The sequence below is a fragment of the Ochlerotatus camptorhynchus genome, unplaced genomic scaffold, assembly GCF_037179485.1.
Source record: "Ochlerotatus camptorhynchus isolate MF236.1 unplaced genomic scaffold, CSIRO-AGI_Acam_v1.1 ptg000228l, whole genome shotgun sequence".
In the NCBI taxonomy this organism is placed as follows: Eukaryota; Metazoa; Arthropoda; class Insecta; order Diptera; family Culicidae; genus Ochlerotatus; species Ochlerotatus camptorhynchus.
Genome location: NW_027040718.1, coordinates 1,260,788 through 1,321,735, shown reverse-complemented (window position 1 = coordinate 1,321,735; position 60,948 = coordinate 1,260,788). Strand labels below are relative to the sequence as shown.

The following is a 60,948-nucleotide window of genomic DNA, read 5'->3' as shown; positions in this document are numbered from 1 at the left end:
TTTTTGCGAAGCTCAGGGTTTTCGGAAACCCGAAACAAAACTTACATTGTTATACTTCCACGACGGCGGTTATGGCAAAATTAGTTCACCAATTCACTGAGAATTCAAACAACGTAAACAACCGAACTCGTAGCGTAGACAACGATAAAGTCACGTACAAAGCTGGAACATTTTGCTACGCGGCAAGTGTTGGCAACTTTTGTAAACAAAACAATTCACATTGCAAATCTCGATTACTTTTTCAAAGGGACGTATCAGCTTTTGTAAACAATGCATTTGATCGCCGATTTTGCGTAACTGGTAGCTCCCACACGCTTACTAAGACCACTAGTAGGTAGGAGAAAATTTTCCCTATCTAATGGTAGCATTAGCATGCGTAGGCGAGCTACCAGTTACGCCGAATCGACGATCAAATGCATTGTTTACAAAAGCTGATAAGTCCCTTTGAAAAAGTTATCGAGAAATATTTCCGAAAATCTCTGTAGGATTACTAATTAATATATATGCACGAGTTTCCTTTTTCACACCTTTCTCTAAGAACATCTTATCTTTGATCATTTTTATAGCAATCTTGATCTGTCACTTTAACCTTGTCAGATGTGACAACCCGCGTCACTGTCAAATTAAAAGCGTCGCGCAAACAAAAATCAATCATAGCAGCCGCGGTGCGTCATCAAACAAGTGTTATAAATCCTCTATCTACGCCGTCTCTGTTCGTGCGCTAAAACAAATTAAGATGTTTGCAACTGGCGTTACGAACGCAAACCCTTCTGAGTTCCCCAGATCAGTAGGTAAAAAGTGTGTCCCAGCGATGCAGATGGAATGTTGCATCGAAGGGTGCGATGCAAAATACGGTCAAGTTAGCGTTAGCTTCCATCGGTTCCCAATATCCCAGACATCCCGCGGTGCGCTGCGACGGCAACTGTGGATCGAAGCAGCCGGTTTGCCAAACAACAATGCAATCGTTAATAAAGCCATCATTTGTGGGCAACATTTCGAAAAAGGTAATGAGGTACTAGATTGGATTTGTTTTTTTTCTGTATTTATGTTTGTTTTTTTTTTTCTTCATCTAGGAAAACCATCACACCCAGTTGAAGTCAGCAGCCCGAATTGGGTCCCTACCTTAAAATTGAAGACGAAGAAAGCGGTATCTTTGGTTTCAACCTCTACCGATTCCATTGAACCTACAGGTAAAGGATAGTTAATTTTCAACCAAACAATTTTTTTTATTATAAACAATGATAATTGTATTTAATCAAGGTATCATGCGTGTCAAACATATTTTAGCATGCATTTCCCATCCCACATTTGGTTTACAAGCTAATTACTCCAACATGACAGTTCCCACCTTTGTTGAAAACTGTATGCATACCTTGAACATATGTCACATATGTTGACGATTGAAACTGACATATGTCAAAGTTTTATCAGCGGCACAGCGTGACACCTTTCGGCAGAACAGAAAACTATTGTCGTTTTCGTTTTTGCAATGTAAAACCGGTGTAGTGTAATCTAAAGCCCTCTAGTAAAAGTATGGACGACTGCCACCACAAAACTGAAAAAAACTGTTCCAATCTCGGTTCCTATCGAGCAAAGCGGTAGATTTTGACGGTTCGATAGGAACAACTTTTGCCAGACGTCCATACTTTTTCTGTAGGGCTTTAGTGAAGCAGGAATAAGCGTAGTTATTGACATTAATTAACATTAATTGTTTGTAAACAAAGGTGCATCTCATATCCACCCTAAATTATTTCGGTGTACGGCGGTGTAGTTACACTGCAAAAACGCATAAGATAAATTTTATGTTGAATGTTTTAGTTATTTTGTGTTGGATTAAATAAAAATTATAACTTTAAATTTTAACCGTTTCAGTTTCAACCGCCATGGCGATGAATACCATTACTCCTCAAAGACTGCAAGTACCAAGCGTACCAATAATGGGGCCACAAATTATCCCCAAGGATTTATTCTTACCGTGAGTAGAATACCAACGAAAGGAATGAATATTAGTCAAAACAAAGTTTCTTATTTCTTCAGAGCTTATTGTCGGCTATGTCTGGCAGAGGACGTGCACATGGTTTTTCCAAAGGATGCCAGAGTGTACCATCAGCTTGCGGATAAACTCAAAGAATGTTTAAACTTGGTGGTGAGTACTGTGAAATGCTCTTAGTTTTTATACCCGTAGGCGTTTCCAGGTGTGGGCAAAACATGACTTTTTTTTTACTTTAAATGATCTATATTTCTTGAATTTGTGTGGCTTACATGTATTACTTATTAAGTGACACAGACGCGTCTTTTCAACTTTAGTTCCTTTGAAATTCCAATTATTATTAATTACAGTTCCTAGTCCTATCATGCCTGTTTTAAGAATGGCCACCTCGGTGGGATTGGTTTGTTTTATATTTGAAAAAGGAGACTACTTATAACTACTATATACAACTAGGTAGTGTGGGTAAAACAGTTTTCAATGTATTTTTATGTCATTCGCCACCAGGGTTCTTCATTCCAAGACGTTAATTTCATTGGCGTTGACGGCGACTCTGTAGCTCTTTACTCCTATGAGAAAATCCATAAGCAAGTCAGACTGTGCGTGAAACATGGCGGACTATGTACTATACTTTCACTCCACCGAAAATTCCCATAAGAAACTGTCTAAATTTGCTGGAAGAGCAAATTTTTCGACGGTGCCGTCAACGCCAACCCTGCTCGCCATGCAGATTTTCAATCAATAGGGTAGAGAACTACTTCGGCCTAATCGCCCATTTTAGGCCTATCGAGCAGGAAACTTCAAATAAATCCATGATTTCAGAGTTAATATATAAATTATGCATATGGTACTATACTTTAGTTAATAAGATACCAAACGAAGTCAATGAGAACACGTGATATGAAGGTTTGCACACATTATTCCCAAAAACAAAAGAAGCACTCCGACCGAATCAATTTTTATCTTCATCCGATAGGCCGAAGTGAATTCATTGGCATTTCAATGGCGTTTCAATGCGCTAGGCCGAGTTTAGAATCCGTAGGCCGAGTTTGGCGTCAAGAAACAGTGTTATACTTTTGACAACATCCCAACGATTGGTTTCTCTTTATCAAACCTTAGGGTACGTACGGAAAGGTAAATAAATTTAGAAGCCATCAGTAATAACAACATTCTGTTTGGTTCTAAGCTGCGCTAGATTAAGAAAGACTAAGTGCGGGTTGTGCTTAATAGGCCGGAAATGGGGTAGTTAACCCTATTAGACGCTAGAACAAATCTTTTGAAAGACTGTTTCCATAAGGTACAGTGTAAATTATGGGGCAAGTGGGTAAATGCTGTCAAACCACTGAAATATAATAAACAAGATTCTTGTTTTTTTTTTAACTACGATTGGTTTGTAACGGCTTCTTGAGGAACTAGCAATGCAAACCATTTTCTGTTGCTATTGTGGTTTACTTGCCCCACCAGTTTTCACTTACCCCACCGTACCTTACATTATTTGTATAAGTCGATCGTTTTTCGGAAATGGCTCGTGGTGGGTTCAAGGTTTTTTTTAAGAAGAAGAAATTAAACCCCCCTTCCATTCTAAGTTTTATTTTTATTCATAGTGATACTTGAGCATATGTGCTCAATATATCATTTAAATATTGTGAGATTTTTGACATGGGAAAGTCAGGGGGTCATAAAGAAAATAAATTTTCATTGTCTCGAAAACTTAAATAAATTTATTACTGTTAAGTAATAAAACCAGTAACTTATAGAGATTATCATTTTACATGATTACTTTTTTATATATAATGCGTTTCTTTTTCAGGCTCATTTGCTATAGCTTTGCGGAGCCGATATTCATTGTTTAGATTACAAAATTACTTAGAACTAACGTTAGTAAAGCGGGGGCCGATTACTCTCGGCTATCTCGAGGTTAGGGGTAACAAATTGTAACAAATTGATGGCAGGGTAGGGATTGTGAACACAAGGTTTGGAGAGCAAGGTGCTCTTGATCTCGAGCTAAGCGACACTCTGATGAAAAAGACAAACATGGGGGTACACCGATGGGCAGCTAACAACTTGGAAGAACACAAGATGACACTAATTGCTAAATCCTCAAATCTATCCGTTTTAAAAACACATAAATTAAATTCAAATAGTCGAGGTCTCGGCTCGCCAAGACATCTCTACCGGGTATAGCGGGTTGTTTTCCTCGGGCCCTGAGGGATGTGGATAACTCAGATCTGACAACACGGTGTAAGGTACATGACCAAGCAACATGCTCGATATCGTGATAACCACTGCCACCCGCACATACATTGCTGCCTGAGAGCCCAATTCGATAGAAGCGCGAGTCTAACGAGCAGTGATTGGACATATAAGCCTTGATATAACGCGTATAAAGTCGCGGTGTCCAACCCTTTGAACCATGGTTTGTTCGACACCTGTGGGAGAATAGAATGTAACCATCTTCCCAATTCACCATTATTCCATTTTTGTTGCCAACTGATGAGGACTTGCTGACGAGCAATGGAGAAAAATTCGTTGAAGGCGATTTGTCGCTCAAAAATATCGCCTTTCATAGCGCCCATCTTAGCCAATGAGTCCGCTTTCTCATTACCCGGAATTGAGCAATGCGATGGGACCCAAGCTAAGGTGATAGTATAGGAGCAGTTAGATGAAGCACTCAGTTTAGATCGTATTTCAGGCAGGAAATACGAGGAGTACTTCATGGGCCTCATTGAACGAATATCCGTAAAAATGAAATAATGGTCAGAAGGTAGTGAGGCAATTCGCTCTACTGCGTAAAATATAGCTGCGAGTTCCGCAACGTATACGGAGCATGGTTTCTGCAGTTTATAGGAGGCGCTATGACATTGATTAAATACACCAAATCCAGTGGAAGCATTTATGGTTGATCCATCTGTGAAAAATCATTTATCGTAACTTACATGGTGGTACTTGATTGCAAAAATTGAGGAAACAACCATCAGTACTACCGAGGTACATAGAATTTTGAATGTTTAGGCTTTAGAACAAATGTCCAACAACATAATTAATTATTTCAGGCAAAAATCGTTGCAATCCTCCATTGCAACGATTAGTTCCCTTTATACTTAGATAAGTTTTAGTTTTTAGTTTTAAGATTTCAATTGTTATACTGACATGCAGCTTTAAAAAACCTGTTTTAAATACTGAATTGCCAAGGCAGGAACAATGTTAAAACACTAAGATATGTATCATAACAATTAAGTTTAAGTTTTCGTGCATCTCAGATGAATCAAATTCCCTCCCCTTGGCTAGTTTTTGCACCTTGCTGTTGGTGGGCGGGCTTAATTTCATGCTCTATAGTGGAGTGTTGGAGACGGTAGGTTTATGGCCGGCGTTGCTGGCTCATGCCGCGATAGAATGGCGTCATGGGCAGGCACTGGGGATTGCTAAGCTTCCCCTCTCTGATAAACCACTGCATGAGAGAACCAAAGATCCAGTCTAGCAGTGATAGTATCACACTTGTTACTCCTTTAAACGTATAGGCACTGACGTTGGGTGTGATACTGGCGGGTTTTGCCGCAAATCACTCTTATTTTATTTATTTTTACGCAGATAGATTTATTTGGGTTTGCAAGGGAATTATACTATTGAAATATTTCAGAAAGTGCCCAACGGTGCTCCTTCTATTTACGTGACAAGCTTTCATTGTTGTTTTCATTGAAGTATTACTCAGGAAACAATGTTAAACATCATTTTTGTACATGGTATTGTAACTAATCTTATATGTGCTTCATTTTGATTTGGGATAAGTGTTTGAACTATGGCTCGAGATTTCCACTGTGGTGTGCTTCTATTGTGACATACCCATATGTATTTTTGTGGTGCGACATAGTGGAAACGTGAGAGCGTAATTGGAGCATATACCCTATATAATTTAAAAATCAGCTAGGAAACTAACTTCAAAATGAAGCATTTTAGTCACATGAAGGTGCTACCTGGGTCGAACTAAGATATAATAAATAGGTATAGGTCAAAATCAAAAGTACTTGAAACACGTTTAATTTTAGATTACAAGCACAAGTGCAGGTACTTAATAAAGCATGGGTTATGATTGATTAGGTGAATTAGAGCTTTTAATAATTTATTAAATTAGTCTAATGAGATATCATAATCATCAAATGAACTTAAATAAGAAATAAGAATAAGTAGATTAACAGAAGAATTAGGATGCGGGGGGGTCCGCTTAGGGAGGCAACTAACCTTTAAAGTTGTAGAATAAATCTTCTTATTTAGTCTTGAACTTTAAAAAGAAAACGCAGGCAGACCAATAGCATTTAGCAGATTAACAAGGAGAGGAATAGTTTAGGAAATAAGTAAAAGTAGAGTTATGTGACAATTAATAGCTTTTAAACTTTTGGAGGTATTGTATTCCCCTGAGTTTGTTGTACTCGATTACTATATTATTTTCTTAATACGCAAAATCTCTTATATATGCGGTTAAAGCATTTGAGTTAATGTTAATCTAGCATTTGAGTCAATGTTAATCTATGAACTAAACCCTATTTACATAAAATCGATCTTTCCTTATGTGGTATTGATGCATGTTTAACTTTTTGCGGCTGTCGGAATCAACGCGCCTACGTCTACGGAGCATACGCAGAAGTGATTCGCAATGCAGTAGAGCTCACCAAAAGTTTTTTTTTGAGCTTCTGTAGTATAGAATTTGTTCGGTACGGTCGCGAAATCTTGAAATGATTGATACATGCGGTAAAATAACTAAATTGAAACAAAGCTCAACAGTAAAATAAGTAGGGGAAATGACGGCTTCGGCATGACAGACTATTTTCGGCAACACAAATTGAAACACTATTTTCACTGGATTTTCTTACGAAAACACTTCGCTGAATGCATGCAAACAATTCTTTATGCTTTCAGCTTCAATTTGACTATATTTTTACCACTGAGAAAAAGCAATCTAGCAGGGTTTTCTTGAAATGAAACACACGCACTACAAATTGTAGCTGATTTCGAGTTGCCGATAATAGAACAGCAGATTTACATGCAGTTCAAATGGAACGGTTGCCGAAGAAAAACTGGTTGCCGACAATACTCGCTCTCACTAGAGAAGATTGGAGCTTTGTAAAAGCGTTTCAAAACAGTTTTTGACAATTCTTTCGACTGAAATTGTTAGAGCAGCTGGCAGCAAAAGATTGTAAACAAACCAATACTGCATATGTGTGCGTTCCTTAGAGAAAAAGGCTATAGAAAGAAGGTTGCTGCTTAGGTTGCCAAGAATACGTAAATTCCCCTAGAATATTTAGGGAGGAAACCAAAATTAATCAACTTGCCAACATAGGCTATCACATTTATTTTGGCGGCACTCTTTAAGTGATAATAAGTTGTTTTTTTTCTCTACGGTTGTTTCGCGTGGCGTTCACAATTTGCGCGATTTTCGTATCTTATAGTACGTTCAGACTACAGAGTTATAACATGTTATAGCGCTATCTTGATGGTGGTTTCTGTGTTGCAATTATTTGACAACCGTTATAACATGTTATAACTCCTCAGTCTGGCCAGCGTTTTACGTAATTTAGATGTTTAGCTCTAAACGGTTTTACTGACTCGAGGTCGTTCCTTAAGCGGTGTTGGTACAGGTTAAACCTTTGCCGACTGTCGGATTCAACGCGACTACGTCTACGGAGCTTACGCAGAAGTGATACGCAATTCGGTAGAGCTTGTCAAACGCTTTTGAGCTTATAGAATTTGTTCGGTGCGGTAGCGAAATCTTGAATTTATTGATACGTTCTTTAAATTAACTAATTTGATACAAAGCTCAGTAGTAAATAAGTAGAATATCTAGGGAGGAAACCAAAATTAATCAACTTGTCAACATAGGCTATCACATTTATTTTGGTGGCACTCTTTAAATCATAATAAGCCTTTTTCTCGCTTCGGTTGTCTCGCACGGCTTTCGGAATTCGCGCGGTTTTCGTAACATACATAATTCAGATATTTCGTTCGAAACGGATTTACTTATTCAATCAGTTTACTACGAGGATGTATCCACGCGCACACGTCACAGCATTTTTTCTATAACTATCTTGAAACAATACATACGGAATCCAGTGTTCAAGCGGCCAACATAAGCTAGTCCTTCTGCTGTATTGATGATGATGATGATGATGGTCCCACCTCTTACCCCTACAAAGGTTTGAGCTGGACGATTTATCTTTAAGATAATTGAATATGATATTTTAACCAGGTTGGCAAACAAAATCGAACTGGTTCCAGTTTTTTTTTTTTTCCTTTGGTTTGTTTTTTCCGTCGATCTTGTTTTCCGTGCTCAGCACCAATGCTACCGACGTGCCAGGAAGGCAGCTCCCACACCTGGACCCTACCTATCGACCCATCAACTCATGAACCGGGGACCAACGGCTTTACTTCCCATCCGAAGGAAGGCGTGATCAGAAATGTTATGCCTCTTATGCGAGGCGAACCAGCCTAAGGCTGAAAGCCTCCTAAATAAAGCTAAATTAATTAATTAATTGCCTCTTATGCCAGGCCTGCTGGGGTGAGAGGTAATCACGCTTACCACTACACCACCTGCGCCGTTGCACTGGTTTCAGTTACAGATATAAATTCCCTCTAGAGTTTACAGTTGCTTCACAGCGATATAAATGTGGAAAAGCTCAGGCGTCCACCTCTTAGTTCGCCTTTTTGTCCACCTAAAATATTCATAAGTATTACAAGCAATCAAGAGTTAATAAACAATCAACAAAGCATCCTATTACACTAGCAATTCCGCAATCTGATGCTATCATAATTTTCAGCAATGTCAGGAATGCTCACGAACCCCTAACATTTGCCAGAAAACTTACTACTGACTCAAGGTATCTTTCAAATAAGCTTCACAATTGCATTTTTTTATCAAATGTTAAATTCAGTCCTCTTTTTTTTTTTTTTTTTTTTTTTTTTTTTTTTTTATTCTTTATTTGTTCCAAATTCAAAATAAATTACATTTCATTTTAACCTAGGTGCTCCAGTTACTGCAGTAACGTACCAGCCTTAATTGTTATGATATATATCTAAGTGTTTTTACATTGTTCATGTCTTGGCAATTCAGTATTTTAAACAGGTTTTTTAACCTGCATGTCAGTATAACAATTGATATCTTAAAACTAAAAACTAAAACTAAATCTTATCTAAGTATAAAGGGAATTAATCGTTGCAATTGAGGATTGCAACGATTTTTGCCTGAAATTATTAATTATTTTGTTGGACATTTGTGCTAAAGTCTCAACATTCGAAATTCTAAATTCAGTCCTCTATATCCGTAATACGCGCGCAAGGCTCAAACCTTTGTAGACTACATTTTTTTTTTAAATTAATTAATCTACTATTAAATCAAATATTAAAAATCCATCATCACCCTCGTGGCGAACAGAAATAGTTTTTGCAGTGCTACAATAATTATTAAAAAGTCGTTATGACAGCTATCCATATAAAATAATCCGTTAGAGATAACTTCGTCAAGATACATAATTTGTCAATTCATAAAAAAAATCACTGGATAACTGTTCAAAAGACAGTTTTAACGTGTGAAATGCAGTGTCTTTTAAATACTGTAAGTGTTGCTAAACGTTTGATATGTCTAGGCATCGAATTGAAAACATTTATTCTTTTATAATATAATGAATTTTGTGAAGCACAAGTCATGAAATGTGGTGTTCTTATTTCAACCGCGTTTCTAGTATTATATCTATGAAAGTCACTTCCTCTTTCAATTCGATCAAACAAATATCGAGGCAGCAAACCGTTAACTACTTTAAAAATGAACACCATAGTCAAATATACAATTCTTTGCTTCACCGACAACCATTGTAAGGCGTCTAACATCAAAGTAGAGGAAGTGAATCTACTATATCTCAAAATCAAACGCATTATTTTATTCTGCAAGCGCTGTAATCTCGATTTCAAGATGAAGAGACATGATTGATTTGTATAGCTGTATTTTACTGGCAATAGTTAAATCGTTTTTCAATCGACATAGAATTCCATACTTCTTGGCAATTTTCTTGATGACATTGTCAATGTGAGAGTTGAACTTAAGTGTGTCATCAATAATCACGCCAAGATATTTAATCTCCCGAACGCGATCAATAGACTCATTATCAATTACAGCAGAGACGTTCTCATTTACTCGATTCCGCGAAATTACCATAAATTTAGTTTTACTTGTATTCAATTAATTATAGTTAATTATACTTCAACCATCTACTTAGAGAACGCAAATCTTCATTCAAGTGTAAAACAGCATCATCTAAATCCTTAGCTGCAATGAATAGCACAGTATCACCTGCAAAAAGATTAATGTCGCAAAATCGTAAAACACGTCGCAAGTCATTAATATACATAATAAATAACAGGGGCCCTAATACACTTCCCTGGGGCACTCCAAGGGTATTCCCCACGGGACTGGAAACAGAATCATAAAAAACAGTCCGTTGAGTTCTGTCAGACAAATAGCTTTCAATCCATTTATATGCAGTACTCGTAATTCCAAAGCGCTTGATTGATCTTAACAATAAGGGCCTAGAAATTGTTTCAAAGCGCGTTTAAGATCCAAAAAAACAGCAACAATCGTATCTTTACACTCCAAGTTATTTTTCCACTTCGCTAATACCAAATTCAACGCGGTTTCACAAGAATGACCTTCCCGATATCCCGATTGTTCTGGTATCAACAAACTATTACTGTTTAAATACTCCAATTGTCAATGTATTGTCAAAGACAGAAGCAAAATTTATTCAAATGGGTCAAGTCTTGAAAATTAAGCTGTCACGCAGCTCCAGCTTGATACCCAAAAAAAAAGAGTCCTATACTGAATCAATAGTGAAATTAACAGATTGCTTAGATGTTCCTTTTCCTGTTGGTTTCAATCAGCGATGGCATGTATCTTAATTTTTGTTCATGATAAAAGAAGGGATGGTTTTATGGCTGTAAAGCTGTAGTTTTCATGCAAAACCGTTAGACTAGATCATTTTCTACACCCAACCGGGGAATGTAAGATTCGCTTACAATTATGTGGGATTCATCATCAGAGGATGTTAATGGAGACCGCATGAACCGAGGATGCGATATACCGACTGCGATCCAATGCAAGAAAATTGGAGAAAGAAAAAGGTGGAATATGTATTAGTGAGTGAAATTTAATCATGTCGAAAAAAGTGCCGATTGGGGGGGGGGGGACTCGAACCACGAACTTTGCAAATAACAGACCTGTGCTTTCCCCACTGCTCTCTCTACACGAAACGAAAATCAATTATTTTATTCATGTGTTTCACTTATACATTTTTGCTAAAACATCAGCCTTATAAAGGGTGATACGGTCAAAATTTGGTCAATATCAACTTGACGTATTTCTTTCAATTTTGCATTTAAAAAACCTGAACACCCCTCATTTTGAAGGTGTGTGTGTGTAGAATGTTGCTCCTATTTTGATTTTGGAATTCACTCTTCAGTTGTCAAAATGCCGTCCAAGCAAGAAGAGCAGCGTATCAAAATTTTGCTCGCGCATCGCGAAAATCCGAGCTACTCGCACGCAAAGTTGGCAAAATCGCTAAAAGTTGCCAAATCAACCGTTACAAATGTAATTAAAGTGTTTGGGGAACGTTTGTCGACAGCCAGGAAGTCTGGATCGGGGGGAAAGCGAAAACCGGAAGCCGCTGAGACGACAAAGAGAGTTGCCGGTAGTTTCAAGCGAAACCCTAACCTCTCTCTCCGAGATGCCGCAAATAAGCTGGGTGTATCGTCTACAACCGTGCATCGAGCCAAAAAACGAGCCGGACTATCGACTTACAAGAAGGTAGTGACTCCAAATCGCGATGATAAACAAAATACGACGGCCAAAGCGCGATCCCGGAGGCTGTACACGACGATGCTGACGAAGTTTGACTGCGTGGTAATGGACGACGAAACCTACGTCAAAGCCGACTACAAGCAGCTTCCGGGACAGGAGTTTTATACGGCAAAAGGAAGGGGAAAGGTAGCAGATGTTTTCAAGCACATGAAACTGTCAAAGTTCGCAAAGAAATATCTGGTTTGGCAAGCCATCTGTACCTGTGGCTTGAAAAGCAGCATTTTCATAGCTTCCGGGACTGTCAACCAAGAAATTTACGTGAAAGAGTGTTTGAATAAACGTCTGCTGCCTTTCCTGAAGAAACACGGTTGTTCCGTACAGTTTTGGCCGGATTTGGCATCTTGCCATTACGGTAAAAAGGCCATGGAGTGGTACGCCGCCAACAACGTGCAGGTGGTTCCCAAGGACAAGAACCCTCCCAACACGCCAGAGCTCCGCCCAATTGAGAAATACTGGGCTATTGTCAAGCGGAACCTAAAGAAGACCAAAAAAACTGCTAAGGGTGAGCAGCAGTTCAAGGCAAACTGGCTACAAAATCTGATGGCAGGGGTCAAGCGTAAGGCCCGGCAATTCGGATTTGGAAAAGCGGAAACCTAACTGAATATTTTTCCTGAATTTTATACTAATTGAACTTGAAAAAGAAATTTAATTTGATTTTTTAAATAAACGATTTCACCGATTTACACGCGTTTTCCCTTGACCAAATTTTGACCGTATCACCCTTTACATTCCATAAGACAAACCACATAGTTCCTATAAGAATGCATAAAAGGTATGTGTGACAACTTATACATTTCATTTGACATATGATCTTCATTAACTTTTTCCAAGGCGTCTGCTTATTAGTTGACTTATACATTTTATGAATAATCAGCCATTGAAATTTGCCAAAAAGTATAAGGAGATTTCTATCCGTGTATGCTTCTGGATATGGAAAGGCTAAAAGCAAACAAGAAGCGTTCATTTCCTCGCATACTCGACTTCGTTTGCTTTTTTCTGCTGGAGAGAATCGAGGCAAGTGTGTGCGTCGTTGTACCATAGAGGTAACTCTAAAACTAGTAGGTCCCGAAAAAACGTGCTCAACTTTTTGGCTCAGCTCTGGTACTATCTTCGGTCCCAAGCTAATCGATGCACCCCTCGAAACATAGAATAATCCACGAACCCCTTATTTTATCTGTCAAACTTTCATAGCGAATCAAAACAAACATTGTGTAGTACTAGAATTTCGACTAGAATGGGGTACGTTAATCGATTTGCTTGGGACCAATAGGCTAGTCAAGTAGTGAGCCAATTTAAAATCGTTAGTTTCGTATTGATTATTGGTTGTACCATGTTATACATAAAAATCAAGGCAAATGCTTGCTTGTGTAGGTGAAAGCATATCCAGAACAATGAATAAAAAAAGATTAAAAATCATTGCATCGTCTGCAAGGGCAACATCTAACATTCGCTGCGATGTTCATGACGAGGTTCATGAACAGAGGATGATAGGAAATGGAATTAACATGCATTCTAATAAATTTTTGGTTTGCTTGTAGTATTAAAAATAAATTATTAAGTTTGGTGCATTTTTCAGAAGAATTGAATTGACAACGACTTCAAGTAATGAACAATCTTAATTGATAAAACCTCATTGTCCTCCTTTAATGTTAAGAAAAGGAAACATTGTCCTCTTTTATCTCCAAACCTAACCTTACCCTAACCCTTTTCAAGTTTTTGATATGGTAACCCGGTTGACTGGACTTGCTTCCAGTTTGCTATCGGTTAGCCACAGAATGGCGGTAGCGTTCTGAAGCGCGCCAACGAATCCTCGGGATCCCACTTCCGATCGGTATCGCCTGCCCTAACGGCGTTTATCGTGCCTGACGGAAAAAGTAAATGCCCGTCAGTGAGTTGAGATTTCCCCTTACCGGTTGTGATTAACGAGTTGCCGGTTGCTCTGGTATCCGCAACTGCAATGGCAAAACTACTTCCAACCGCTCGTTTGCTCTCGGCCAAATGTTTCCGATCGGTACCGCCTGCCCTGATATCGTTTGTCGTACCTGACGGTAGAGGTGAAAGGATTTCAGTGACGATATCAGGCGTAACATTTGGTAACGGCACAAAAGCTTTTGTAAACAAACTTTTTAAGGCCCTCTACACGCGGACCGTTTTTTTTTTTAAATTCGTGGCACATATGAATAGGAAATCAAGCAAAGATGGGACAATTAACCACTTCATTCGAGCAGGGTTACTTCCACTCACTTGCTATAAAAAAATGTTTTTCGGAATTATGAAATCATGAAATAGTATAATGTTAATTAGTACTTGTAAGTTACAAGAAAAGGTCATGATATATCATCGTCATATTTGACACATAAAATCTGTCAATATTGCTTTCAGTGCGTCACAATCAGCGATTTAACGACTCGTGAGCGATCACTCTGAGTGAACGCTCACGAATCACAAGATCGCTGATTGTGACGCTCTGAAAGCGAAATTGGCAGGTTTTATAAATCAAACACATACTTTACACCCTCTTCTTGTTACTTACAAGTACAACATATCATTATAACATCTAATGATTGCATAATTCCGAAAAATATTTTTTTATAGCAAGTGAGTGGAAGCAACCCTGCATTCGAGCAGTTAAAATGACATTTACTACCACTTGAACTTTGAAATAAAACATTATTTTGAGAACCACGAGAAAAGTAGCCAATATTTGTGCGTTTCATAAAAATATATAAATTAGTTGGTCCAGTTTTGTGAAATCGCTGGTAGAAAGTCACACCAAAACTGCTTGACAAAGTGGTCAATTCTAGATAGAGCTGGAATTAGGGCGTAACAGCTTTTGTAAACAATGACTTCTATCGATGATTTCTAGAAAGTTAAGTCTTGTCAACGCAAATCAAGAACACCACCTTGAGTTCTTAGAAATCATCGATAGAAGTAATTGTTTGCAAAGGCTGTTACGCCCTAATTCCAGCTCTATCTAGAATTATGCTTTTATGGGCAGCATAGTGCTGACATACTTTGATCATCACTGATTCAATGCTTACTAAGCCAACAGAAACATTAGCGGGGAAAGAAGACCCTGTTGAACTTGACTCTAGTCTGACATTGTAAGGCGATATAAGAGGTGCAGAATAATAGGTGGGAGCCATATTTTAATCACATGTGTGTTCAAAGTTGGGGCCTAATCAGTAAAGGCACGGTATTACCACAGACAAACAGACGTATCTCTTTGAATAAGTTTTTCTTGAAAAAAACATAGGACCTCGGTAAGGACGATTTCTAACGTCGAACATTCCCACTATTGTGCGAATACAGCGCACTATGTCCGACACTTTGGTTAACGTACAGAACAAGAGTAATAACGATTGTCGCCTATGCGGATTTCCGGTTTTCAACTGTACCGATAATATGACATGCAAGGTAAGCAGTATACATAGAAACATCAAAGTGATCCGATACCAGCAGTAGTTCGCGGAAATGAAAATTTTCAAAACAATCGTTAAATGCGTGAACGGTTATCCAGATTGATGGGTTACGCATATTTGTCTTTCGGGTTGGAAATTATCTCGACTTCTCTGAGTATTGAGTATCATTGTGCTGCCACACCTTATACACATTCATGCTTTGGCGTTGGCATGGAAAGCTCTCAATTAATAACTATGGAAGTGCATCCAGAACTCTAAAGCAATCCTCACACGCATAAATATATTGACGCGAAGGGGAATTATTGACAATAATATTGATGATGTGAATTCAGAAATATTGTCAATCTCAATGTATTGACGTCAATATAGAATGTATTGACAATACGATTATTGTCAATAAAAGCAATCGTGTAGGGTCCACTTAAGCCTAGCTGAAGAAGAATAAGAAGCGTGTCCAAAATGCTCGTGAATTTGGTAAAATCTAGATAGAGCTGGAATAAGGGCGAATGTCGCAAGTGTAAACAAACTGAGGTTAATACATCACGTTATACAACTATTAGAATGCTACAAAACGATACTAAAAATGTTTGGACAAATAATGTACTTTCTTAAAAAAACGAAAAAAACATAAGGGCGAAACCAACTTTTTTTTTATTACAAATTGAGTTGGCTCTTACGGCCGCTTCCTCCCATATACATAGATGGGGCGAAACAGACATATTTTCTCCATACAAGGCGAAAGATATAATTTGAATCTTTTCACTACTCCTTGCAATTACCGGTTGGTAATCAAAAGAAAATATTGTTAATCTGATCGAAATAAGCGAAAACACCCCAACACATGAATTTATCTAGAATCCAACAAACTGCAATAGGTCGATAGTAACAAACCACCAGGAAAAAGAACGTAAACATTGAGGCGAAACAGACAATGTCAAAAACTAGCAGGCGAAACATAGGGGCGAAATATCATCTGTGAACGCAGCCGGGCGAATAACCTCAAGGCGATACAAGATACTATAAATCAAAAGGGCACATGCAACATTTTCATTTTTTTCGAGCTGTAAATAAAAATAAAAATATTTTTATTTATCTCACCATAATGCTAACCAATAATGTAAGAATTAGGAACAGTTCATTTCTAGAAATGGGTTTAAAGTTTAAATTATATTTAATAATTTTTGTTCAAAACTTCAGACTCATTTTTCTCAGTTCAAGCCCATTGCGACATTGGCCCTAATTCCAGCTCTATCTAGAAATTTTATAATATTCTACGCTGCGTGTGCTATCTAAGACCCCTAAGAACATTTGTTTATAAGCCACCTTGATGAAAACATTTTTTTCCTACATTCCAGATATCCATCGGAGAGCTAACCTATTCGTTGATCTGCAAGAAATGCTACGAAAGCCTGGAACAGTTGCACCAGTTTCGGACTCGTTGTGCTCGTCAGAATATCTATCTCAACATGCGAAAATCGTTGGAACCGGATCGTAAACAACCACTTCGGTACAAGGACAATTGGTACTGGTACTCTTGTCTTGGCAACGGTATGAACTCCATAATTTGGGGTTGCAGTGTGGTGTGCTGCCCGGCGTTCATCGTTAGTCATCCTAGTGGAAAAATTTGTTCCAAGTATGCGAACCATCAACACAAGCAGAAGATGGAAGATGTCAAGTCGGTATACTGCCATGGCGAGTACATCTTCGATGGTTATCGGTATAGCTTCGAGATTATCAATTCGAATAGAACGCTGACGTTCATTTGTAGAAGCTTGCATGATCCTCATAGGACTTGCCCGGCAGTTTTGATCACCAACGATCGCAGTGAAGTCTTATCCGTTCGCAGCGTGCACAATCATAAGCGTGAAATCATTATAGAATCGGCGGTGAAAGACGGGTCAGATGGTGCGAAAAGATCGATTACGTTAATTCGCGGTATCAGTCAAGAGATTGTGTTCTGCCAAGGATTCTGGTACACAACGGTTTCGGAGCAGAGTAATATCTCTCACTGGAGTTGCATTAGACATGATTGTAGCAGCACGATCGCCATGGTAAACGGTATAGTGAAGTTCTTTGGAGCACACACGCACTTACCGGTTTTATTGAAATGGGGTGCTGAAGAAGACAAAACGATGGAACCCAAAGGTCCAACTCTGATGAAGGTGGTGAATCCATCGTCCTCTAAATCTGTGCAAGTCCGAGCGGTTCCTCCCGTAGCTTCCAGAGAGTCCACAACCATTGTTCACTCTAGGCATTCCGGGATTCTAAGCACAGCGAGAATATGCGAATCCGATGGAAAAGGGTTACCCAATGAGATTATTAATCCGCAGTCAGCAGTCGAAGATGAGCCCCTGTTGAGTACGATAAAGGTAGAGCCGACAAACGATTCTACAAATCCATTTGGTTCAACTCCAATAGTGAGAACTCCTGCTCCTATCAGCTCACTGCCTAATCAACCACTAATAATTTCAGCTGCGGCTATGGCTCCGAAAGCAACACATATCCCTAAAGTTTTTGTAAGATCCAATCACCCTATTCAAGTGGTAAAACGAACGAGTGCTACAACGGTACGAGTTGTCCCCCCACCACTCCAGAAGCAACCTGCTCCCCAAGTAGTGACTCCAAAACCATCCGTCCCCGTCTCAGAGCCACTTATTCCCAAAATTGTGCACGTCATGTCACTAAATTTGAATCATAGCTCCAACCAGCCAAAGCAGACTGTCCCAGAGCTGCCCGTTCCGCAACTTATGGCGGAACCCGAATTGGATGATTCGCAGCAAGTCATAAAACAAGAGCCACTGGACGAACCGGAAACCATTACAGATGAAATCCGACCTACGATGGTAACGTCAGCCCCGGGTACGGATGTTATGCGGAGGGAAGAGCTACCCAAACCTCCACCGCTCACACCGAGGCCAATGTTGTTGGTATCGTCGGCATCAGTGTTCTCCGATAATACGTTGAGCGTTACAACCCTTGATCCAGCGAGCAACGACGCCAGCTTCGAAAATGGCGGTTCTTCCCAGGAAACGGTGTCTGCCGATGAGGAAGAGGTAAGAATTGACGTTGTCTTCCTATATTTCGTATCATATCAAAGGCTCAAGAGAAGGGGAAATAAATGCGAAAGAATTAGGACCGGACTGCTAGGAAGCAGGGTTGCTTCCACTCACTTGCTATAAAAAAATGTTTTTTGGAATTATGAAATCATGAAATAGTATAATGCTAATTAGTACTTGTAAGTTACAAGAAGAGGTCAAGAAGTATGTGTTTGATACATAAAATCTGTCAATATTGCTTTCAGTGCGTCACAATCATCGATTTTACGACTCTCGAGCGCTCACTTTGAGTGAACGCTCACGAATCATAAGATAGCTGATTGTGACGCTCTGAAAGCGAAATTGACAGGTTTTATAAATCCAACACATACTTTACACCCTCTTCTTGTTACTTACAAGTACAACGTATCATTATAACATCTAATGATTGCATAATTCCGAAGAAATATTTTTTATAGTAAGTGAGTGGAAGCAACCCTGCTAGGAAGCTTCGGAAATTTCCACGACACTGGCAGGGAAGGTCAGTCATGGGAAGTTCAAAAGATTTCTAAGATGAACTTTTGGAGCTTTTGTGAAAAAGTTCAAATGTCTTTGTATTTATTATTCTGTAAATCGATGATTCCTCAAATATCGAGTTGAAGAGATTTGACTGTTACTGTACCCAGGAAGTCCTGTTGACGACTGTTGACGACTATCGAATATAACCATCTCGATTTTACGTCATTTCCCGGAAAGTAAATATTCTATTTTTACACTAATCTTAAAGTTCCTAATGCAATAGGAAAAATGTACACACTGTTTTCAGGCCAAAATGACCCCAATGCACTAGGAAGGTTATATAGACATAGCGCTTAAGAGCCAAGTGCGGTTCGAAATGCTCGGTGTTCCACGTTTCCGGAAGAGCTTAAACGCGTCAAACTTTTTGCGATAAATCTCAATGCATTGCTGATCCCACCAAGCGGAAGGAGGTTTCCTAAGGAATGACGTTCCTGGAGCCGGTCGAGTTTGAGCTTGAAGCGCGCTGTCCAAGATCAGATTGGAAAAGAAGTTATATTCCTCCAACGGTAGAAGCCCTTCTACCGACGTTAGTGCTTCATTTATCACAGTCTTGAACTTTGCCCAATCGATATTGCGGGTAAGATCGTTCGCCGACGTTAATGGGTTCAGACGGATTGAACCCAATGGGAACTGAAACTTTGATCATATTTCACGTGCAATCCAACGATAATGAATTAGAGCAAAGGGTGATGTCTAATCTACTTCCATTCGAGGATGGACCACCCAAACGTGTTACTTCTCCATTGTTAAGAATTGGCACCCAGATCGTATATCAAAATGAAGGGTTGTCAGCATACGCCCCAGCCTGTACCGTGGGCATTAAAATCTCCCATAATCAACCGTAGGAAGAACTGAACAGATATCTGATAGTTGTTTTCGATTTTCTGAAACTCGGGGAGGAATATAAACAGAAACAATACAAATGCTCTTAATTTTAGCCTGACATGCGTCAACTTCAAATTCAATAACTGGAAATTGCGGAAGATTCATTCTTTGATCCCCAAAAGCACCCCTCCTCCACGCGAATCCTCACGATCCAGTCGAAAAATGTTAAAATCATAAAAAGGAAGGTCGATATCTGTAGAGAGCTAGAGTTTCACAAAGAGCAAATGCCATTCCTTTATTTAACGTCGGTCTCTGTTCCGCAATCTAGTGCCAATCACCGACGGCATGCTTGTCATTAACAGTTTTGGTCACGAACTGCTCATTTGCTAATAACTTTGCACAGAGTTGACAAAACATATTGTTTTTTGAAGCAGTCGATAGAATAGACTTTAAGCTTGTTATAGATTCGTAAAAAAAAGTAGATTTTAATTCTAGTAATAAACTGTATTTGTTTCTGTGTTGTAAAAATGCAGTGAGAAATGCTCGCTGCACATCTCGGACTTTAGGTGTAAAAATTCATTGGTGTTGATTCAAATGTTAAGATTTACCTACTCTTTGCATGTCTATAGAAAACTATGATCCTAATCTATCAATTACTTTAAAGAAAAATAAATTTTAACAACTGAGTGAAAAGTTATTAACAAAGGAGCAGTGAATGTGTACAACTGTGCATGCCAAGCATGACCGACGAACATCGATTGCCATCAATTGACGGCAATCGAATGTGCAGGAAGGCAGCTTCCACACCTGCGATAATCGCACCCATTCAAGCACACATGGGCCGGCACGCACGGCTTTACTTCCCTTCCGAAGGAAGACGTGACCAGAGATGTTTATGCCTTAGAAAAATCCCACCGACCTCGGCTGGGATTGAACCCAGACCCATTGGGGTGAGAAAGCAGTCACGCTTACCACTACACCACCGGCGCCGGCTCAAAGAGCAAATGCATCACAATCGTTATTGCGAACTAAGAACTTAAAATATTCTAATTTGGGAATATGAATTCGACAACTCCACTGTAGAACAGTGATCAAGTCGGGGACTTTGGAAAATTATCCATCGAAAAGGGAGAGAGGGTCTCTTTACAGTAGGAAGCATTGTCAAAACAATGCTTTTCAGAGGTTAAAAAATATCGAGGTACTTAAGGATACCGTCCACAATGTCATCAAATGAGAACAACCCAGCTGAAGAAGGGGCTTCTGTTCTTAAAATTAGGGCATCGGGGGATTTGGATGTCCCCGAAAGAGGTGAAAAATTCTGGGTATAGTCAGTTCTGCGGAATCCAGGAGGAGTAGAAGTATCCTTTTTTCCACCACTCCTTGATTTGGGCAAGCTGATTTGGGGTTCCTGATACAGGTATACCTCGATATAACATAACTGTCACTATTGACTTCCATTGTCAATATCTCGCTAATAACAATTGAATCATACAAATTAATAATGCCAATAGATGAGGGATTATCTCATCTGTCCGATGGTGTTATTACTGTACTTGTTTGAATGATCGTCTACGAAAAATTAGCGATGGAAGTCAAAAGTGACAGTTACGTTATATCGAGGTATATACCATGAGGATGACGGGTTACACAACCGTGTGGCACCGTTTTCAATTTGAACCACACAATTTCTTTGAGTGCAACATTTATATTTTATCTCATTTATCCCAGTTATCCACACTCAATGTAACACTGACACGCACACTACTTTGCTACCACTCTGCTACGAATCTAATAGCGAATTTGTTTATTATTCAGTTCCAACCTGAATCGGGTATCAAGATCGGGTCTGCTTGTTTTCTGACAAACGTCAGTTTGATCGTTTGTTTTTAAAACCTAACTCAGGTTGAGGTTCGCACTGACAAAAAGTTCGGTTTCGCACTGGGTTGGAACTGGTTCCAACCCCGATAATAAACAAATTCGCTATTAAACTGAATAAAGATCATTCCACAGACAAACAGACATAACACATTGAATATTTCTCACTGTAAAACATCGTCGCTAAACCATTACCGCCATCTGTTGAGTATACTGTGGTGGGCACTATACTGAACAGATGGCGGTAGTGTGTAAACGTCAAACGCAAGGGAATTTACTATGCGCGCCACAGGTGGCGGTACTACCAACTGCGATTTTTTTAAATTGTCCGTTAAATGCTTGTTCGATGAATAAATTGCGAGTGTTATGTCTGTTTGTCTGTGATCATTCCATAGTTGTCACCCTTGTGAACCGTACGCGTATTTTCGCTAGTACCTACCTGAGTACCTGATGGGCGACGACTCGTTGAATTCAAATCTGCGCCGAACGAAGTAACCGTCTCCATTAGTCTCGGTCCTGAGCCAATCGCTTCTAGTCGCCTTGGACGTTCAAGGACCTAATGTCCTCCTCAACTGCACAAAGCCAACGCGTGCGTGGCCTACCCCGAAGCCGACGTCCTCTTCCGGATTCCCTGCTGAATATTGACTTCGCTTGACGCTCTTCCGGTATTCGTGCCACATGCCCAGCCCACTGTAGCCTGCCGTGTTTTATAAGCTTCACAATATCCATGCCGTTATATACTTGGTACAACTCGTGATTCATGCGACGCCGCCAGATGCCATTTTCCAGTTTACCGCCGAGTATTGTTCGCAGCACTTTACGCTCGAAGACACCGAAAGCTCTCCGATCGGCCTCTTTCAATGCCCACGATTCGTGGCCATAAAGGGCTCCCGGCAGAATCAACGTCTTGTACAGCGCGAATTCCGTTTTCGTACGCAAGCTGCGGGAGTTCAGCTGGCTACGCAACCCGTAGAAAGCCCTGTTCGCAATACGCTTTTTCACCTCGCGGGTAACATCATTATCGCACGTCACTAAAGTACCAAGATAAACAAATTCGTCCACAACTTAAAATTTTTCGCCATCTAGCATCACTTCACTACCAACACCACTATTGCTCCCACGCTTTCTACCAGCGACCATGTACTTCGTTTTGGTAGAATTTATCGTGAGACCAATCCTCGCTGTCTCCCTCTTAAAAGGCGCGAACGCCTCTTCCACTGCTCTACGGTCGATTCCGATGATGTCGATGTCGTCCGCAAAACCAAGGAGCGCTCCTTCGAGAGCGATGTTGAATAGCAAGTTCGAAAGAGCATCTCCCTGCTTCAACCCATCTAAGGTCACGAACGAGGCCGAAATCTCGTCTGCACCCCGTACACATGATTTCGAACCATCCAGCGTTGCACGAATCAGCCTAATTAGTTTCGTCGGAAAACCGTTTTCTTGCATTATCTGCCATAGCTCGTTTCTCTTTACTGAATCGTACGCTGCCTTGAAATCTAAGAACAGATGATGAGTCTGCAAGTTGTATTCCCGGAACTTCTCAAGGGTTTGACGCAGGGTAAACATTTGATCCGTCGTTGATCGACCCTCACGAAAACCAGCCTGGTATTCGCCGACGAAGGATTCCTCAAGCGGTATCAATCTGTTGAACAGAACACGTGATAATATTTTGTACGCCGAATTCAGAAGCGTGATTCCTCTGTAATTGGCGCACTCCAGTCTGTGTCCCTTTTTGTAGAGGGGACAAACGAGACCATCCAACCAACTAGCGGGCAATTCTTCCTCCCTCCCATATCTTGAGCAGTATACGGTGGATCATCTGGTGCAGCTGCTCACTTCCGTGTTTGAGAAATTCGGCCGGGAGCTCTTCATTCCCCGCAGCCTTACTGTTTTTTAGCTCTCGTATCGCCTTTTTCACCTCTTCTAGCGTTGGTGGTTCCACAGCTTGACCATCGTCGTCGATGTGTGTTCTGTTTGTAGATGCTCTCTCGTTCTCTCCGTTCAGCAACGTATCGAAGTACTCCTTCCTCCTGACAGCCACCATCGTTTTATCTGTCAGCAGATTACCTTCACGGTTATAGCACATGGCGGGGGACGGCGCTGTCTTACTCCATTGACAGTTGCGTAAAACCTTCGCATATCATTCTGCTCCATACTTTCTTGCGCCTCAGCAATAACGCGTTCCTCGTACTGCCTTTTTTTTCTGCGATGGGTTCGTTTCTCGGCTGACCTTGCTACCCTGTACCGCTCTCTGTTCTGACGGGTACAAGACACCAACATTCGGCTTCTGGCGACGTTCTTCTCCTCTGTCACTCGCTGGCACTCCTCGTCAAACCACCCGTTCCGGGGGCGCCTCTGAGCTGTACCTATCACCTCTCGTGCTGTTGTGCTCACCGCTCCGTGGACAGCTTCCCACAGATTGTTGAGATTGTCGTTCACGTTGATTTCCGCTATCCGCTCATTCAGCTTCTGGTGGTACTTTGCAGCAACACCATCTACTGTCAAACGCTGGATGTTGAAACGCATAGATCTCCGGTTTCTCGAACTTGTAACGGTCGATAGACGCGCTCGAATTTTCGCGACAACGAGGTAGTGATCCGAGTCGATATTAAGACCCCTGAAGGTCCTGACATCTACGACATCCGAGAAATGCCGACCATCCACCAACACGTGGTTGATCTGGGAGCAAGTTTCGCCATTAGGGTGTCTCCAGGTGTGCTTTCGGATATCCTTGCGTGCAAAGTACGTGCTACTGATGGCCATATCACGAGCAGCATCGAAGTTTATCAGTTTCAGGCCATTATCATTCGTTGCAGAGTGAAGGCTCTCTGTTCCAATGATTGGGCTAAAGAATTCCTCTCTTCCGACCTGCGCGTTTGCATCTCCGATGACAATCTTCACGTCGTGTTTAGGGCACTCATCATAGGTTTTATCCAGGCTTTCATAAAACGCGTCCTTCACGTCATCGGATTTATCGTTAGTCGGTGCGTAGATGTTGATCAGGCTGTAATTGAAGAATTTGCCACGAATCCTCAAAACGCAGATGCGCTCGCTAACCGGTTTCCACCGCATAACCCGCTTCATCTATTTCCCAATCACTACGAAACCAACTCCGTGTTCTGCTCTATCGCCACCGCTGTAGTATATATGGTATTTGAACGATGTGTTGGCGATAGGATCTACCGCCCTGAATTCACGTTCTCCAGATTTAAGCCACCGTACTTCTTGAATAGCAGCCACACTCACATTCACCTTTTGCAGTTCACGGGCCAGAAGGCCCACTCGTCCAGCTTCATTTAATGTTCTGACATTCCAAGAACCGAGTTTCCATTCATTGTCCTTATTTCGTTGCCGTTGGGTCAGTTGCCGAAAATTCCGTTCGTTTTTTCTTCTTCTTACTTCATTTTTATGAGTACTTTTATAATTCAGTATGCTACCGTACCAGGGTCGCGATACCTACATCGTGTTGATGAGGCTGCCATCTTAGGTTTAGTTGACACGATTCAACATTTCTTGTTTCAGCCGCTGGATGCGAGATAGACGCTGTTTGAGCCGCACCTCCTGGTGGACAGACGCTCGGGTTATTGTGTAGATGGGGCTGCCATCTTGGATTTAGCTGACACAATACAGCATTTATTTTTCAGCTGCTGGATCCCAGACAGACGCTGTTCGAGCCGCACCTCCTGGTGGACAGACGCTCGACGATTCGCACCTCCTCAGCCTTGCTATCATCACGATATGAGTTAATCGTGATGACATTGTCCACACCCCGCTACCAGCACATATATGGGCATATACTGGCTGTCATCATCCGACACGTGGAAGCGTGAGGTAGGAGCTTGTGAAGACCAGAGCTATGTTGGACGCTCTTTCCCCTGTGGTCCTCACCATTTTGGGGTGCTAGTATGTTCGTGGTATGTTCGTCCAGAAATCGAAGTGAAGCGTGAAGCCTGAAGATGAAGCCGACGCGACATGGAACGCGGGAGACGCCAAGGCGAGGGCCACTATCGGCCTACTTATTGAAGATAATCAGCACGAGCTGATCCGCGCGACACGAACGGCCAAAGACGCCTGGACGGCGTTGCAAAACCACCACCAAAAGACGAGCCTGACGTCAAAAGTGTCGCAGCTAAAACGCATTTGCGACAAGCGCTTTACCGACGGCGACGACATGGCGGAGCATTTATTCGAGATGGAGGAGTTATTTTCGCGTTTGGCAAACACCGAACAGGAACTCGCGGAGAATCTTACTGTCGCGATGATTTTGAGAACCGCAACCGCCCTCGAAAACTGGTCGGATGTCGACCTCACGCTGGAGCTAGTCAAAAGGAAGCTCCTGGACGAGGCAGCAAAGCGACAGGGTGCTGAATCGAGCTCGGCGCTGCGGGTCGGCCATGACAGCAAGAAGAAGAAGAAGATAATTGAATGCCACTATTGTCGAAAGCTGGGGCATGAACAAAAGAAGTGTCGCAAGTTCGCTCGTGATTCGGAAAAGGAACCTCAACAAGGAAAAGCCACCAGCAAGAAGGAAACAATTTCGTTCGCGCTAGCTGCAGGAAGAGCACCGGATGGTGAAGCTGTCAAGCCGTGGGTCGTCGATTCCGGTGCTACACGGTACACCGTAATGGATCGGAAGCTTTTCCGGGAATTACGTGAAAGCAAAGTTAAGTTCGTCAACCTGGCGGACGGAAAACAAGCGGAGGTGCGCGGTGAAGGTTGCTGCGTCGTCGAGTGCACCGATGAGCATGGGTATCGTCGTGGAATGGACATCAGCTTTGCGGTCTACGCCCCCACCCTCTCGATGAACCTGCTTTCCGTTCCGGCTCTCGTTCAAAAAAAAAAGTTGTCTTCGACGCGACCGGCTGGCGGATTCTTCGTAGAGACGCCACCATCGCCGTGGCGCGTTTAAAGCAGGGCTATACGAAATAAAGCAACCGGAAGACGTCGTAATGGTGGCAAGCGGCCACCATAACAAGGACTGCCTGTAAGTTTGGCATCGCGCATGACATGGCATTTGGCGAGGGACGAACTAGTGGACGGTCTGACGCTCCACCGGTGCAGCATCGACGAAAAGTGTGAATGCTGTTTGCAGGGTAAGACGCCACGCATCCCTTTTCCAAGTGAATCTCATTTCAGATCGAAAGCACCAATGGAACTGATGCACACCGACGTCTGCTGCCCGGTTGAGGTGCCATCGGTTACGGCGGTTACGGGTACTTTATGACCATGATCGACGACCACAGCCGATTTTGCGTCCTCTATCTATTGAAAGAGAAGTCCGAAGTCGCCACAAAAATCGAGGAGTACGTTGCCTACACCAAGACATTTTTTGACCAAAAGCCGAAGGCTATCCGCTCTGATCAGGGCGGCGAGTACAGCAGTAAGCGGTTACGTGCGTTCTACAAGCGAGAGGGAATATCGGCGCAGTACACCGCCGGTTATAGCCCCCAGAAAAACGGCATCGCGGAGCAGAAAAACCGATCGCTCATCGAAATGGTACAATGCATGCTTTTCGATGCACAGTTAGAGCAACGCTACTGGACAGAGCCGTCTCGAATGACCTTAATTCTCCTCTACCAGGGGAACAGTTTAAAGAGACGGTAATGGCTACTGGGCAGAAGCGCTGACCACAGCAGTCTACTTGCAAAACATTCTGCCAACGAAGCTTCTCGACGTCACACCATTTGAGCTTTGGACCAGTGCGAAACCGAAGGTCGATCACCTCAAGATTTTCGGCTGCAGTGCTTGGGTTCACATCCCAAAGGTAAAGAGGAAGAAACTGGACACCACAGCACCACGTGGGTTACTCCTCGGAGCATAAAGTTTATCACTTCCTGGACAGAACCACGTGAAAAATCTACATTAGCCGGGATGCCAAGTTCGTTGAAGACAACGTGAAGAAGTATCCAACGGACGTTTCGACGGACGCATCCATCAAAGGTAAGAAAGGCGATGAAGTTCTCTTTGATATAGGTCGTCTACAGAATCGACCAGTCGAACCGGAGGCTCAACCCGAAGTCGAACCTGAAGCTCAACCCGAAATTGAACCCGAGGCTCGTCAGGAAGAAGAGCCTGAAGCGGAAGATCCTGAATGCTACGATACAGCGGATGAAGAAACGAATCAATCGGACGGTGATTTTGAGGGATTCAGTGACATGGAGTTTCCACACCTCGGAGAACCGGGGCGATCCACGAGTCCAACGAAGGGTGTCCCGCCTCAACGATTCAGCGACGTCACCGGTGTAACGAAACATGTCAAAGCTACTCCGACGCAGTCAAAGGCGGCGGTCTGGCAGACCGCGCAAGTGGACGTATAAGAAGAAGGAAGACGAAAACGGGCAGGTGGTGCGGCACAAGGCGAGAAGGCAGGAAGTTTGCGCTACGTTGCGGTGAACACACGGCCGGATATCTGCGTGGTCGTATCCCTGTTTGGAAGAAAAGTCACCCACCCGACCAACCGAGATTGGACCGAAGCAAAAAGGGTTCTCCGCTACCTCAAGGCCACGAAGAATCATCGTTTGCAGCTGGGTTCCAGATCTGGTGAAACGGAATGCTTTGTGGACGCCGAATGGGCACGCGAAGAAGGTGATAGGAAATCACATTCCGGGTTCCTCCTGAAGTTCGGCGGTGGTCTCGTCGACTGGGGAACAGGAAAACAGTCGTGTGTCGCCCTGTCCTCGACGGAGGCAGAATTCGTCGCGCTGGCGGATGGTTGTCAGCAGCTCATGTGGTACCGGAAGTTGCTCAACGACATAAAGCAAGCCCCGCCCAATCCAATCATCGTTTGGGAAGACAATCAATCGTGCATAAAGATCTTCGAGTCGGAGCGTCTTGAACGGCGTTCTTAACACATTGATACCAAGTACGCCTACCCCAAAGACCTCCAACAGCAAAAAATCATCGAACTTCGCTACATGCCAACCGAGCGCATGGAGGCGGACCTCATGACGAAGCCGTTGGACCCAATCAAGCTGGAGAGGCACCGATCTGCCATCGGAGACATCCAACTGACAACGTTGAGGAGAAGTGACGGGCTACACAACCGTGTGGCACCGTTGTCAATTTAAACCACACAATTTCTTTGAGTGCAACATTTATATTTTATCTGATTTATCCCAGTTATCCACACTCAATAGGTCGTATGAATAAAAGCGTTTACTTTACTTTTCCCGTAAGAAAAGCACGGGAAAGTAAAGTAAACTCTTTTTATTCATACGGCCCAATGTAACACACACTGACACGCACACTACTTTGCTACCTCTCTGCTACGAATCTAAAACTGAATAAAGATCATTCCATAGTTGTCACCCTCGTGAACCGCACGCGTATTTTTCGCCACTGTCCAAGCCAGCCACTCTACATCAGAGGAGGAGTTCCTTTGCAGTACACGCATTTTAGTGCAGTAGTTGCACAGGCTTCTCCCCGTATTTAGAACAGCGTGTCTTACTGCCTCAGTGGGAGACCATGTGTCCCAACTGCTTACAGTTTTGGCAGTTCATGATCCGGGGCAATCGGCAAGCGCACAGGCAATCGAAGTTTTCCCTCCTCGATGTAGTGAGGAAGAGCTGAAATAGAAAAGGTCACACGAAACGAGTCTGTGAGGGTAAAACTCTGTTTAACCTCGCTGACGGATGCTGAGCTCAGTTTTTGGACATTCAGTAGCTTCACCGGGGGAAGCAAAGGGTTCTTGAAACGGTCAACCGCCTGCTTCACCAAGATCACGGGGGTCAGACTCGCTTCGGAAACCACACCTGCAGTGGAAGTGCACAGTATTATTTATGTTGTTTTTTCGCATCTGGAAGAAAACGTTGACATAGTTATGTCGAACGACTTCATGCCAAACGGCGCTCCCCCATTTTCTTCGCTGATTACCTTGGTATTCAGAGCAATTGCTGCAGCAACTCCAGAGCCTTGTTCAGATGATACAGTGTGATGCCGTCCGGGTTTCCTGAGTTGTCCATTAAAACCTGGAATATGACCTTGAGCTTTGGTCAGTTGACGTAATCGCCATCGAAGTTTGGAATCGTAGCTTGACACTTTCGTGTTCCAGCATCTGCTCATCCATAGTCGTGCGAACGTAGTTTTATCGGTGCTCAAATGCGACGTACGGATCCTCCTCCTCCTCCTATACCGGAAACGTTCATGGCAACCTTCAGCAACAGCTTGCTTACTTTAGCAATCCTCCTGACTTTCTTTTGAATAAGTAAAGAAAATAAACCTTCGCACATCATTAGAATCCATGCTTTCAAGCGAAACGATTTACTAAACGAACATTTGATCTTTCCTTCCAACCTTCCCCTAGGATTGCCTAAACGATCTTCAAGATGATGAAGACATTCCACCGATTGTTCCCATCGATGCGGATTTGGAACAGAGAATCGTCGGAAACCAATATTCCACCCGAGTACTTCCGAACGGCAAAACGCAAGTGGTACGTAAGGTAATTCTTTCCCGAGGCTCCACTACGATATGGACCGGAAATCCACGGGTGGTTCACACTACTCAAACTGGTCAGTCTCGGTTCATAAAGCCTGGACATGACGGTAAATCCACCGTGGCTAAAGCATCTGGCACTGCAGCGATAAGTGACGATTTGCTGACCGTTTCTTTAAATAGAGCTAAAACTACTAGAATGTACGGTCGATCTTCCGGCGCACAAAAGAGGTTCAACGAAGTTGGCGAGGTACTTTTCGAAGGACATTATGGTATTCTTGATCGGTCACTCAATGGTATGTTTTTTTTTCTAATTTCAGCTTAAGAATAACACCACCATAAAGAAAACGAAGACTAATGAACCCTTGGCTCCATTAGAAACGACAATTGTGGATACAGAGAAATATATAGAACCCGATGGACTTGATCAGGAGCAATCTCCTGCGGAAGATCCCATTGCGGTGGCGATTGAGCCACATCAAAACGTACAAAGTGATGATGGCGATGATGATGATGATTATGATGATGATGAAAAAGAAGAAACAGAGAATCGATCTTCAACTAGCCAGAAAACTAACATCGACAGCGAAAATAGCGCTAATGCGGAAACCTTGGTCAGCACAAGAACCAGTACCGAAAAACCTGCAAAACAAATAGCTGGCTCCCCTGTGCCAGAGCAAACGGCTTCCTTGCAACCGCAAGCTTCTTCAGATCCTTCATTGAACCGATCCGACAAGAAGACCCACTCGAAAACGGTTCAACTGGTCAAGCTGCAGAAAACCGAACAGATGCTGAGTCACGAGGGCCATCTGTATAAAATCAAATGGCACAATCGTCGTCGGGTTTACTGGGACTGCATGCTAAGGGAACAGGTTAACTGTATGGCCATTCTGGAAACGCATTCAAATAACTGCCGCTTCTGGAACAAGATTGGTTCCCACAATCACAAGGTTCCGAAACCTATTATCAACGATGATAATCGCGGAAGGTATCAGATGCTCACGAGCGATACCGGTGCTGCCAATGTGAAAAATTTGCCCGGTCAAACGCTGCAGATTAATGATATTGAAGAGCAGGAGGGCCGGATGATGAATTTGGCGATGCGTAAAATGTTCAACTTCAAGATCCGAAAGGTTGACCAGTCTTTGCCGACGCTGTACTTTGCCAACTACGAGTACGAATTTAGAAATGTTGTCGATCCTGGATTTAGGTAAGTAGTTTTTCATGTGTTTACCTTTAATTGATAGCTGGCGCTTGACAAACATTATTTATATAAAAAAGCATCAGAGTGGCCTGTCTTCGGTTACAACTCAGAAACAGACATTGTATAATCCCGCCCTCTACCGTTCAAAGGTAAAAGCTCTGAATGAATTTGATAACAAATATGTCAAACACGAAATAGAGGTTTGCGTATTTGCTCATTTTTTGTGGTGGTTCTAACCTTGCTCAAGCGCAGCGCTCCTGTATTTGTCCCTTGTATTCTGATAGAGTTGCCCATCTTCTTGTTATGCATCTTCGATTGCACGCTTACAACTTTTTCAAGATTATATCAAAGACGTTTAAACCGTTTAAACATACTGAATAAGATTTTTTTAAAGAATTATTATAATTTCCATGCCGAAAATCAATATTTATCAAACATTAATACAATATCCTTTGTACAACACATCTTCTCTTTCCAGATGGAAGTGTACCACGTGCAACAATGTACTTGAAACTGATGAAAAGTTTACCATTGCCCAAGAACAGGGTTCAATACCCCACGACCACGAACCGGAAGTGACCGTCATTAATTTGGTTGATGAGGGAACGTTGGTTGAAGCTGGTAACTCCAAAACGGCAGATGAATCGAAGTCCAGTAGCAGTAGCCAGCAGCAATTGCCGCAGCAGACACCAGCTGACGTTGACGAAACGAGCTCCAGTGATCAAAACAAGACAGTTGATTCGACCAAACAAACTATCCCGGAACAAGAAGATAACGCTAAATCCGATGAACCATCATTTGGTCCAAATTTGCCAACCTCAAAGCCTGACAGTGATGCAGAAGATGATCATCGTCCAAATAGCGAGATGTTGTTAGATAGCTTCACTGGCGAGTTGAAGAAGAGAGCAGAACTTAGAGAAGATGGTTCCGACGACGAGGAGATGGTGCTAGATCCATCCACTGGGGAGTTATGCAAGAGGGGAGATTTGAAGCGAAAAGAATATAGAAAAGCAATATTGGAAGATATTGTGGCAGATGATGACGATGACGAAGCTGAATATCTGGACCCGTTGACTGGCAAATTGCGGCGAAGGGGTGATAAATCGCTTTCTGAAGACGAACCCCTCGACGATGAGGGGGACACTGAAGTGGATGAAAGCACTCCACAATCTGAAACCCGAAATATGCCCAACGAAGATTTCGAAGAATTACTCAACCCCGATCCGAAGGACTCAGCCGAAGCAAAGAAATCGAAAAGACCTAAGAAAAATTCATTGGCAGCGCTGAAGCTGATTCTGACACTTCACAAACAGCTGAGGAAGCCTGATTCGGAGCGCAACTTTGAAGTGCTGCCCTCAACGGACAATGCGACGTGCCTAATCCGGTTCAATGAGTTCACCTACGAGCTGGACACGATACAGGGTAGCTTCTCCGTTTGGAAGTGCCATCTATCGCCACAGTACGCGTGCCGTGGGAAAGTTCATCTCAGTACGAACTGCAGGCAAATTTCGGTAAGCGGCGTCAACCACTGCCACGTACCAACGTTGAAGGACATGTTCATTGATCGATCCAATCAAGAAGGCGGTCAGATCAAAGACACCGATCAGGACAACACCCGAGAGTACACATTCTTCAAACGGTCGGACCACGCGTATCAGTTGAAGTTGGACGACGGGTATCTGTACAATTGTATAACGATATCCAAGACCGGAGTCAGTTGCTGGCGGTGTGCTTCTCGGCAGAGCTGTAATTGCAAAGCCATCATCACGATGGAGGGCGATTTTGAATCAATGGCGAGAAATAGATTTAATCACAGTCACGATCCTGTGCCGTTGGATGGAGCTGCTGTTGATGCTGGCACTGCTGGGGGAGACGATGCTGAGGAAAAGGATAGTTCGTTTGATTCTCAGGTTGCTCCGGCTAAACGGACGAATAAGAATGAAAACGAAGACGACAGGAAGAAGCGGAAACGACAGACGCTTTAGTCCGGCTGCAGATTTTTATTAACGTTAACCTACTAAGTTTTATTTTAAGAAACGATTGTTATAAGTACCTCTATAATTAAAACATAAATGAAAGAATTTAAGGTTTGTTTTCGATACTTTTTTTTCATAATTTGTCTTAACAGGAAATAGGAGGTGGTTGAGTTGTTGAGTAGTTGAGTAGTGCACTTGAATGCCTTACACCACAATCCAAGTCGAGTTAATTGAAACTTTTTGAGACGAAAAACCTCTGACCACGCCTTCTTTCGAAAAAAAAGTAAAGGCGTTGGTCCGAGCCTATATTGTTTTATTGTTTTTTTTTTTACATCAACAGGGTGGATGGCTTAGCCAGAGGGCCCCCCCCAAACCCAGCATCATAAAGGCTTTCGGTGAAATGACATTTGGCCAAATTTTCCATAGAATTTTTTTTTCGCCCCTCTCTAGCTCGAAACCTGGCTACGTCCTTGAGTCCTACTGACGTTAACTTTATCAACTATAATAAAAAAATACATTCAAGCATGGTCATAACATAAAAAAAAAACATATTCGGCATCAACATTTCAAAAGGGCGAAACTAACAATGATGTCAAGCTGTGAAAAACGCTGTCAAAGTTTTCGAAGCGAAAAAATTGATTTATTTTAAATCAGTAAGCAGTGCAGGTCTATTATTAGCACCGTTCAGCTTGAGTTGACCTTTGTTAATCGCTTCATAGAAGTGAGAAGATTTTTATTTTGTGTTTTTAATGTTAAAAATCCTTAAAATTAGATTTTGCCCTTTATATTCATCAATTTTGATTACGCCCTTTCGTTTTTGTACCTTTTGTTTGACAAACTGTCAATTTGGCCCCACTGACAGCGCCTAATTTTTTTTCGGTTTTCAATTGCGCCCTTTTGCACAAATTTTATATCTTGGATTTCTTTCTGTTCGATGATTTGCGCATCCCCACTGCGCTCCCCAACCGCAAGACTTTGGCACACCCTGTGCGATAACAATTCAATTACAACACACAGTCCTTTTCTGTTCTTTTGTTTGACCGAATAAAGTTAGTTGTGCTCCATAGTCATGAGAATCGAGACGCTTTTTATTAGATTGACTATTGATTGTTCGTAGAAACCGAACCCCCAAAATTTACAGTCCACTCGATACCGTTAACAAAGTGGTCCTTCGAGCCGGATCCTGAGAAACCGGTGGATTTCGACGCGGTTTACGTGAATAAAGTACGTGATTTCTAGTGAGGAATTTCGATCCGAGCATCGGTTTTGTACTGCCGTCGAACCGGTGTTAGTGACGCGCTAGCAGCTTGGCTCAAAGCGGTCGCTACATGTGAAAAGTGAAAGAAGAATTCCTATCTGATCCGTTCCGAAACGTTTCCGACGCTAAGGCGTTTTCAAGTGCATTAGTGCCCTTTTCTAAAAATTCGTACAGCTAAAGCGGGATTTTTTGCAAATGGCGGTTTAGTTGTGTGCGCGAGTGAAAAAGAAGATGCCACCAAAGACACCGAGAACGCCTGTACAGCCAGCTACACCTGTTGCTGAACAAAAAGTGGAGAAGAAAAAGAAAGAAGAAAATAAAAGGATGGAAGAGCAGCTCAAGGGGCTAGTCAATCAGAGAGTGGCAGTTCATGGCAAACTGGCCCGTGTTAACACTGCTTTGCAGTACAGTGCGGATCAACCGAATCCGAACATTAGAAACATTCATTTTCTTCAGTTCCACAAAAAGACTGTAGAGAACTGTTATAACGAGTGCAATAGTATTCAGAATCAGATTTATGTACTACCACTCTCTGAAGACCGCCAAGAAGAAGAAACCGAGAGCTACATCGAATTCGAGTCGCTATACAACGACGTTTCCGTTCAATTGTGTATGTTGATCGAGGCGGTGACGAAAACAGAAACTGATCTGATTCTCCCGGTCGGACATCCGAATCCAGTTCCACCGTTTCCAATCCATCCGTATCTCCCACCGCTACAAGTGCCCTTGCCGACATTCGACGGCTCTTACGAAAAGTGGTATTCGTTCAAGTCTTTGTTTACCACCGTGATGAACCGCTACCAGCAGGAGGAACCAGCATTGAAACTGTTCCATCTGCGAAACAGTCTTGTCGGGCAAGCAGCTGGCATCATCGACGAAGATTTGATAAATAATAATGATTATGATGCCGCATGGATGTTGCTTACACAGCGGTACGAAGATAAACGTGTCGTTGTTGACAAACACGTTGAAAATCTATTCAACCTGCCGAAGGTTAGCCAGGAGAACGCAGCGAACATGAGGAAATTGATCGACAGCAGCACCAAGAACGTGGAGGGCTTGCGGCATCAGAACTTACCGGTGGATGGACTCGGAGAACAGATGCTGGTGAATCTTATCGCAGCGAAGATGGATAAAAGGCTCCGGGTGGCCTGGGAAGCCCGTCAGAAGAAGAATGTGCTATCGACGTACGCTGCAATGATAGACTTTCTGCAAGAGCAGTGTCGAATTTACGAAAAGCTCGACGCGAGTATGAAGCCGTTGACGGAGAGTGCTAAACCGAAAGCGATGGCTAGGAGCCATACGCTAGTGACAAGTGATATGAAGAATGACAAGTTTGAATACAAATGTCCAGTGTGTAAGGCAAGCCATGAACTTTGGAAGTGCGAGGCCTACAAAAACAAAAGTGTCAGTGAGAAATACGAAGTGCTAAAAAGGTGCGGCGCCTGCTTCAACTGCTTAGGGAGAGGCCACCGAACCAGTGCATGTGCATCGTCACGTTCTTGTCGGGAATGTGGCAAGAAACATCACACTACGCTCCACGTTGAAGACGCATTTAAAAACGTGAACAGCTCCACTTCCTCAAATACGACTGATTCTTCCACGCCAGTCGTAAAACCAGCTGGAAACCTGATGACCAGCACTACAGCAGGAACGTCAACAACCCTGTGTGCTGAGAATTCCGAGAAGCAGACCCTGCTTTCTACTGCCGTTGTTTTGGTCAACGGCTTGTGCAGCACTCCATATCCATGTCGTGTGCTTCTGGATTCCGCTTCGCAAATGAATTTTGTGACAGAACGATTTGTGAACCTACTCTCACTGAAAATGGTACCTGCTAACTTCACGGTTAGCGGTCTGAACGACAAGAAAACTAGGATTTGCCGTATGCTGCGCACCACGATTAGGTCTTGTCACGCTGACTTCACTACTGACCTAGATCTACTGGTTACCCCACGAATCACTGGTGATCTGCCGGTGAAATCATTCGATGTTTCGGAGTGGCCCATCTCGAGCGAGCAGGTGCTGGCCGATCCGACGTTCAACAATCGAGGACGTGTCGATATGTTAATCGGCGCTGAATACTTCTGGAACCTGATGGAGGATGGCCAAATCGAACTTGGTTCGAATCTTCCAATACTACGAAACACGAAGCTGGGATGGATTGCTGGAGGAATAATCACGAGCGATGCACCTGTCGTTGCGCGTACTTTCTGTCAAACAACTGACGACGACCCGATCATCGATCTGCTGAAGAGCTTCTACAGGGTGGAGGCTTGTGATGAAATTCGCCCATCCGCTACAGCAGATGAAGAGAAGTGTGTCGAACATTTCCGTCGCACACACCTACGAAATGAGGAAGGGCGGTACATTGTACGTCACCCCTTTAACGAACGCAAGCACGAACTAGGAGATTCACGTGAAATGGCGCTGAAACGCTTTCTGCACCTGGAGCGGAAGCTAGACAAGCAACCAGAATTAAAGGAGCAGTACTCGCTGTTCATCCGAGAGTACGAACAACTCGGGCACATGCGAGAGATTTAGGAGACAACGGAGGAACCAGGATCGGTGTACTATTTGCCACACCACTGTGTGCTGAGACCCACCAGTACGACGACCAAATCAAGAGTTGTATTTGATGGGTCGGCTAGAACGTCCTCGGGTGTATCGATCAACGATATACTGATGACTGGACCAAGTGTTCAGAGTGATCTCATCGCGATTTTGCTTCGTTTCCGAGGATTCCAGTTCGTCTTTACGCTGGACATTCCAAAAATGTTTCGTCAAGTTGGCGTACATTGGTTAGATACAAGGTACCTACGCATTTTTTGGAGGTACAACAAAGATGACATCCTGACCGTCCGAGAGCTGCAGACGGTTACGTATGCCTGGCATCATCACCGTTCCAAGCAACGATGGCGCTCAAGCAAACTGCAGTTGATCACAAGGAGGAATTTCCGGAAGCCGCAAATATCGTCGAAAAAGGGACGTACATGGACGACATCCTAACAGGTGCCGATACGCTAGCTGAAGCATGCAAGCTCCAACGAGAAGTGTCGGATCTGCTGGCGAAGGGATGCTTTGGCGCTCATAAGTGGTGTGCCAACCACCCCGATATTGTGAAAGGTGTTTCTGAAGAGCTACGAGGAAACTCGTTCGTAGTATCTAACGAAAATTCGAAGTCGATCGTGAAGACTCTTGGCATGACCTGGGATCCGGTCGACGATTGGTTTTCTGTATCGGTTCCGGAATACGACGTTTTGGATGAAGTGACTCGTCGCAAGCTTCTAAGCCAGCTGGCCAAGATTTTCGATCCGCTGGGCTTCTTCGGCCCCGTGATTACAACTGCAAAGCTGATTCTGCGAGGGGTTGGCGAAATGCAGATTGATTGGGACGAGCCAGTCCCTTCTGAAGTGAGATCCAAGTGGCTAAATTTTCGCACAGAAATAGCCGTCCTTAACAAGGTGCGAATGCCAAGGTGGATTTCCTGGAATGGTGCGTTCAAGCTTGAGCTGCATGGATTTGCGGACGCCTCCGACGTGGCGTACGGAGCGTGCCTCTATACACGAGCAGTTTTTCCAGACGGATCCGCTCAGATGAAACTGGTTTGCAGTAAATCCCGCATTCTACCGATGAAGAGGGCGAAAACTAAGGCTGTCACGACTCCTCGTGCTGAACTGTTGGCGGCCTTGTTACTCGCCAAGCTGACTGTGAAGTTGCAGGACGCTACGGAATTAGACTTCGCGTCGACGAATCTGTGGAGTGATTCAAAAATAGTGTTAGCGTGGATCAGCAAACCACCGAACGTCTTACATACCTACGTTTCGAATCGTGTAAGTGAAATACAAAAACTTACCCCGAATTGCAGCTGGAAATATATTCCTACGGACGAGAATCCGGCCGACCTTATATCCCGAGGAGAGCGGCCGAAAAAATTACTCGAGTCTAAGATGTGGTGGACTGGCCCACCCACATTCAACGGTTCTGTTGTAGAGATGACAGATGTAGTAGCTATTCCGGATGAAGAGTTACCGGAAATGCGTGCTGGCGTAGTACTGGCTGTGACTGCTCTCACCAAAAGAATGCCAATGTTTGACAAGATTAGCGATTTCACGAAGGTTGTGCGTAGCACAGCCTACCTGGTACGCTTTGCGATGTTCATCATATCCAGGAAGAAGGAGTTGTTAAAGGGCCCGCTCACTGCTGAAGAAATAAAGCGGGCAACAATAGTGATTGTACGGTTGGTTCAACACGAAACGTTTCAACCAGAGATTCTCGCCCTGATGAGCGGCACGGACGCAAAGCATCGACTCAACGGATTGAAAGCGTTTTTGGACCCGGAAGACGGCGTGTTACGAGTCGGAGGTCGAATCAAGCGAGCGTTCATACCATACGATAGTCGACACCAGATGTTGCTGCCAGCAAAGCACCCGATCACGGAAGCACTCGTCCGACACCTACATCTAGAGAACCTTCACATCGGGCAGAAAGGTCTACTTGCCATCGTACGACAACGATTCTGGCCATTGAACGTGAAAAATACAATTCGCAAGGTGATTCGAAATTGTATGGTGTGCTTTAGAGCAAATCCGTTGAAGACAACTCAGATGATGGGTGACTTGCCATCATATCGTATCCGACCTGCTCCAGCCTTTTCGGACACTGGTGTGGACTACGCTGGGCCTTTTTGGCTTAAGTCATCGTCTACTGCTCGTAAGCCCTATATTACCAAGGCCTACGTGAGTCTCTTTGTGTGTATGCAAACCCATGCCATACATCTGGAATTAGTCTCCGACTTGACGACGGCCGCGTTTCTTGCTGCTTTGAGACGATTCCACAGCCGACGTGGGTATCCGAAAACAATGCGCTCTGACAATGCAACAAACTTTGTCGGAGCCAAGACCGAGTTGCATGAGCTGTGGCTACTGTTCCAGAACCAATGTTCTACAGGAAAGATCGTGAGGTACTGTACCAACAAGGGAATCGAATGGTCCTTTATCCCACCGCGAAGTCCACACTTCGGTGGAATTTGGGAAGCTGGCGTTAAACAAGTGAAACATCATCTCAAGCGTATTGTCGGTGACCGGAAATTGACTTTCGAGGAGCTGTATACTACGCTGACTCAAATCGAAGCTGTATTAAACTCTCGACCCTTGGCGCCTAGCTCGGATGACCCAAACGACTACACAGCTATAACACCTGCTCACTTCTTGGTAGGCCGCGAGATGCAAGCCATTGCTGAACCGTCGTACTTGCATTTGAAGGAGAACACTTTATCAAGGTGGCAGCTCGTGCAGACCATGCTGCAGCACTTCTGGAAACGATGGACAGCGGAATACCTGCCGGAACTCCAGACTCGATCCAAGTGGCTGAAAACGAACGAAATCAAAGAGGGTTCGCTAGTATTGCTTGTGGACCAGAACGCACCGCCGCTGCAGTGGCCACTAGGAAGGATTTCAGCCGTGCACCCCGGACAGGATAGCGTGACACGTGTCGTTACGGTGAAAACAGCAAATGGAGGAGAGTTCAAGCGTGCTGTGACGGAGGTCTGTTTGCTGCCATTTGTCCATGAGACTTGAAATCGGCATTTCAACGCCGGGGAGCATGTTCGATGATTTGCGCATCCCTACTGCGCTCCCCAACCGCAAGACTTTGGCACACCCTGTGCGATAACAATTCAATTACAACACACAGTCCTTTTCTGTTCTTTTGTTTGACCGAATAAAGTTAGTTGTGCTCCATAGTCATGAGAATCGAGACGCTTTTTATTAGATTGACTATTGATTGTTCGTAGAAACCGAACCCCCAAAATTTACAGTCCACTCGATACCGTTAACACTTTCGTTTTCTTTAATTTAATATAATTCAAAATTTGAATGGTTGTGAAAACAAACAAAAAAGAAATCACCACCATCATCTAGGATGGAATTGTCAAAGTATTAATTTTACCTCCCAGCGGTAATGAACGCGCAAAAATCATAGAAACTGAACATGCTAGATCAAACCAGAGGCCACTTGTGTGCGGGTGCTTTTCAGTAAGAAACTGCTTCTAAGTGGTGCCAAAGTATCGAGGGAATGATGCTGATTGCGTTGGTTTTATGTTTGTTTCATCCATCAGAAATCAGCTGGACCTATTGTACGTCGGCAGCAGCGAATTGACCCTGCAGCTGGTTCTCCGTTTGCGACGATTGATGGACACGATTAGAGTCGGTGTATAATGAGTCACGCCAAGAGAAAAACAGTTGAACTCGCATCACGGTTTTCGAAAGATTCCTTTTATTTTCACTTGGCAACATCAACTTCAAATAACTTCTGGCGAGAAAAAAAAAATAGCGACTGTAGTAAATCATTATATCAGTGATTTTGTCAAATTATCTTAACAAAAAATAGTAGAAATTCTCATTACTGATCATTACCAAACGTATGCCATGATAATTTAATGCTCACCCTAATAAAAGAGTACCATAAACTTACGATGTCATAGATGGTACGACCATACCAAATAATGTTGGGATGATATCCCGAATTGGTGGTTAGGCGCTTCTTATGGTTATTGTTTATGCGGGCACTGCGTGTTTATGATCTTTTCTTCGATTATATTTTATATTTTATTGCAATACCTTTCGTGAACCTTTCATAGCATCGTAATGTTTGTTTACTTTGCACGATAGGTAGCCGGTTTGACAGTTCATTAGGTAGACTTCCCTAATAAAATTCGTATGGTTATTTTGCTTAACGACGTATTTGGGGTATCATCCAAACCATTTGTGGAACAGTTCGACAGTTTGGGTTATCGTTCGTTTATGGTATTTCTTTATTAGGGTTGGCTTCACTCTTGGTGTGACTCATTATACACGATAACCGAATCGGGTTCTAGGGTTTCCAATCTTGAGGTAATTTGAGTTGTGGGCAATTTTGTAATATTCATTGGACAACAAGAAAACAAGACGAAGCGCATCACGGGAGAGATGAAAGTCGAAAACAGATGCAACTCTGTTGAATATTCTCTGCACCCTAATAAAATTTGTATGGTTATTTTGCTTAACGACGTGTGTTGTGGAATAGTTGTACCATTTGGGTTATCGTTCATTTATGGTATTTGTTTATTAGGGCAGTCCGCAAATCACACCGTATGCTCCCGAGTATGCTCCATAATTTGTGCGACGTAGAGGCTGTCTTATAGTGAATTTGTTTATTATCGTGGTTGGAACCAGTTCCGAATTTTTTGTCAGTGCGAAGCTCAACCTATAGGCACCCTGGTTTTAGCGAAGACAACATATCAAGAAGACTGGCAACTTTGCCGGAATCCAAGCGACAGACACAGTAGGGGGTGGAAACTAACCGGTATGAGACAGGCACAATTGCGTCATCTGCCGCTCAAAGGTAAATGCTTCGAACGAATTGGATAGCAAAGGTTCCTTCCTCAGAAGAAAGGTTTGGGTATTTGCTCATTTTTCAATGCGTTGCTTCCACCTTCGCTCGAGCGCAGCGCTACTAACAATCAATACGAAACTAACGATTTTAAATTGGCTTACTACTTGACTAGCCTATTGGTCCCAAGCAAACGATTAACGTACTCCATTCTAGTCAAAATTCTAGTACTACACAATGTTTGTTTTGATTCGCTATGAAAGTTTGACAGATAAAATTAGGGGTTAGTGGATTTTCATATGTTTCGAGGGGTGAATCGATTAGCTTGGGACCGAAGAGAGTACCAGAGCCGAGCCAAAAAGTTGAGCACGTTATTTCGGGACCTTCTAGTCTTAGAGTTACCTCTATGGCACTACCATAGAGGTAACTCTAAGACCACTGGGTCCCGAAGAAAATCATTATTATTTTTGGCTCACTCAGTACCAGAACAACGGTCCCAAGCAGTCCCAAGCTATTTCACTCACCCCTGCATGTTCTGCATGAATCCACACACCCCTGATGTTATCTGTCAAACTTTCATAGCGAATCAAAACAAACATAGTGTAGTAATAGAATTTCAACTAGAATAGGGTACGTTAATCGTTTGCTTGGGACCAATAGACTACTAAAGTTAAAATCGTTAGTTTCGTATTGATTGTTGCTACTATTGGATTGAACTAGCATTTTCACCAAATGTACTAGAATATTTTGGTTCTATCTCACTCTACTCAAAACTGAAATGCATAAAAAAATGACAAAATGATACGCACTCTTTGCACACTGTCAAAGAATCATTGTACACAAAATCAACTTTGTTCAAATCAAAACAAAAAAACTAACCCATCTGGTGGATGATGGCTCAAGCTTCCAAGAAAATTATATTACAGTGAACCACATTATTTAAATGGATTTCTTCGCCAGTAAGTCGTCTATCACTTCGTTTGTGATCCCGACGGTGCAGCTCTCTATAGAGATTTTTGACGTTTAATCGGCGCACACTAATGCAGCATTTAAATTGAGAGAGTGCGAGCAAGAGGGAAACAGATTAGTGGGAAAACAAATCATCCATTTATCCCTGTGTGCTAGATAGAGAAAGACAATTAAACGTAAAAAAGGTCTATAGAGCAAGAATAGCGCTGGTGTTCTCTTTGTTCCGATGTTCAATAATACCGGGTACAGAACTGTCAAACTGCATAGTTTTTTCTCGCTTTGACAGTTGTGTCTCTATTGGCATATCAAAGTTGGCACTCGTGTAGAATAGAAGAACTAGAAATACTCTTTCCTTTATTTAACGTCGGTCTCTGTTCCGTAATCTAGTGCCAATCACCGACGGACATCGATTGCCATCCATTGACGGCAATCGAATGTGCAGGAACGCAGCTTCCACACCTGCATAGGATACCGCACCCATTCAACACACATGGGCCGGGACCAACGACTTTACTTCCCTTCCGAAGGAAGACGTGACCAGAGATTTGTATGCCTCAGAAAAAGCCCACCGACCTCGACTGGGATTGAACCCAGACCCATCGGGGTGATAGATAGCAGTCACGCTTACCACTACACCACCGGTGCCGGCAACTAGAAATACTCAGAGGGAGAGATGGGTGGAGATAATGTTTTGAGCCAAATGAACTGTCAAAATCTGAGCCAATCGAACATTCCAATTAGAATTTTTCCGAGAATTTCTTATTCTTTCTAGAATAAATTTGAGAGTATTGCAATCGAACAGAAATTCAATCACCTTTAAGTTTTGTGTGCTTCTCAAATTCAACTAGTTTTTGGAACCAAAAACAATATTCTAGCTCTATTGATTAATTGATCTTCGTTGGTTAATGAATGGCACCTAGAAATGTGCAAAATATTGCAATGATTGCATTTATTTGCACGTAAATCGAATCAAAAATAAAAGTCATTTGAAATGCTAGCTTCTAGCAAGGGTTGCAAGATAATTTAGGAACAAATCCCTGCTGCCGAATTTGTATTTTGTTTTCTCCGCCTATCTCTCCCTCTGAGTATTTTTAAGAAGAACTATGAAAGTGATGATGGTTTCGAAATTTTACACGGTGAGGTATACGAATGCAATCTTAAAATGTATTTGCTTTGCGAACAAATTATTTTAATAAAATCTGGTTGATGCTACACGCAGAAAAAATTACCATCGAAACAAAAATATTTGAGGTAAATTTAAACGTAAACTCAGTTTTCTCTGGCCACAAACATAAACTAGGTTGATTTCAAACGTATTCCATGTTTGAATCCATTGATAATAATGTTTAAAACAAAAATAATGTTACGTTTATTTTAAAAATATTCGTGTTTAAAATAAACGTTAATATTTTTGTTTGATTTGACAACTATATGTGATCAAAAATAAATATCTTTATTTTAAAAATGCTTTTCATGTTTAAAATAAACAAAAATATTTTGAAATTATCTTAGCATTTGAATGCGGGATAAAACAATATAAAATTAATAGCAAATAAATGGAAATCTGCAGACAGGGCATCTCAATTCCTGTGATAAAGGAAGGTCTGTGGGTGTTTGGATCCGGGTCCGAGATCCAAGCGGCCGTCGGGGTGGGTGTCCGGGGGTTCCAGTTCAGTAAAACCGGCGATATTAGCGTCGTTTTGTCGCTTCTGACGCTGGTCCTCATATCGGCCTCTTTCTACGTTTGGTGTTGGGGGATTATCTGTTTTCTTTCGACGTCGGGTGGGGGTGAGGAGGATATGGGGATTGATATCAGAAACGACGGAGTTACGTTGATATTGTGGGGTTCCACCGGTTTTGTCGGACGTACTTCCGGGTGGGTGCGTGGGTTCCCGGACCATCTCCTTCGGTTTTGCCGCTTGCAGGCCGTTTTCAGTTGAGTTTGCCGAATGCAAACAAGAAGGAAAAAAAGGACACGCTAAAAATTGTTTACCCAGATTATGTATTGTTGAAATAAACATGCTTTTGAATTTAATTCAAACATACATATTTTTGTTGAAAACATGATTTTAATTTACTTTGAACTATTCATATTTTTATTTAATAAACATATATATATTTGATTTAAATAAAAAAAATTTGGATCCGTGTACGTTAGTAGAAAACTTAAGGGCTACGCAATAGACATATAATATATACAAAATAATTTCTATTCAGATTTTAATTTATGTACCTAGATTTCAGCTTTTCTACCACTATAGCAGCAACCAGATTTAAATAAAATGCTCCATTTGCAAAATAAAAGCATTTTAAGATAGCACTCGTATACCTTCCCGTGGAAAATTTTGAAAGCATCATTACTTTCATCACAGACAAACAGACGTAACTCTTCATTGTGTATCTTCGTTCATGCATTTAACGGTTGATTTGAATATAATCAGTTCCGCGAACTACTCGCCGCAGCGCTGGCATCGGATCACTTTGACGTTTCTATATATTCTATAGAAATTTTATGCAATATTGTTTACGAGTTAGCGAGCAAGCTTGTTTTCCGCGAGAAGCCAGAGAGATGTCGTTACTGAGGTTATATGTTTTGAGATACTATGTTTTCAAGAACAAGTTTTTCAAAGAGTTACGTCTGTTTGTCTGTGCTTTCATAGTTCTTTTATTCTCCACGAGTGCCAGCTTTGATTTGCCAATTAGATCATTAGATGTAAGGAAAAGATGTTTCGACAGCGACGGCAGCGCTATTCTTGCTCTATTGTCAAATTTTAGTGAAAATTCAGCAAATGGAACACAGCCCTAGAGCAACCGTAACGGTACGCTGCTAAACTCATTTTAGCAGCCCTGATCATAGCTCAGTTACCGTCGCGGGGGTTGCCATATGAGTAACTAAAATAGCAGTCGGCTTCTCGGTGAGAAGCGCGTTACCAAATTTAGCAGCGCGGGAGAAAGGTTGCTATTCGTAGAAATGTCAAAATGCTCACTACCGGTACGGACTACGGCGAGTAAATTGATAACCGCGATAGCAGCGACCGGTGTAGAGAAGAGTGACTACACTAAAATGAGAGCGTTGTGCGCTGTTAAAATAGTCGCGCAAATGACAACGACCGTTACGGTTGCTCCGAGGGTTGCTCTTACTACCCGAATAAACGGGTACCATACACTAACGATATCATAGATAGTATGACCAAAGAGGTAACGCCAATAGGCTAGTCAAGTAGTGAGCCAATTTAAAATCGTTAGTTTCGTATTGATTGTTGGTACGACCATATCACATAAAGTTGGGATGATATCCCTAATTGGTGGTTAGGCGCTTATGGTTATTGTTTATGCGGGTAGGCTTACTAGCGACATCTGTTGCAAAAATCAAACACGCTTTAAATCCATTATACATTGCTAAAACCCGCAAGGTGTTCCTTCAAGAGGGATAGGCCCTTTTCGGTCGCCAGCCGCACTGACATTTTGTTCGCATTTTATTTGACAGTCGCCGTCCGTTTGACAAATGCGTCACGAAAACGATCCACGAACGAAAAGAGTGCTTGGCAGCTTCGATCGCGATGTCTGATGCGCCCAAGCCTCGCTCTGCTTTTTATGCTGCCAACACAAGCCAAAAGAGTGAGTGAGTGAAAGAACCTTCCATCCCTAATCCGAAAGTGTCGCAAACCCACAAAAAATAGGGAAGCGAAGCGGTCGCGAAGTTCCGAACGACATTTTTTTGACAGTTTTTTCAGTGTTTGTAAACACATTAAAAATCAATATCCTTTTTTTGAAAAATCCTTCCGGTCAGGCGAAGAATTTCGTGAAATATTTGTGTGTCGCAAGCTGCAGTGGCAGCAGTACATTTTGGTGAAGGAGGAGGAGAAGGCATCAAGAGTGTTGGTCTGGGAAAATAGTGAGCAGCTATTAGATGTGAAGTTTTTTTTTTCGTGTTTCTTGAGGAGTTTGATTCGCTTTCTCGACGGCCAACGTGAGCATTGCGATTTGGTGTAGTCGGGTTTGCTGTAGCTGGTGTTGCTGCTGCTGCTGCTGCGGGGAAGGCGAACCTTGAGAGCCTCGCGTTTTTGTGTTCCTCCATACATCTCTTCTTCGTTGTCGCAGCAGTTGTCGTATTCGAGACATTGGTGTTGCGGTGGATAGTATATTGTGCCAAGGCTTACGGCTCGTGAAAGGGCATCGACCGAGACGGACGGTGGTGCGACCGTAAAAGGAACAACCGCAGCGAATGGGTTAACAACGTTAGCCGTAGAGGAGTTCCAGAACCAGGAGCAAAACAAAACAACACCGCTAGAAGAATGGAACAACTGCAGATACAAACGACGGAACTACCGTTCTGTCGGCTATGCTTCACTCAAGGTATCGAACTGTACGAGATCTTCCCAGGCGCAGGCAATGACAACGAATCTCTGCTCATCAAGATTATGGACTGCGTTACCGTGGCCGTGAGTATTTCACTATTATTGTTATTATTTTTCCAGCTCAAGAAAAGTTGTAGGCGTCCCCAGTTGCGTTCCGTAAATCGCAAGAAATAGCCGTGATTATGCTCTGATCCAGTTGTTGAAAGCTGTAATAAGCGTACTTGGATCATTAATTGATTTGTTACTTGATTTCGTTGATTAAAATACAGTTTTGTTTAGTAGTAAGGATATCGTTTTTATCGAAGAAATTTGTATGGCATAGCATTACTAAATGAGGTCACCATCTCATCAGACCTGTTCAGCTTATGAAGCAGATATCTACACTTCTTGTCTAGTTCGTTCAGCAAATTTTAAGTTATGGGTATTTCGTTTGATCCATTCCTGATGGAAGCACAGGTGATGCATACCTTGTTTTGATATTTTGATTTAGTGCACTAACTTTCTTAAATTCTAGCCGACTGCTTATACTCTTCAACCCTGTAAACAGAATCAATCACGCGCTTCCAGAGAAATGAGTTCTTGCGAACAGAATACAAATCGAGTCATCCGTGGGGGAAAAGGTCTTCCTTTGTCCACGAAGTTTTAGCTCAGAGAGTTAGCAGTTCCACTCACTCCGTTCTAATCGGTTCATTCCGATACCTTGATGATCCGTGTTATTTCACCCTCTCTTTCCCATTTTTGTTTCCTCTGTTCGGGACATAAATCCACTGAGACCAGTCATTTGGTCTATTGTATTATACCCCGTGTACATAGTTTAGTGCATGTCGTATTACTCCATTACTATTGAGAAATGATGAAGTATTCGGTTCGATTACAGTTGTCATTCTTGCCTTCATCAGAAGGAACCGATTCTAATAGAAAGGTCCCGCTATTTATAACCTTCGTAGAGATAGAGTCCCCTACAAAGGCGCACTCCTTTGTCAGTCAAAATTGGACTCCTTAGCAACAAAATTAAGCACTTACACCGATATTCCCAATGCATCCTTTCCCATGGTAGTGCAGGTGATCCACAACTTTATGGTCCGTCAAGTTACCATTAACGAAACATCCATAACATTTGTCAAATAACCAATAACGAAACATCCATAAATGACGTAGATTTTTGTGAATCAATTTTAAACCAACCCTCCCGTCTCGTAACGTATTTGGCTAAACTTTATACATGGCTGGTCACAACTTCTGCCTTCCCCACATCTTCCGTACAATGCTACGTCATTTATTGCTCGCCCCTAAGTAGTCAGTTCTTATCAAAGCTTTTCCGTGTGCTCATTATACTCGTCCATATAAATTCTTCACGGTAACCGCAAAATACTCAATAATCACTATAAACGATTCGATATTGACTACAAAGTAAGCATTTTCGAGGGAGACTGGGACTACCCATTTAATGAGTAAAAAAATGCCCATTTATGAGTATTTGTTAGTCACAAATGAATACTTACTACTTATTTTTGTCGTTATAATTACTCATAAATGGGAGAAGTTTTACTCATTTAATGGGTAGTCCCAGTTTCCCTCGAAAGTGCTTACTTTGTAGTCATTATTGGCTATTTTGCGGTTACCGTGTTGAGAATTAAACTGATCATTTTTGATTGTCTGGAACATCTTTTGTTGTAGTACCGTATGGGGGAGATAAACCAGTCTGTGGCTGAAAATCTCTATTATAAAGACAAAAAAGTAAGAGGTTGTATCCAAGACACGACCGTAGATTTGACGTAGGATTACGAAAGGTAGTTATGATGTCACAGTAACGGCACCGGTGGTGTAGTGGCAAGCGTGATTACCTCTCACCCCAGCAGGCCTGGGTTCAATCCCAGTCGGCGCCGCCGGGATGTTCTGAGGCATAACATCTCTGATCACGCGATAGGTAGGGTCCAGGTGTGGGAGCTGCCTTCCTGGCACGTCGGTAGCATTGGTGCTCAGCACGGAAAACAAGATCGACGGAAAAAACAAACCAAAGGAAAAAAAAAAAAAAAATGATGTCACAGCAAAAGTATAGTAAATATTAAATTGATTTCTTAACTCGTTATCAGTGAAAAATTTCGATTGGTTGAAATTCGGAAGCAATTTGAGAGTTATGTTTTTGAGGTGCTCTGTCGATGTCCAAGCCAATCCTGGACGATACGTCTTGGATACAAGCTCTTACGCTTTTGTTAACTCTTTTATCAGTCATTTCAGGCATAACATTTGATAACGGCACAAAAGCATTTGTAAACAAACCTTCTACAGTTCTTTACATGCGAACCAAAGTACGCCCACGCAAACCAATACCACCTTTGGAAAGATGATAGTTGGTGCTATCCGATGATGTTGTAGGTTTGGATCAACCTGGTCTATACAAGGTGTGGAATTGATGGCCTGTACGTATTGGTACAGTTCGTTTTTCACTCGGCTTTCAGTCGGCTTCGCACGATTTGCCTCTTTCGTACGCTCAAACACGCTCGTAGTTACGTCATAACGTTTGTTTCAATCAGCGTTTGCGTTGGAAATTGAATATGAATTATAGAATTTCTGTATGAAGCCAACATTTATGAATGTTTTTCCACTGAATGTTGAGATAATGTAGATATTGATTATTTTATTAGCACACTGTATACCATGAAAAAGCAGCCTGCTGGTGAGTTTTTGCACGTTTCCAAGTAAGGGGTTACTATAAAAATACAAAACGCCTGCTGATATTTCCCGGATACTTTACAAAAGCATACAAGCAAGCGCAATCAGCATGCAAACATATCTAGAATTTGCTGTACTTCATATTTCACAAATTTGTTTTCGACTGCTATGACGTCGTGGTAATCCTCTCCCGCAATGTTTACCTTTTTCCCTCTACCAACACATACGTGAGGGCTAGATCTCCACACCTTGTATAGACCACGTTGGTTTGGATGGGCGTACTTTGGTTCGCGTTCAAAGGGCCTTAGAAAGTTTGTTTACAAATGCTTTTGTGCCGTTATCAAATGTTATGCCTGATTTATGGTCCTGAAAAGGATCGATGGGTTGAAAGCTTGGAAGCCAGTGTAGAACAATGCTGTGGATTTTTTTCCTCGATGTTCTTGGAGATGATAGCGGTGCGGAAATGAAATATGTATGGGAAAACACACCAATCACAGAATCTGAGCCTAGCGGACGGTCCTACGTTTATGCTTTTTGAGGCAAATTTTAGGCCCCTTCTATTAAGAGAAGGAGGCGCTTAAAATTGGCACCAAAAGGCATAAAGATCGGTACCGTCTGGCATGCTCAGTGCTTGATATCAATATTCGGCGACTGTGTTAGGGAAACCACTTTTACCATCACGGAAACGCCTCGTTTTCTGATGACAAATAACACAAAACGTACGGAATTTTTGTTTTATTCAATAAAAAAAAGTAGAAGGGGCTGTGCCTAGGGGCACGAACGGAAGCTTGACGTAGGACCGCTAGTGGACGGAATAAATATGAAGAACATTTAGTTCTTTTAAATGATCAATCATCTATTATCTTAACTCTTTCCGTTTTTTTTTCAAAGAGAAAATTGATGAAGATAATCAATCAAAATCACTTGCACCCCTGCTTCCAAGTTTGGTTACAAGATTACAACTCTGGATAGCATTTTGTGTGGTCGTTGGCTCTGAATATGGACAAACAGGCACAGATAAATTCTATTCCAACTCTTTACTGTTATAAGCTTGATGGCCCTGAAAAGGGCCGTTTTATTGTAGAGGACATCCATGGCCATTTACGCTTGGCGTGTTTAGTGTAGGTGACAGCATCACGGACCTCATTTTCCAGGAACATCTTCAGCACACCTCGTAGATCAGACCGGAGATACGTTTGACACCACCACGGCGAGCCAGACGATGGAACAACTTTGCGATGACGCTTGGCGCCTCTTTAACCAAGACCTTTTCCTCCTTTGACACGACCAATAAATTGTTGCTTGTTGAATGTAGAAGAGTGAACTACCACCACGCCGTCCGAATCGAAAATGAGTTGATTTGACTTTAAATGATCTATATTTCTTGAATTTGTGTGGTTTACATACATGTATGAATTTTCAATCGACACAGATGCGTCTTTTCAACTCCTAGTCTTATCAGGCCTGTTTTAGAGTATGACCACCTTGATGGGATTGGTTTGATTTGAATTGGAAAAAGGAGACTCTTTACTTATAACTACTATTTACAACTACAACTACTATATACACCTCCCTTAGCTAAGTAGGTAAAGACGTAGCTACAAAGCAAGACCATGCTGGAGGTGGCTGGGTTCGATTCCCGGTCCAGTCTAGGAATTTTTGGGGTTGGAAATGTCTCGACTTCCCTGGGCATAGAAGTATGATTGGACTTGCCACACAATTATACCAATGCAAAAATGGTAAAGGCATCGAAAGCTCTCAATTAATAACTGTGGAAGTGCATCTAGAACACTAAGTTGAGAGCACGCAATAAGCTAATATGCGATATGCAAAAGCTTGAAATGCGAAGAAGAAGAAAAAGTACTATATACACCTAATCTACTATATACAAATTCCTTATCAAAGCATGTTCTGATAAATTACATTTTTGTGCAAATTTGGTCTTAATTTCGTTAATTCTGGAATCTATTTTGGCAATGCCTACCTCTTCGTGTAAATTTGTTATTCTAGTGTCGAAAGGATGATCAAGTACCATCCTCAGCACTCTATTCTGAGCGACCTGGATTTTGTTCCTGTGAGTCTGTGCACATAATTCCCACACCGGAGCTGCGTAAAGCATTGCAGGTGCTATGATTTGTTTGTAGACAGCCAACCAGTTTGTTCACCCTTGACCAAGGCGGAACACTTGACTACGGTTTTTCTCCACATGCGATCGGAAGAGGAGCTTTTCATCGAACAACATCCCGAGATAGGTTACTTCGGCAGACCACTCAACCCTTGTGCCATCCATGATTACAGTAGGAGCCGGTTTCAGTTTCGGCGATTGCCGATGGAGGAACATGATCGCTTGTGTTTTGGAGGCATTGATTTTGATTTTCCACGTGATGGCATAATCAGCAAAGGCGTTAAGGCATCGTTGAAGTTTGTTCGTTTTTCGCGAGGCATCCTATTGCGGTATCATCTGCGAACAGGAAGAACACGCAACCGTCACCGAGGGGAGGAATGTCGGAAGTGTAAATGCTGTAAAGTAATTGGCCCAGCAGACTGCCTTGCGGGACTCCTGCTGGGATGGAAAACGTGTCTGAAAGACAACCATTCAACGATACCTTAAACGACCTTTGCTGAAGGTAGTTACGGGTGATTTTAACCAGATGTAAAGGAAAGTTGAAGTCACAAAGCTTGTACATAAGTCCGTCATGCCAAACATTGTCAAACACCTTTTCAACGTCTAACAAGGCCACGGCTGTGGACTTGGATACAGCTTTGTTACTTCGGATGTTATTCATCACCCGTACTAGCTGATGATTGGTGGAGTGCCCCTTTCTGAATCCAAACTGTTCCGGAAGGAGAATGTTGTTTTCCTCGACAAACTTGAGTAAACGATTGAGAATGAGTTTCTCGAACAATTTGCTCAGCGCTGAAAGGAGGCTGATTGGTCTGTAATTTGAAGGCAACGTTGCATCCTTACCGGGTTTGTGGATTGGTATGATTTTTGCTACTTTCCAGATGCTTGGAAAGTAGTGCAGTTCCAAGCATCTGTTGAAGATAGCGGTTAGAAGAGACTGCACTTTCATGCTGAGTCTCTTCAAGATCAAGTTGAATATACCCTCAAACCCGGGAGCTTTCATGTTCTTGATGCATTTCAGCGCTGAGCAAATTTGTTGTACTGTAATCATATCGGTTTTGATCGCATTGCGCAACCTTATTATCGAGCAGACTTTGGATAGTCGAGCCAAGCAAATGCGATGAAGCGACATGCTTTCTCCTGTGGGGTGATTGAAGGCCGATTGTCATCATTTTCGACTCTGAGAGGTGGAACGGGCTTGGGATGAGTTTTCAGGACCTTGGCTACCTTCCTGAATGGTCTGGAGCGATCGTCCAGATTCTGGACAACACGCCCGAAACATTCATTTCGGAGTGAGTCCATTCTGGAAGCAATCTGCCTGTTCAGATCGGCCATTTCACGTTTTTTGCCCAGATCTCCAGTCCTCTGAAACTGGTCTAAGAAAATTCCTCAACACGAATCAGTAATTGGATTTGGGAATCAATAGCAACAAACTTACCCCTCACAGGAACTTGTGAAACGTTTGCCTCGTCAGCCATGGATATGGCCTGTTTGAGTCCTTCCAACGTCCGGTCGATGTTATCTACGGTGGCGAGCGGTGGTTTTTCATCGATGTTGCTGTCCACCATTCGTCCGTACTGCTCCCAGTTGACGTGGTGGTAGTCTTTACGCAGGCAGCTTCTAGCAGGAACCACGTTGACACCGACTTCAGTCACCACCGGTTGGTGGTCGGATGTTTGACAGGAAAAAGTTCAGGGTGGAGGGCCGGAGAGATGAAAGTTGGTTCGTCCGGAAATTTCACAGTGTACAGTCCATGTTGTGCGTGGTCGAACAATAGACATCCGTTCCGGTTCCGCTGGTAATTCCGCCAAGCTTAATAGCGGGCGTTCAGGTAGCCACCAACGATGAATCGGGAGCTAGTACGAGTGATGGCGGTCACGTCGTTCTTGAACTGGATGCCTAGGCCGTTGCTTGTGGTACACTGGCGTGGGCAGTAGACAGCGATAAACCGGACGTTTCAAATTGGTGATTCCACCTCCACACTAACGGTCTCGATGATAGAAGTGCGGATGTGGGGCAGAGTGCAGGACTAACGATGACCGCAACACCACCCCTCTGGAGCTGGTGCGATCAAGCCGGATAATTTTGTTGTCAGGCAACCAGAAGCTGTCACCGGACTTTGGGTGGGTCTCGGTTAGAAGACTCACGCCGATGCTATGCTTGCGGAGGAAGTCGGCAAGCTCAATCTGTTTAGCTCTTACAGAGTAAGCGTTCCAGGTAGTGGTTTAGACACCATACTGGATGATGAACTTACCGAGCACTTGGATCTGTTCGGGATTATTGCGGCACTTACGTAGTGTACCGGTCATGTTGATGAAAATCTCCATCAATTCATCCGCTGTGAACAGATCGGGATTATTTGGTTGAGCTGTTGGTTGTCTCCAGAATCCAGGGGGGATGGAGAACTTTGTCCAGCAGAAGATCCAAACGTTTCTTGAGGGGGGCGGTTCGCTTGTCCATGAAGAGGCGGAAAGTCCTCCGCCCTGAAAACCGGGGCCTTATCCTTCCTTCGTGCTGGTTGATTGTTGGTGAACGCCTGATTTCGGATGCGCTTGAAATCCTCGCGTTTAGGGCATTGCTTGTTGGATCCTTAGTGAGCACCACCACAGTTGGCGCATTTTAGCGCCACGGCTGCCCCGTAACGTGGGTAGATCACCTTTCCGTGGTACGTTACGGGATGTAAGATCTACCACCGATTCCTAGTCCTGACTACTTCAAACTAGGGGAGTAGGATTTTTCTGTAATCCAAGGAACACATCTTAGTCCTTGTTACTTTTTATGCCTTGTTGATAGTGACAAGACTCGGATTTGCTCACCGAGGATGATCTTGAAACAAGGAAAAAATGAGTTAGTTAGTCTTCATCTATGTGATTCCTAATCTTATATTCGTTGTTCTCTAGTTTGAAGTGGTTAAAACTAGGGTTCTGATGCATGGTCATTATCGGTGTCATTCCTTAATTTTGATGCTAAGGAATCCAATTTTGACTGACAGAGGGGTGCGCCTTTGGAGGGTGTTTAAACACTCCGAAGGGTATAAACAGCGGAACAAGAATGACAACTGTAAAAAAATCAAATACTTTATCATATATCAATAGTGATGGAGTAATACGACATGTACTAAACTAAAGACACGGGATATACTACAATAGATCAAATTACTGGTCGCAGTGGTGTTAGGTCCCGCACAGAGGAAAAAAAACGCCACGGCTCCATCCGCCATTGTTGACTTAATTATGTAGAAAAAACAATTCATTATTAAAAGCATAATTCTAAACTACATAATTATTTAATTTTGTTTTGTAGTTAAATTCCGTTAAAGTCCGTTACATCACAACTGGCAACACTAGTGTGCATTTTACAAAATGTAAAGATACAGACAAACCCTAGGACCTGGTTGCCTTTAAGGAATCCTCAGGGTTATGCCAATGATCAGGGCCGTACCTTTACAATACCTTCTTGGACCAAATCCTTTAAGAAGCAATATTTGATATTGATGTGCTTCGACTTCCGCGAGTTCCGCCGCCGTGAGTGCGATGCAACTTTGGTTGTCTTCGTTGACAATTAAAGTCAGCATTAGATTTTCACCCAAGTCATCTGCTAAACGACGCAACATTCTGCCAACGCAATGTATTCCGCTTCAGTGCTGGAAAGGGATACGCATGGTCTGCTGTCGACTCCCCCAACCAACGAGCCTGCCAACAAACTTGAAAAAACTGCCAGTGTTGCCCAAGTAACATTGCAATTTTTATCACGGTTTTAAACATGCTACAAGTCGAATTCATAGTCTACAGAACCCTCATTAAACCCTAATTGTTACATGGGTTGGACTTCCGATTGTCAACTTCACCGAGCTAGTTTGCATCCAGGAAACACTCCAACCAGTGCTGCAAAATTTCGACACTAAAAACTGATAATAACAAAACAACCCTGGTCACTCATTTCAGCAGAGAGTCACCATCAGTAGCAATCAATATCAATTGTCAGTGATATTACTATCAGTGACGACGATGTGCAGTTTTTTCATTTGCTGAATTACTATCAAAATCAAATTAATTTAGCAAAACAGTTACATAGAACCATCAAAGTGAATACGAATCATCATCATTATCAGCCTGGAGAACAATAATGTGACACAGAATGCGCAAATTCACAGTTTTTTCACCAAGGGAATCTTTGTCACTGACAAAGAAAAGAGTGAGATTTTGACAAAGGAAATTTTGATTTTCAGTTCTATCAGTGTTGCTGCTGAAATGAGTGGAGTGTCTATATCCACTGAAGTTTTCTCAATGAAAATGACAAATCGCAGCACTGACTCCAACTGATGATTGCCACCACCTCCTTGGTGCAGTTGAAACCTGTTCTACCTTTTAGGTAGCGACCCAACTAACATTTCCAGCTTTATAAGTCAACTTTTCCAGCGTTGTTCTGTAAAGCAGCTGAAACAAAGCTGTAGATACAGCTACAAGCAGAAGCTAGCAAAATAGTTTTGGAGAGTGTTTACTCAACTTTTTCACAACCATTATTCAATTTGTCAGTCGTACTAAATAACATCACCCAATAAACGCTAATGTCACTTCTATGCAAATATTAATCAACTTTCAACTTTTAGCTGCAAAACATAAACATCAAAAGTGCTTTTTCAACAACTAAACAACCTATACTCAACTAATAAACTGTGTTAGTGCTACTTTGGAAGATATTTTACAGTCAACTAGGTTTATTTTTAGACGTGTGCAGTTTTACAGCTTTTACTCTGCTTCTTTACAAAGCTGAATTCGAGAAAAGTGATTCATGTGCACTATTATAAAGCCTCTACTCAGCGATCTTGTTGTAGAAGGGCATGTAGATTATTTTACGTCAGTTCAAAGTGTTGGCGTAGCGAAGTTGGTAGTATCAAGGTTCGCCAATGCGGTCGCCTCGAGTTCGATTCCAGGGTCCGGTACAGTGTAAATAATTTGGTGGTGTATAAGCACTAATTTAGATTAATTTGATTCGCAGTAAAATAAACATGATAAATTAATTTCCCAAAAAAAAAAGCGTTAACAATATTTAACCAGGCGTTAAGAGAAAACTGTGTAGTGATGATTGGATAATCGGGTAAAAGTTGAATAAATGCCTTTCAAGTTCACACACATTTGAACAGCAGGATAACAGCTGTATAGAAGCGTAACTAGATATGCAATAAAGGACCACCCACATTAGATCTGTTTGCGTTGCGTTGACGTGAATTTGACAGTTAGACAATAGATTTAGCTGTCACTTTGCCGCAACGCGTCCGATCCAGATCTAATGTGTGTGGGCCTTAAGAGCTTGTCCCAACACTCCCAACAGCCGTAAGTAGCTGACTAACATTTCAATACAGCTTGAGGCTGTACAAATGAAATGAGTAAAGCGTTTACATTGCGAAAATTGTTAGTTGGGGAAGTACCCTCTTCGCTTCGTTCCAGTCAGCTGTAGTTAGTTTGGATCTGGGTACTGCGAACACAGCCGTTTTTGTTTTGCAAGTCAGCAGGAAACAACTTGAAAATTTTCCGATATCACAAATTGTTTTGCTAATGCACTGCTCACAATTTGCATATACATGCTGTCGAAAGTTCACCCTTTGCTCCATAAATAACGTGTACATGGTGTTGGGAGTGCACCTACCCACATGACTCTTATAAAGTTTGTTTGCATTCTTCCTTCAGCAGTTCGTGCAGGTTCGTTCGTTCGTTACATTGTTTACATCCGAGTATTTGAGCAAGTTTTTTGTTGAAGAATATTAGTAAAAAAATGCCGAAATGACAATATTTTCAACATTAACCACAATACTTTCTCTGCCGACGGGGATTGTATGAGAAAAGTATCACTTTTAGCAGCTCTAGATCGTTGGATTCTTTTTGACAGCACCAGTTGGATTCTTTTTGACAACCATTTCGTGTTTCTCCGCACCACTCAGGTTTGGATACGTGCCGTCCAATAATGGAAGTTGAAATGGCAATGTCTGGGCTTGTGTTTACGGTGATGTACAATAGACTGATGCAAAATTTGAAATGTTCGCTCCACAATACTCAAACGGTTCCAAATCGGGTCCTGATTAGCCTGATAATCTTATGGCATGATTAAGCAGCTGTATTGTTGGCAACACTGTATTCTGCAGTGTGACATAGTAGCCATGATTTTGTCCTCTATTCTACGCCCCAAAAACACCAATGTTGCCTAGTTGATTGAGCATAATCATAAAACAGCGGCGACTTGAATCATTCATATTTTTTATTCCTTACATTTAGTCTAGTCTAGTCTAGTCTAGTCTACACATACATAGCCAGTACTTGAAAGAATCCTGGAAATGATAGAAATACATCTATCATTTTCTTGTCATTATTAATGCCTGCTGCACATCAAGGATGTGAAACAAACAATAAAGCGGCCAGGCCTACTGTGTAGCGTTTAGTTAATTTTTGTGGAAGTGAATGTTTACCATGTCTACTTAATAAGTATAGACAGTGGTTAACATTTAATCCACAGGTAATCAAAGAGCGGGGACATACCGTACCAACCGCTCCGTATGCAGGATTTGAAAATAGGCTATATAAATCGTTGGGAGTGACAGAGCTAAGAAAGTTAATGTACACTCCTTGATTGTCCGATCTCCTGGGATGGAACACAGGTATTTACCCCTTGTGTTCGAGCGTACAGACCTCCCTCCGTACAAGCGTGGACGGCACCGCCAACCCACTGCCATCCCTCAATCGATCCAGCCGACCTCAGTCGAAGGACAACAGAGAGCGGTGTGCGGACGTAACCTATACGGAGGGAATGCTGTATTCGCCTAGGTTATAGCGCCCTTGCTCGCTACCATTTTCTTCTAGCGGTTGGGACCTGAGCACTAACTCTTGTCCTAGCCCTATATGGCATATGGTTATAGCGCCATTACTCGCTTTCTGAAAAGAGAAGAAGGGAAGGGAAGGAGAGGAAAAGGACTTGGGAAAAGGAAATGCGGAATTCCTTTCCTCATTAGTATTTGTATCGTCAACTTTTATGAAAAGTATATATCATTTTTCCTTGGTCAGAGGTATTATTACGACATTTTAATTAGATTGTCTTATCATTTGTTATTCAAAATTTAATGTTATAATGATCAACATAGCTTTGGATTATCCAATATATTTCATAATTTAAAAAAAAATATTTTTTTAGCTGAAATGAGTATTTGCAACCTTGTCATACAGATCTGAAAATTAAATCAGTAGCTTGCTTCCCTGCATCAGACATGCTTAGACGGCTTAGACTGACTCCACAAATCAATGGTTGCTGCTCCGTGATTGGCCAGAATCAGTGAAATTGCACAGTGAATGGGGTTAGGAGTGACCGAAAATTCTCATTGTAGGGGAAATGGCTCTAATGTTGGCCTATGGGTTTAAGATTAGGCCCATAGCTAAAAATCTGCTTTTTATCAGTTTTATCTAGATGAACGCGTCATTGGGACGGTACTAATGGATATTTTTGATTGCTATTAAAAATTTAATCGATTGCTGAATTTATGTATGGGCCCAAATTAGGGTCATTTTTGCCGACATTGCATCCATTTCCCTTAAAAGATTCAGTGACTCCTTATATTAAAGATCAATGATGACGCCGGCCACGTCTTTGTAACCAGGTGGGAGATGGGAAAGAAAGTTAAAGTGACCTTTGTTGTTATAGGGGCCGTGTTTACCTCTGCGTCCTCACAAAGGTCACAGGAGGGAGGTTTTGTTAGTAAGGTGGGGTTCTTTGGACCAGGATTCACCTTGATAAGTGATGTGATGATTGCTTTGATACAATCGCAGTTTGATAAATACACGAATGCGGAGCTATGAGAAAACGAACCAATATTATCAACTCTTTATTGTAAAGATGTCTGGGATTGAACCCATGATTTTCTGCTACCTAAGTATATGGCAAAAAAAAAAATATTAAACTGGAACGAACTCACCAATTTAGTTGACTGTCCGTAAACTGGGTTCTTCTGCCGCTCTCGAGATGGCATCCATGTTTCCGTTGGTCGGCTGCTTCCCGATGTGAAAGGGTTCTCAGGCCGAAATTGTTCGCAACGTCACAAATTGTCGGGATGGAAGAGGTCTCGGAAAAGTACCGGCCTTACCTGTGCCATAACCGTTGGTTCCGTTACCACTTCTCGAAAACTAAACTGGGGATTGTTCTTCATTAAATGCACTTCAGAACGGTTAATCACGAGAAAACATCTTGACAGCAAAAACGAACGCGTCCGTTCGCCGGCACATATTTTTTATTCCTTACATTTGATAGAAAACTGGTCTTCAACAAAGTAGTAACTGAGAAAGTTTTTAACAAGCGCAGCTATCATTTTCTTAAGCAGAGTGAACTGGTAAATTTTGAGAAATATATGAAGCAAAATTTTTGTTTTACTATAGTAATTTCTAACTTCAAATGGTTTGTGTCAAGTCAGTATCTTACTAAATATGTTCAAATTTTGGGAGGCTAATGAGGATCCAATTTGGAACCGTTTGAGCACTGTGGAGCGAAAATTTCAAATTTTGCATCAGTGTAATGTACAACAATGCCCCGATGAGCCTCTGTAAATGTTGTTCATCCGTCAGAGAGTCGCTGTTCTCCTCCCTTAGTTGTATAGTATAAAGCCGCTGGTCATCGGAACTCGAGACGTTTTGCAGTGCTCCATCTGTAACCTTGAGAGAAGCTTCAACACGTATGATTTCTGGTTCATTAAATACCGACCCGCAACTCGCCGAACGTGAATCTCAAGAAAGAACTTTAAACCGTCAAGCTCCGCAATTCTGAATGTTTGGATCAACACTCCAGCAGCTTTACACTGATAAATTGAACTATTATTCTCATTTTGCTTAAAATTTAATCAATTTGACATTAAACTCAGTTTAATCATATCGAATGATTAAAAATTAATTATCTCTTGCTAAAAAATAATCATCTGATATTAAACCCAGTTTAAT

At 42.3% G+C, this 60,948-nt stretch overlaps 4 protein-coding genes across 5 annotated transcripts in view; all 4 read left to right on the top strand.

Annotated features, from left to right (window-relative positions):
• The first annotated feature begins 655 nt into the window (after positions 1-655).
• LOC135703982 (uncharacterized) lies at positions 656-33,309 on the top strand. The gene is made up of 8 exons (XM_065225337.1): positions 656-1,004; positions 1,074-1,190; positions 1,873-1,975; positions 2,038-2,146; positions 16,660-18,357; positions 29,921-30,301; positions 30,372-31,261; positions 31,734-33,309. Exons 1-8 carry the CDS (start codon positions 737-739, stop codon positions 33,238-33,240), a joined length of 5,073 nt encoding a protein of 1,690 aa, XP_065081409.1. The 5' UTR covers positions 656-736; the 3' UTR covers positions 33,241-33,309.
• Positions 33,310-34,813: 1,504 nt separating this feature from the next.
• On the top strand, positions 34,814-37,030 carry LOC135704013 (uncharacterized). The gene has a single exon (XM_065225377.1). The coding sequence runs from the start codon at positions 34,814-34,816 to the stop codon at positions 37,028-37,030; it is 2,217 nt and encodes a 738-aa protein (XP_065081449.1).
• A 371-nt stretch (positions 37,031-37,401) lies between these two features.
• On the top strand, positions 37,402-40,065 carry LOC135704012 (uncharacterized). The gene has a single exon (XM_065225376.1). It carries the CDS (start codon positions 37,402-37,404, stop codon positions 40,063-40,065), a length of 2,664 nt encoding a protein of 887 aa, XP_065081448.1.
• A 6,270-nt stretch (positions 40,066-46,335) lies between these two features.
• LOC135703991 (probable serine/threonine-protein kinase tsuA) overlaps positions 46,336-60,948 on the top strand; it is a 21,209-nt gene continuing 6,596 nt past the window's right edge. For both annotated transcript variants that reach the window (XM_065225351.1, XM_065225350.1), the window contains exon 1: positions 46,336-47,268. In XM_065225351.1, coding sequence (XP_065081423.1) covers positions 47,122-47,268 — 147 coding nt within the window. In that variant the 5' untranslated portion in view covers positions 46,336-47,121. The remainder of the gene's footprint in view (positions 47,269-60,948) is intronic.

Bases quoted from the DNA above. Each gene is read 5' to 3' on its own strand.
- LOC135703982 (XM_065225337.1), top strand. From the start codon at position 737: ATGTTTGCAACTGGCGTTACGAACGCAAACCCTTCTGAGTTCCCCAGA. The intron at 1,191-1,872 runs GTAAAGGATAGT...TAACCGTTTCAG, and splicing joins CGATTCCATTGAACCTACAG to TTTCAACCGCCATGGCGATG. The intron at 2,147-16,659 runs GTGAGTACTGTG...CCTACATTCCAG, and splicing joins AAGAATGTTTAAACTTGGTG to ATATCCATCGGAGAGCTAAC.
- LOC135704013 (XM_065225377.1), top strand. From the start codon at position 34,814: ATGGAAGAGCAGCTCAAGGGGCTAGTCAATCAGAGAGTGGCAGTTCAT.
- LOC135704012 (XM_065225376.1), top strand. From the start codon at position 37,402: ATGGCGCTCAAGCAAACTGCAGTTGATCACAAGGAGGAATTTCCGGAA.